The sequence below is a fragment of the Bidens hawaiensis genome, unplaced genomic scaffold (genome assembly GCF_021521415.1).
Source record: "Bidens hawaiensis isolate Kalapana, Puna unplaced genomic scaffold, B.hawaiensis_p1.1 tig00003126_1, whole genome shotgun sequence".
In the NCBI taxonomy this organism is placed as follows: domain Eukaryota; kingdom Viridiplantae; phylum Streptophyta; class Magnoliopsida; order Asterales; family Asteraceae; genus Bidens; species Bidens hawaiensis.
Genome location: NW_027491168.1, coordinates 2,059,663 through 2,125,921, shown reverse-complemented (window position 1 = coordinate 2,125,921; position 66,259 = coordinate 2,059,663). Strand labels below are relative to the sequence as shown.

General features: G+C 37.6%; 1 protein-coding gene and 1 pseudogene across 1 annotated transcript; both read left to right on the top strand.

Annotated features, from left to right (window-relative positions):
- The first annotated feature begins 6,430 nt into the window (after positions 1-6,430).
- On the top strand, positions 6,431-8,124 carry LOC143622364 (aldehyde oxidase GLOX1 pseudogene; annotated as a pseudogene).
- A 16,434-nt stretch (positions 8,125-24,558) lies between these two features.
- On the top strand, positions 24,559-25,223 carry LOC143622381 (V-type proton ATPase 16 kDa proteolipid subunit-like). The gene is made up of 2 exons (XM_077093553.1): positions 24,559-24,644; positions 24,934-25,223. Exons 1-2 carry the CDS (start codon positions 24,566-24,568, stop codon positions 25,221-25,223), a joined length of 369 nt encoding a protein of 122 aa, XP_076949668.1. The 5' UTR covers positions 24,559-24,565.
- Positions 25,224-66,259: the final 41,036 nt, after the last annotated feature.

Genomic DNA, 66,259 nt, shown 5'->3' with positions numbered 1-66,259 from the left:
TATGTTTGTTTTTTTTTTTGTTCATTTATGTTCATGAACTGTTCATTTAGATTTTAAAAGAGCAAACATAAGCGAATGAACATGAACACAAATATTTGTTCGATTAGTGTCTGTGTTCGTTCGGTTCGTTTATAGGCCTATATGCAATAATAAGATAATTACTTGAGAAAGAAATTGAAAATTGAATGGAATGAGAAAAACTACAAACCACCGGTTACCAACACAAAAATCAACTTAAAAAATAAAGTAACCAGATTAACCTGATTAATCCGACTTACTTGGCCGGACTAACCCGAAACTCGAATCCGAACCTTAATATGGTCGGATTGTGTGCTGCATTTTTTAAGCACAAGCTGTCAGGCAGGAAAGCTCAAAGCTTACCCCACAAGATTCCTAAGTTGACCTAAAAGCTCTTGCTACGGTCAATGGCAGAAAAAGTCATGATTGCAAAAAGGTTGACGTGTGTCATAAAGTAAAAGTAAAAGCAAAAGCATGACAAACAAAGGCCGGGCAAAGGTTGTGTGACATTCGTCAATTTCGGGTCTTGTTTGTATTCGTTTTTGTATTTGTTTATTATGTAAACCGATCCGATTTGTAAACCGAAGCTTATGTTATAATCAAAATGATAGATTTATGTTACAATATTGTTTCACACTTGTTGGGTCTTGAAAACATCCTATTTTTATTTTTATTATTATTATTTATTTATTCATTATTTATTTATTTATTTTTTGTTGTTTTGTGTTTTTGTCTTGATCCATTTTGCATGAAAACTCTTTTGTCCCACACCCATATTTGACCACCAACATTACCCTATATATACACCACCTTTCCTCTTCATTTTCCCTTGCTACAACTCCAAAAAAAAAAAAAACTCTCTCAAACATCAAAGATTCAAGGTTATTTTCTTAAGTGTTCTTGAAGGTTTTTAGTCTTTCATCTTAATTAGTTTATTTAGCTTTATTAATACTTGTTTATGGTTGTGCAACATATATATAATATATACCCCTTGTTTACCTTTGGTAGTTACTTCTCCGATTCCGGTCGGTGAGGTTTCGGACCTCATATGGCAAGGCTTCATGGAGGACTTCGTGTCCTTGATATATATACATCTATACAACTTGTTCATATATATTAATCTTGCTTATTTTAGTTTGTTGGTCATGTTTACAAGTTCCATGGTTAAGGGTTTTTAAGAGTCTATGCTTCGGTTTAACCGTAAATAGCTCTAAACCGTAAACCGAACTTTGTTACTAGTTTTGTTAAATAATTGTTTAAACATACTTATTGTTAGATCTAAGTTTCTAAAATCATTTTTACAAATTCTATGGTTATGGGTTTGTAGAATCTTACCTCGGTCTTAACCCGAAACACGATCCGAACCAAAAACCGAACTTTTGTTTAAAGACTTTATTGTCAACTTTTGGTATTTTTTATTTGTACATTATTATACAAGTTCTTTAGTGTTTGGACATGTGGAAACCATCTATGAACTTGTTGTGAGATGGAAACCGAACCAAACCGATTCTTACTCGCTTAAGACACACAAGTGTGTTTTTTTAGCCATCAAGACTTGTATATTTCTTTAAAAATAGTGACAAATTGATTTTTAAATATTTTCTTAAGTTACTTGGAAATGTTGGATCCAACTTGATCTCATAACAAAGTTTGGACCGACAAAACCGAACACTCGCTTAACGTGCGTTGTTAGTTCTAAAACAATGGAACTACATACTTGGTTAAGTCTTATTAAATTTTATTGAGTTATCTCATAACATTCAATATTTTGGAAAGTTGACTTTGGGTTTGACCAATTATCAAGACCCGAACCGACAACCCAAACACTCGATAAAAAAAACTGTTTTACTATCTTTATCCCAAAGGGATTTGCATTCTTGCATTTTATCCACCTTATTACTTAACATAGGTTGAGTAAATATTAAGGTTAAATACTTTAACCCGGTTTCGACTTTAACCCGGTTTCGAGCAAACTTACATTTTTAAAGGGTTATTATTATAAATTCTTAAATAGTTACATTTTAAAACCTTGAACTTTAATTATTTACATTTCTCAACATTTATTTTGTTTAAAGACCTTCAAGACAACATTTCTAAATTCAAGACTTCTTTTCTTTTTAGGCATTGTGCGTTAAACTCGTCGTTCCGACAAATCTCCAAATTATCATCTTTCAAGTTTACTACTTGAAGGTGAGTACTTCATACCCCATTTTCCATCTTTTATTTTTGGGGTGACATTTCATACTTATTCAATAAAATGCTTTATATTTGAATCTTAAACCACAAACGTAGTTGTATACTTTACCTAAATAATTGCTCAATTTGGTGTTCTATGCTTATATGCCTATGTGTTTATCACTTTTGGTTGGTGGAACTATAAAATCCTAGACTATTTGGCATCCCCTTATAGCAAGGTGTCGTTAACGTAATGCAATTAACGATAACTATAAAATCCTAGACTATTTGGCATCCCCTTATAGCTAGGTGTCGCTAATGTGTTTAGCGATATCTATTTATCCAAATTACCACTTTTATTTATCGTTTCGTATGCAAGTTTTGTGGCTATCTTTATTATATACTAATATGATTAAACTTATGAATTTCTCACCAACCTTTGGTTGACAAACTTTATTTTATGAAATGTTGTAGGTTTGCATCTTGGTTGATTTATGATTGTGAAGAAAACGACATCAAAGACCTTAGGATATTAGTAAAAATGAACAATATCAAATTTGCCATATTTTGTGATATCTTGTTTATGGTTATTTTATGGATAATTGTTATGTGACATTTTCGATGTTGTGAAATGAAATGAGTTTATTAAATACTGTCACTTTAATTAGTGTCATGTGCTTATGGACAATCGTTACACCTCGGCATGTTCCGCCGCCTTTGGTCGGGGTGTGACAGGTTGCACTGAAATGGCATTCACCCGGTCTGCGCAAGCTGAAAGAAGAGCTGACTCCTTCCCTTTAGGAAGCTTAAGCTTCCCCAGAGAAGCTTCCGATTGCCTATAAAAGGAACATTTCAGCCAAAGGTATATTCATTCGCATTCACCCTATTTCTCTCAACTCTCTCTTTATACTTACTCATACAATCTTATCATCGTATCACATCACTGATTCTCACGTCGGAGGTTAATCGTAGGAGACCCCCCTCCTACGGTGAGACTAACCGGCCTTGCTTTCTTTGATTGTTAGCAAGTCGAGAAGCTCTGTTAGGGATACACTCTTGGACCGCCATATTCTTATTGCTAGCTATTCCGTTGTAGCAACAAGTGGCGCCCACCGTGGGGCTGCGCTAGAACAAAGATTCCGGTAGTTTCAGTTCCATTGTTCTCAAGTATTGTTCTTTTATGGTTGAGAAGAGTAATCCTAGCAAGAGTATTCCTCCAAATGATGATCGGCCACTTGATAACTCCTCGCCGGAGGAAAATATCTGTTGTACTTCGCTGAAAACGAGCAGGGCAACGGTCACGTTGTCACAATCTTTTGAGTTCCAAACACCGCCCTCGTTTGGAAGTGGAATCTTCTCTCCAAGGAATGACTTTTTACTTCTGGTGGAGATGACAGATATGACGTCGAAGGGTGTTAAACGGAACTTCATCCGGCTTAGGGAGCTGATGAACAATTATGCTCAGGAAGAGCGAGCTAAGGGGGTGAGAATAAGGTTAGATTATACTAAGGAACCTGAAGTCACACTATGCCCCATGCGTGGTCCATCAAACACGAGCATACCTTCTTCATCGAGAAGAAATGCTCAAGGACCCAGCAACTTGTAGATCGGGGAATATGAGAACATAAGCTCTCCTCGAGAAAGGGCAAGCCTCAGTTCACCCATAACTCCCAATAGAGCAGGAGAGTACACCATGGAACAACTTTTTCAAAGCTCACATGCTGTGGTACCTCCCCCAATGAGCACCTCCTTGGCAGAAGCTGTGATGCCACTACTTCTTGGAAGCAGCATGATGACCTCATTAGTGGTAGAAGCTGCATGCTCAGGCCTCAAGCTTACCTACACTAGGTCTAATGCTGCCTGGTATGACGTATCCTCAGATGGCTGCACTCATGATGTCTCAATACAGCCAACCATGGCCAGGAAGCTTATAATTTCAAGCTTCCCAAGGCTTACCAACCACGAGTTAACATGTGGTAACTCAGGTCCCAAGTATTGTTACCACCAGCGTAGGCGACTTAACACATTTGGAACCTTACTAATCATATAAGCCTTCAACCTTGTCATGCTTCTCTGAACAAATAGCCAACTTTGTGTTCCAAACTAAGATTAAGATGTCAGCCAACATAAAGACTTATGCTGGAACAGAAGATCCCAAAGATCAGCTTCAGATCTTCACGGGAGCAGCTGCCGTTGAAAGGTGGAACAACGCAGAATGTTTTCACATGTTCATGCAAACTATGGTAGGACCTGCTACGCTTTGGTTTAATTCTCTTCCATCGAGAAGCATAGCTTCCTTTGATGATCTATACCAAATCTTCTTAACCAAGTTTACTCAGCAAAGAAGGTGCACCAAGGACGCTGCGGTCCTACACCGGATCAATCAAAAGGAGCATGAAGACCACCGGATATTCATGGAAGGATTTCTCAAACTTAACATTCCGGTAACCGTTCTTTCCTTTTGACCCCTATTGACTTCTCACCCGCATCACAGGCAACACCCCTGCCCTTCCTCGCGGTCTCATCCATTGTCATGTATGGTTCACTCTTGAAAGAATCCTATCAATCGAATTACACCCTGGTTGAACACCACTCGCCCTCTCGCCAAACTTTGGCCCCGCCGATCTATTAACATTACAGGACTTTGCACCATGGGAAACTTCATATTGATTAGAAAACATGGCTCTGATACCAATGTAGGACCCAGTAGATCAAGATTCAATCAACAATCAAGAACATAACAAAGAAGAACAACGACAACAAGTGATTAACTCGAAACACAAACTTTATTGATCGAACAAGGCACGATACAAATGTTTACATCGAGCATCTATTTATAGTTTTTTTATGGCGGTTAATTAACCACCTCTGACGGTTATAACTACCACAGAGATTATATAACTACCTAATAGTTGTATAACTAACTTTATAACCGCCAATAACCGTCTAATATTTACATCAATACCCACTAACTTACAAATGTTGCATAAACTATAAAGCACCCTAAACTATACTTTGTACTAATTACAAAATTGCCCCGCAACATTTTATCAAACTTGATCAAACAATTAAGGCCAACAAATTTGACAATGAAAGTGAAAGTTAAAACGCCACGGGTTAAAATGTCATAGTTACAATGCAAATGGATACTAGAAAACTAAATCCATGCAACTTTCCTTATTATATATTAATATGTGTAAGTTAGGCTTTTATCTAAGTCTAAATCACAATTCATTTCCATCATGAAAGACGAAATCCCCACGGTTCACCAAGTTGTCACTTTCTCAACATGAATCAGTACCCACGTTGAAGCATGAAATCTATCATGTATGCGTATGTATCTGTGTATATATTTATGAAGTTGAATGTACTTTTGCATACAGCATACGTATGTATGTACAGGTGCATATGTGTGAAACTAGCTCATTTATTTGTCTGAAACTAGCTAATTTACAACCACTATATATATATATATATTCACTTTTATTTATACGAAATCCGATTAAAAAGAAAGCTAAATAGCGAATATAATATCCAAATTGTATATATTAAAAAAAAAAGAAAGAAGAAGAAACAAAAGTCTGGTTATACTTTTATTTCCAAAAGTGAAAATTCATAGAAAAACCCAAATTTATAGTACCTTTTAATCTTTTATTGATGCATGGGAGGCCCTACTGTATATAAATAGTTATGATAACTATTAATTAATAATTAATTAATAAGAGCTGCTGTTTTAGGCCCACATTTATGGGAAATCATAAATCTTTCTTACAACGATCAATCTATCTTACAACGGGAAATCATATTTTTTTAATTTAATTTTAAGTATTTAATATTATAATTTTTTTTAACGACCAACAAAGTCTAACCATCCGAGTACAGCAATCGGCAAAAGACCAACAACATCGCATACAGCGTGAGTGACCCAACACAACGCCAATTCGGGGAAAGCCATCGTTTAAAGCCCATTAATCTATTATGATAAAACCCATGGCTAATACATGACATTTTTTCACAAAAAATATTCAAATAACGGCCTCCCCTAGAGACACCTGGTACCGCTAGCTAGATCAAATTTTCAAATCTTAGAATTCTCTTAACTTGTTCAGAACCAAGCTCCAGATTAATAATATTTTAATTTTATTTACAAAAAGACAAAGATTTTATTGTATGATATATAACCCCTCTTGTAGCATAGACACAACAAACATACCTTACAACTTACATAGCCCCCACCATGTCTTCACCTCATCTTATTATCTTCTTCTACATCCTCTTCACCACCACATCATATCCACCCGCCACCGCCGGCGGCGGCAGCTGGTCACTTCTCCAGTCATCCATCGGCATCTCCGCCTTGCACATGCAACTCCTACCCACAGATCGGGTCATAATTTACGACCGAATCGACTTCGGTACGTCCAACATATCCCTTCCCAACGGCAAATGCCGAGAAGACCCAAACGATTACGTTTTAACGAAAGACTGCTCAGCTCATTCGGTCCAATACGACGTTGCGTCGAACTCCATCCGTCCGTTAATGATTCTCACTGACGTTTGGTGCTCTTCGGGCGCGTTAATGCCCGATGGCAGCCTTGTCCAAACGGGCGGCTTTAACGACGGTGATCACGTAGTTCGGGTTTTTAATATTTCTTGTAGTAATTGTGATTGGGAGGAGATAGACTCCGGTTTGGTTAATCGGAGATGGTATGCGAGTAATCACATATTACCCGACGGCCGCCAGATTGTGATTGGCGGCCGTCGTCAGTTTAATTATGAGTTTTACCAGAAGACGGCTGCGGCGGCTAAAGCTTACAGTTTGCCGTTTTTAGTGGAGACGAATGATTTGAACGTTGAGAATAATTTATGCCCTTTTGTGTTTTTGAATACGGATGGTAATTTGTTTATTTTTGCGAATAATCGGGCGGTTTTGTTTGATTATGTTCGAAACAAGGTTTTAAAGGCGTACCGGAAGTTCTTGGCGGGGAGCCTAGGAACTACCCGAGCACGGGCTCCGCTGTGCTACTTCCGTTGCGTGTGGTGCAACATAAGGTAGCGGTAGTGGAGGTTTTGGTTTGTGGTGGGGCCCCTAAAGGAGCGTTTGTGAATGCACAAAATGGGATGTTTGATGGAGCTTTGAATAGTTGTGTGCGGATTAAAATATCTGACCCGGATCCGAAATGGGTTATGGAGAGTATGCCCGTGGGTCGGGTAATGGGTGATATGGTTTTGCTACCAAACGGTGGCGTTTTGATTATTAATGGCGCGTCAAATGGGACAGCTGGGTGGGAGTATGGGAGGAATCCGGTTTTGAACCCGTTAATTTACCGACCGTCTAAACCGATCAGTACTCGTTTTGAGGTGCAAAATCCGAGTACCATACCACGAATGTACCATTCGACTGCCGTTTTGGTTCGAGATGGGAGGGTTTTGGTTGGTGGAAGTAACCCTCATGTTTATTATAATTTTACAAACATACTATTTCCAACTGAATTAAGTTTGGAGGCGTTTTCGCCTTCGTATTTGGATCCCAGCTTATCTGGGATCCGGCCCAAAATAATATCACCCATGACCCAAACTAAACTCCAATATGGCCAACAAATAGTTGTTAGGTTTATGGTTCAGACCTTGGTGGATCTGAAACGGATTTCAGTGACAATGATTCCACCATCGTTTAACACACACTCGTTTCGATGAACCAAAGGTTGTTGTTTCTTGATGGTGGCAATATCACAAAGAGCGTTGGGAAAATGACATATGAAGTTAACGTTGCGGAACCCTTGTCGGGGAATATTGCACCGGCTGGGTATTATATGCTATTTGTGGTTCATCAAGAAATCCCTAGTGAAGGGATTTGGGTCGCCATTCACTGACTTACGAATCCGGAATAGTTGGTGTATATAGTCTAAGTAAAATATCTACATATTTATTTGGTTGTATATAGAAAAAGTTATTATAAAAGTCATTTTTATTTATGAATATTAGAGCGTACAGAGTCGTCACATTTTCTATTTTTTTTAACCCGAGAAAAACGGAGATGGTGTTCAAAGTTCAAACGCGGGTACCGGTTTCTCCCATGCTTCCTAGACTCCACTCCGTATGCTTTTATGAGGTGCATTAATTTCAATACCAAATTCACCTTGAGAAACAGGAGAAATGCATATACCGTTGAAAGAGGTTGGAGATTTATTGTAATTTAGTACAACAGTACAACCTGCCAAAAGACATTATCTTTGCTGCAACTGTGTCTGTTTTCCCTTGAGATCTACGTATGTCACGGACAAAAATATTATTTAGGTGCTGTTTGTTTTTAAGACAAAAACTGTCTGTAATCTGATTTTATCTGATTTCATGTCTGCAACTGAAGATGTGGTCTGAAGGTCTGCAATCTGAAAATATAATACTGGTTGTTTTATAAATTAGGTATCGTCTACATAAGCTGAAAATTAGTTACCTATCATACATATCACAGTAGATAGAAGTCATTTAACGTCTGTAGACTAGTAAAATAGTTGGTGGTGGGCGGTGGACGGTGGTGGTGGCGGACGGTGGGTGATGGTGGTGGGTGGTGGTGCGTGGTGGACGGTGTTGGTGGTGGGTGGTGGACGGTGTTGGTAACAGATGGTAGATGGTAGGTGGTGGTGGATGGTGGTGGCGGACGGTGGGTGGTGGTAGTGGACGATGGTTGTGGCCGACAGGTGGGTGGTGGTGATGGACGGTGGTGGTGGTGGCGGACGGTGGTTGTGGCCGGCGGGTGGGTGGTGATGGACGGTGGTGGTGGGTGGTGGTGGGTGGCGGTGATGGACGGTGGGTGGCGATGATGGACGGTGGTCGTGGCGGACGGTGGTGGTGGGTGGCGGACGGTGGGTGGTGGTGGTGTTGGACATTTGGTGTTGGTAGGATGTTAAGAAGTGTGAGGATGTGTGAAGAAGTTAAACAACAACTTCTTTTTTAAGACCATAAAAACAGTTTGTAGATCTTATTTAAAAAAAATAAACAGTCTTCAGAAGCTTATGTCTTTGCGTCCGCAGATATAAGCCTTATGCAGATGTTTTAAGCAAAAACAAACACAACCTTAGATTATTTTTGCCAACGGTAACGAAAATCAATGCTGTTCTTTCTTTTCATGATTATTTGTTCATTATTTGAAATGACCTTTTGGTAATATGCAAAAAAAAAATATTAAGTTAATTAGCAAAGTATGCATATTAAGGAGAGGTTTTTTTTTATATAGTTAATTAGAAAAATCTAGCAATAACTTAAATTTAGAAAACACTAACATTATATGTGGATCCATTAACATAGCGATCGGCGAACTCTTCTTAGCCAGCGTATTTTAAGATAAGGATTGTTTTAGTTTGACGTTCAAGATTTTTACAGGTTAAATAGTTAAAAAGATTTTACAGCTAAAATAGTTAATAGTAAATAAATGAATTAAGAAAGTGTTCTTTGGACAACTTTTTCAGGCTGGCTATTGTGGGAGATGACCGCAGGTAATGGTGGTTGTATTTTTGCTGAAGTGAAAATAACAGAAAAGGTGAAGTCCGTGAAGATGGTACAGGAAAAAATGGAGAAGATGGTATACAACGACATTTCTATTAGGTGTATGTCTATTTAAACCCAATAGTTATATTTGTCAACCCATTAACTCTCCTTTCTATTAGAGAGGGGAAGGGGCACTAGTGTGGGTAAGGTTAATTGGTTGTTTATCATATGGCAAACCCACCCCTAACTATATGGGTAGTTTGCTAAATTACAATTTGTGGCAAAGGTTTATCATGAAACATATGACCGTTGGAAATTTTTGAAGAAATTAAAACACCCATTAATACTCAATTTATTACATATGAATACCACTAACTCTTTACAATTTTTTTCACTCAATCATTTCATCATTTATATTCACTCAACCTTCACCATTTCAATTCACTCAAACCCCAATAGCAAATTTCTCAAACGATGATCTTGGGTGACAAACTAGAAGTTTATACGCTAAGAAAGGAAGCAACGGTTCAAGATTTGGTGAATGCTAAAAAGCAACAAGTAGAGGATTCTAGAGCGTTGATTACGAAACAATGCGAGTGTAGCCAAAGGGATGTATGACATAGACTTTAAGACATATACTCAGCCACATGATCATCTAGAGGACGAGGTGAAGAAAAACGCTATAATTTGCAAACGAGAAATTGCGGAAAAATATAATTGACCGAAGAATCATCTTGTTTAGATGTTCGTGTTTTAATTTTTTTTTTCTGGCTTTGATCGTCATATATTGTTTTCTGGTTTTCAATTATGTAATAATTTTAATTTTATTTAAATTTAATTGTTTAATTTATTTTTAAATTTTAACAAAAAACAAAAAAAAAGTTTTAGGGTACTCGTGGGTAGGTGTTTCCAGTTATTTTTGGGTTTGTGGGTACTCAAAGATAGAAATGAAATAACGAAGTATAATTGGCCGGTATATGAGTAATACCCATGAGTGCCCCTTCCTCTCTTAGTTTTACTATTTTAGTAATGAAGCTAAAGATGCAAGCAAATAGATGCCTTTCAACCACTGATTGTGACATGAAATGTAAATTTCTTAGTCAATGATAGATACAATGTTTTGAACAGGTTATTATTATCAAGAATTATGGTGCCATGATCTTTTATTTAAACACTTTGTATCAATACTAGACACGTTGTTTGGATCTTAGCCTGTGAATTGCAGAATAAAAGTATCGATTGTATTTAAACACTCACACTGTTCAGGATATTTAATTATATTGTTGATTCTATAATGAAATTGGTTTATAGACAAACACAAAACATTATGAGTTGCTTGTATCAAAATTTAAAACTGATTAGGGGTCAAAAAGTGAACTTTATTAGCAAAATTAATAAGTTGATCAAGTTTCTTAATAATATAATATGTACCGGAGTATGAACGGGTCTTAAGATTAAGAATCATGCGCACAGACCATTCAAATAATCATATCACATGATTGTTTCACATAAGTGTCATAATGGAAATCAAACAAAACAAACTTAAGTATTGAAAGTAAAACTGATTTAGCTGGACATGGTCGCTAAATCAATCAAACCGAACAACTAATATCTCTTCAACCGTGCAAGATATTCCACCAATCTGTTGTCCAACTCCTATTATCTACATAATTGCCGACGTCAAAAACCCATTAGTACATTCCCTTAGCCCAACAATACGGATGACAAACCACTTTTTAATTTTACCATCAGCCCAAATCCATGGCCCATCTATGACCTCTTATGATTCTTCACTTTTCTGTCACTTCCCACGCTTTCTTTAATTAGCCTTCCAACTCCAACTCCAACTCCAACTCCAACTCCAACTCCAACAAAGAAGTATGATCACTTAAATGGATTTTCTAATATATGCTCAAAGGACACATATAAGAAACATTAATTATATTGAATATATTTTTAATGAAACTATAACTTCACCGTTAATTATATTAATCTTTTAATAGTTACCGTATTTACTCATCTGTTATTTCCTTCTAAATCTTTCCTTCATTTATGACTAATAATTATTTTTTTTAATTCCTTCTAAATTTATTCTTTTATCACTTCTAAAATTACATATAAATATAATTTAGAAAAACTTGATGTATACATAAGAAGTATAAAATAATTGTTCTTGTTATTGATGTTAACAAGGAAAACGTTTCAATAAAAGAGTAATTTATAAAATAATTAAAACAAAAAAATGAATATGTAGCAAGAATTTCTAAGACTAAACAAATAGGTATATCATTTCAATAAGCATTTATTATTCTTGAGACTCTTGTGCTGGTGTTTAAGAATTCCTAAATTTCTCTTTTTGTATTTTGAAGCATAGCATAGGCATATAAATAACTATATTTATCGTGTAAATTACATAGTCGGAAATTAGAAGTGATAAATGAATAATTTTAGAGGGATTTAAAAAGGTTTAATTAGTAGTTATGAATAAAAAGAATATTTAGGAGGGAATATTAATAGAAGAGTAAATATGGTAAATATTAAAATATTAATGTAACTAGCTTTGAACCCGTGTAATACACGGGATTTTTCAAATGATAAAAAGTAATAAAGTTTGTTATTTGAAATAAAGACACAAAATTAAAGGAAAAAAATATATATATTGCAAACAATAATAACTTTAGAATCTTAAATTTACAAATTTAAGAAAATCTCTTTATACACAACATTAGTTTTATCACAAGTATTCCCTTTATCATCCAATATCAAAAGTTTAAGACCATGTCTACTGGTTACTTTGGATAACGCAACATATAATTGTCCATGGGAAACAAACAGGACATCGGAGGAACAAACCAACCTTGGAAAGAGATTGCCCTTGGCTCTTGGTAATCGTCATAGCAAAGCATACAGAAAGCGGAAACGGTCTTCTGTTGAACTTGAATGGAAACTTTTTATCAGTCGGGGTCAAAGTAACTCTGTGTATAGCATGACGTTTGCCAATTTCACTACCTAATATACCCTCTACCTCTATAACCCGATTACCAAGAGATTTTACTATTAACCTTATTCCGTTACATAAACCGTTCTTCTGAGCAATATTTCTTAACAACATAACCGGGACACCAACTTTTAGTATCAACTAGTGATTAGGACAACTAGGAAACTTTAAACCATTGAGAACATCAGGTGAGTATAAGCTAGGATCAAAGTCTTCATTTACGGATTCTGAGTTGCCAATGCTATCAGAGAGTAGGTATTCCTTATGCTCTCCAGGAAACCTTGCTAGTAATATATCTTTGATCTTTTGAACAACTTCGTTTTTTGGTGCTAGTATGGCTCTTTCTTAAAAAAAATCCTTCTTCTTATAATTTTGAAGTATTGATGGATAAACAAATCAATTAAATCAGAAATCGGATCAACGAGATCTTTAATAAGAATATCATCAGAAATCGGATCAACGAGATCTTTAATAAGAATATCATAATATCTATTTGCACTTCACCATGATTTGGACTACCAAGTTTTCATTCCCCGATTTTTAAAAGCCATTCAACAAACAATCTAGTTTCTTCAATGTTCAGATCTTTACTTCCAACAGCTAACCTCATGTTTTTTGTAAGTTTAAGCACTTTGCAATTTTTCATATGTAAGAAGAACTTAGAGACGAATTCACTATTTGGTGTCTGCTTCCATTCGTAATAACCGGAAGTATTTGTCTAAAGTCTCCTCCAAACACGACAACCTTACCACCAAATAGGCTATCACTTTTTAAAATGTCCTTAAAAGTTCGATCCATAGCTTCAAATGCATGCTTGTGAATCATTGGCGCTTCGTCCCAAATAATCAAACTGGTTTGTTTAATTAAATCTGCAACTTCGCTTTGAGGATCAAAAGAAAAAATATAATCCTTAGTTAGATTTAAGGGAATTTTAAACCGAGAATGAGCTGTTCAACCACCGGTCAATAATAACGAAGCAATGCCACTGAAAGCAACATTTAAGACATAAGGCATTTAGATCTAACAGATGATGCTAAAGTCTTCCATAGAAATGTTTTATCGATTCCTCCATATCCACAAACGAAAAACACACCACCTTTTCCTTTCTCAATGGCTTTATTTATTTCATTATAAACACCGCGCTGTTCATATGTAAGTGAGACAAAAAGAGTATCAAACTCATGCTGTAAACTTTCATGATCATAAGACGTCTCTTCAATAATAAGTTGATTATTTGCAGGCTCTACAGATTCAAGATCGGGAAACGACATTGTATTAAATCTTCTTAATGAGGAATTGTTACGAAGCAGAATTTTCTCAATCTCAAGCAAAGTTAAATTCTTGATTTGGTCCTCGTTAATTGATAGTCCTACATTTTAATAACAGAATAACCACATTCATTCTTTGCAAATATTAACATATAAGCCAAAAAAACATCTAGACATTTTTATATTAATATTATAGTTAAAAAAAATAATACCCGGACAATCCAAAAGCTGCTGTTGTTTGTGAACAATATCTTCTGCCAAATAATTCCATGTTTTCTCCCAAACAAATTCAGGTCTCGATAGACTTCCACACGTTAGCATTGTGCAAAATAAATTTCTTAAATAAAACCCGGTACCGGCATTGCTTGCTTCCACAATGCATTCGATATACACATTGTCATCGTCTAAAAGACCAAGCTCATAACGTGCGTCTCTAAAGGTCGGAAGGATGTTACCATTAACTGTGCGAATGTCCTCAAGTTTTGTAGGACCTTTGACTTTCTTTAATAGAACTCGTAGATAGTATTTCGCAAGCTGCAGGTGAAACAGAATGAATTCTACCAATCGAACAACCTTTTTTTCTTCGTTGTCATTTCCTTTCTTGAGTTTTCCAAACGAAACGGGAAGGAAATTCAACATAAGAGAACTTTCGAGCTTCTGGATCCATACCTATGCATGATTACATGACGTCAATTCCAAATAGAAAACGTCCATACATTATAAGGTTAATTCTTATTATCCTTTAAATTCTATTTTCAAATAAATTATTTTCAAAAATCAATATCCTTTTTAATAATTTTAGATAGTTTTATTTATCCACCACAGATTTACTTAATGTCTCTAATACTATAAATGCTAAGGAACCGTGCAAAAAGAGGAAAATGAAATTGGATTCTAAGAGATAGAAATAAAATTCAAATAATTTAAAATTTTATATGCCAACAAATACCAAAGGTACGTTGTAGGCTATAAATATTCATCATATTATTTTTATGAACTAATTTTGTATACTCATATCATAATTTTTAATAATAACTAATTTTGAATTTTCATCATAATAGTTTTGGTTTTTTTTAACTAACTCAGTGTAGGTAAGGACAACATTCAATTAGGCTTAACATCGCCACTTGAAAATAGATGTCTGTCTTTGCAAAAAGAAAACATACTTGACATAAGAGAGATTTTGAGCTTCTGGATACATACCGTTTATGGTCATCCAAGATGTGAACATTGATTCTGAAACAGATGCTGTATCGAGGGCATCGTCAATATCTTGATCTTCACCATAAACAATTTGTTGTTGTCCGGGAAGATGAAATGGAAGTCTAACAACAGATGGTGTTCTATATGGACCTCGTATGAAAATATACGCCATGAAGCTTCACAAGCAGACAGATATCGACAATCATAATATTCTTTAATTTCGTCAACCGGTTGTTCAGGAACATCTTCTGTGTCACTGCTTCGCTCTAAGAAAGGAGTTGCTCTATCTGGACCCACCAGGTCAACCGACCCCAACTTGTTTAGCTAAACGTTTTCGTGGGTTTGGCCCGAACCCATTTAGAGTTTTTTTAACAGTTTAATGCATCTTGACTCGGTTGACCATAAACACTTGTTCCATAAGATTACTAATATTATTTCATAACATTTTAATATGTTGAATAAAACAATTAAAGTGGTTTTATAAAAGAACTTGTTCGGTTCGATCCTCTGCTATCACCTCTCCAAAGCCAGCATCTCTAAGCATCTAAAAAAACAAAATTAAAATAGTCAATACGATATCAAACACAATTTTAAAAAAATTAAGCTAGCAACCCATAAACCGCCAGGTCAACCGACCCCAACCTGTTTAGCTAAACGTTTTCGTGGGTTTGGCCCGAACCCATTTAGAGTTTTTTCAACAGGTTAATGCATCTTGACTCGGTTAACCAGAAATACTTGTTCCATAAGATTACTAATATTATTTCATAACATTTTAATATGTTGAATAAAACAATTAAGGAGGTTTTATAAAAGAACTTGTTCGATTCGATCATTCGCTATCACCTCTCTAAAGCCAGCATCTCTGAGCATCTAAAAAACAAATTTAAAATAGTCAATACAATATCAAACACAATTTAAAAAAAAATTAAACTGGCAACCCATTAACCCACCAGGTCAACCAACCCCAACCTATTTAGCTAAACGTTTTCGTGGGTTTGGCCCGAACCCATTTAGAGTTTTTTCAACAGGTTAATGCATCTTGACTCGGTTGATTAGAAACACTTGTTCCATAAGATTGCTAATATTATTTCATAACATTTTAATATGTAGAATAAAACAATTAAGGAGGTTTCATAAAAGAACCTGTTCGGTTCGATCCTCTGCTATCACCTCTCCAAAGCCATCATCTCTAAGCATCTAAAAACAAAATTAAAATAGTCAATACAAACACTAACATATAAGTATAAACTAACAAAAAACTTATCTTTTTTATTTTTTAATCATCAACTTTAATTTACCTGCCCATAAGTTTCAATATCATGAAGATCACATCCTCATATTCTGCAAACTCTTCAGACGGTAACATGCCAAAGTCGGTAACTTTTGTACAATAGGCCATCAAATACATGATGACATAAGTAATATGTAACATATGATCTAACATACGTGTACAGAATTATTACAGTATGTTAGGCCAGACACAACAACAAAAATGCAGACCAAACCATTAATCATGATCATCATGAACATGTTGATTGCATTCTATGTACCTTTTCGTTTTATGTTGTTCAAAACAGCCGGTTTCCCTTCAAACAAATCCGACAAGTACTTCTCCAAATCATCAACGGTATATTTGAAATATTTGCCAGCATGTCTTCCGCTATCCAACTGACTCCCGAACCTCCCGAAAAACGAAAGATAAGCAGGAAGTACCTTTTCAGATATTGAAATCAATCGATTCATACGTGAACAAATGTGTAAAAGATAAGAGATATAGATAATGAAATCAATCGAAAACCTAGATTCAAAGAGGTATAATAAAATCAAATGGGAATAAGAAATTGAATGATATAGATAAATTAGAAAATATGAATCATTACCTGATATATCGCCTCTTGGTTAGATGAAATCGCCTGATGAAAAAAAGGCCATGATGAAAAGAGGCTAGGATGAAACCCTAAATTGAAACCTGATTGGAATCGTTATATGGCAATATCCATGGGTCATATAAACTAAACCCATAATCCATGGATAGCTTGAGTCAAGGAGAGTGAAGATTAGAAAGGAATATGCCAAATGAATATGGTGATGGCACATCAGCTTTAGTATTTTGGTTTATTAGTATTGGAAAAGTTAATGTGAAATGCTAGTGTTAATAAGAATATTCAATATAATTAGTGTTTCTTGCATGTGCCTTAGAGAATTCCCAACCCATTCTCTATCATATATCCATATATATCATAAAATTACACTAAAAATCATTATTTTATCTCTCACCTGTTTAATTAAATAATGTTTTTTTATACCTTTATCATTATCTTTTCTTTTCCTCAATTCATAACCACTTTTAGAAAATATTAAAAAATTATACGGTATGAACGGTGAAACCCCAAATTTAACTTTCTCATATAACATTTTCTCTCTCCTTTACTCACAATCACTCATAACTATACCATATAATTTACAAATCATTCTAACATATTTTTAGAGAACGAACTGAGAATGCTCTTAGGGCATATATTAGAAAATCTCTTTGTTAAATGATTAAAAAATTTAAGTAGATTTTGTTCTATTAAAATAATAAAGATTGTATAAAAATAATAAAATATGAATATTATAAATGTGTGATATATTGTGGTCACTAAAGAAAATAACTATATAATGACCCTTGAGAGAAAAGTTCAGATTTCGACACTAAATTTAGTTGTAATTTTCTAATTTTGTTGCATAGTCAAAGTATGTTATTATAGTTTTGATGGTCGGGTATATTTCATGTAGTTTAACGTATTAAATGTTTAGTTTTATTTAATTTATAGTGTAAACTGTGATACTTCAAACATGTTTTTGTATTTCAGGTTTCTGAATGCTATTGATGCTTATTAAGGCTATATACGAACTTGGATTGATGTTTCTAGATCAGTAGAAGTGACAAGCACACATTTCAAGGCTTAAACGAGTCAAATGGTGAAACTTCGACTATTTGTCCTTCGTGCTACGCAAAGGACATATCTAGAAGAGGTTTGCGCTGCATGAAGGTGATCAAAGACAAGTTTTCCCAAGTTTCATGGTTTACAGTTCAATTTCAACAATTTAATTTAGTGGGTTTGTATTATATTTCTGTTGGCTATCAAAAGCATAGTAATGTAACACAAAGTGTACATCTTATTGCATTGAATTATCCTCATATTTATGCCGAACTCCATGCAAATTCATTGTTTTAGATATTTATTTGAGTTATTTGTGAATTTGCAAGTTCGGGCGCCCGCTCGACAAAGAAAACATGAAAAGAGGGCGTTTCGGGACAAAATACAGCTTTCTGCCAGACCTGCACGCCCGTGCCAGCCCGTGCAAGGGATCGTGCCACCCGGGAATTTCACAAGTGCAAGCCAGTACAGGTAATGCCGAGAAAATTCAAAATGGCTAGCCCGTGCAAGCCAGTGCCAGAACAGAGAAACCTGACTTTTTGGTCAGATTAAAGCAAGGGGTTGACTTTCCACAATTAGGCACGACCGTGCAATCCCGTGCATGGGCCCGTGCCAGACGTCCAGAAAGCATAAATACACCTCCATTATCTCCATTTTGAGTGTGGCGCCTTAGGGGAATTCTCTGAATTTGCTGAAAAATTATTGTGTGTGTGCTAGAGAGAATTCAAGGCTTCCATCTTTGTGTGATCATCCTTTCAAGTAGCGATCATCCTTTCAAGTAGCAATCATCATTCATCTTAGTTTGCAATATTTTGTTCTTGACAATGATTTGTAAGATTACTTTGATTTTGGTTGTTGTATCAAGCCTTATGGGCTAAATACTCTTGTTACTTAGATTATGTTGAAACTTTTGCTTATGTGATATTTATCTATGTATGATTTTGGCAAGTTGGTGTTCTTCAATTTTATGACATGTTCTTGAATAGAGTTTAATGGTTGAATGCTTGTTTTAATTACTAGTCTTGTTAATTTGATAGATGCTTAACCATAATATGTTGGAAAACTATATGTTGAGTATTTGTTCATGAACTTAGTTTGTGTATGCATACTTTGTTTATATCATTAAGTTAGGAATGACTAATGAAAATTAAATTGTTTATGAATTTTAACAAGCATGAAACCTATCACTTGATATTGGAAATTGTATGGTGATAACATGATTATTTGAGTTGGTTGATGTTTGCTAGAGATTAAGGCCATAATCCTTAGTTTATATTTTGCTAATTTAAAAGATTCATGTGTTTAACTAGTGTTCTTGAACTTGTCTATTTTACATGATTTTAGGTGGTTAGTTTGTTGTTTTCATGCTAGCTTTCCTTTAATTATGAGATTAGGTAGTTTTGACAAACTTACTAATCTATGGTTATTACTTTGAAAAACACCCATCATGATGTTTATTGTTAGTATTAGGTTGCCTTGATTGGAATTTGATATTGATGCTTGAATTATGATGTTTGCCATTATCATTGTCATTTTGTCACTAATAGTGTAAGTAGCTTTGTTTGGATTGATTGCTAGTTATATTTTGTTTGCTTTGTCATTGTTATATGTTAGTTTAGTAATTTGAAAACCCATTTAGATTGTTTATTTGTTTGGTTTAATCAATTACAAAGATTTATTATCAAAAGTTAGCCGTGTCCATGGATTGACACTCGGTTCTTATCGATACTTTACTACAAACGATAGGTACACTTGCCTTTCGTGTGTGGTTTGGTTATTGGTGAAAACCATTTTTAAAACCCAATTTGTGTGAAACTTTTATTCAAATTTTTTATATATATTCGCACATGTCACATAGCTTCATGTCCTAAAAAGGAAAAAAAAACACAAAATGATACATCAAAAACTTCATGTTATAAGCAGTAATCTAAAACACAAATCGTTAAACTGTTAAACCCGGACTGAAATTAAGTTATATGTTTCGAATGAGCCGACTTGCTTAATCGGTTTAAAAAGTGCAGTGTTTTTTAGAGCGGCGAATTTCTTGTGTTTAAACCACCACACTTCCCAAATTGGAGAGCCACGTTGCCCCACTCTGCCTATGTTGCCTTAATCGAGCCCACACCAGCAAAAAGGTATGGCTTGACAGCCTTCGTGCTGCCACAAAAGCAAAACTCCTTTGCGTAACACACGGTGGGACGAAAACCCAGGTGTGCTTAGGATTCAAACTGACAATCTCATAACGCCTGGCTTAAATTTTTCATTATCATAAATTCATAATCCACCAAAACTGATACAAGTGAGGGTTGGACTTATGTTTTCGTTGGAGAACTTAAGCCTTCTTGCCACTAGACCATAAGTGGTGGATTAATAACAAAGAATCTAGAATTAGTAAGAAACCTATTATAATATGGGAAAATTCTCAAAATAAACATTTGATCACCATTATAATATGGGAAAATTCTCAAAATAACCATTTGATCACAGTAAACGATTTACACTATGGATTTAAATGAATCGCATCTGTAAACGAACACTATGGGAAAATCCGCGCAATCATAGTGTTTGAGAACACAATCATAGTGTTTGTTTTCCATGAATAACCATAGTGTAAATCGTTTAGTAGTGTAACCATAGTGTTTGTTTTCCATGAATCGCATCTGCTATTGAGAAAATCCGTGCAAGAAAAGTGACGAACCCTAGATTTTCAATTAGAGGTTTTGGATTTCGAGTTCATGATGTAAAAATCCGACGGAAGGGTGAAACCGTTGGACCCGCCGATTTGGCGTTCAGTCGGTTAATTGTTCTGTTTGATCACATCTCTTACGTCGAGGTCGACAAAACATTTTGACACTTAGAGAATTTTTATAGTGTAACACCCCGGTTTTAAGCGGAATACGCCTGGGTGAAACGTACAGATTACTCATAAGATCGTAACACTATTAATAGTGACAATATAACTAGTTTATTTCATAATCTTCGTAAGTACATATGTAGTTTGATAAGGAGACAAACAACATTACATCGAAATGAAACAAATATTATTCATTGAAATAATCCTAAGGTATAACTAGTTTTCTCGTCCTGACACTTAATCGTATCAATCTTCAGCACGTTTAAAATAATACATTTGTCAACAACACATGTTGGTGAGTTTTCTTAAGCTTTTACGTACATATATATAAAAAAATGCGCGATTCATCAATCCTCATGCAATAAATATTCAAACATAAAGTAAAGGAAATCAAATAGTGTTGTCTTCCTGTTCCTTTAGCCGAAGCCGTAGTAATAGGGGATATGAGAACCACCATACGAAACAACCGAAGTCGTAACATTAGACAGTGCAGGTATGTCCCGTCGGACCCTCCCAATATGTATATGCGTTTGTGTAACTTCCACCATAAAAACAGTAAACACATTGCACATAATTCACGTATAATCATAAACATGATGCGAGAATAATATTAACACGAACGATAAATGTGAATCGGTTTGTAAACAAGCGTTTAACTAATGAGATAAAATTCGTGACATGCTGCACCCCAAAAATATTGTAAAGCCTTAAAAAATGGTTATTAAAAACTCACTTGTTAAAGTAAGCAAGTAAAGCGAACTAAGCACTTAAGCAAGCCGAACCAGACAAGTTCGGTTCGGCGAGCGGTCCTAGAAAATAAATTCTAGATTCAAAATAATGGGCATGAAATAAAATATCAAAGACGACGACAGGTTTTGTTCAAAGTTTGGATTTTTAGAGTTTACAACAAAAAATATATGTTTCCTTCTATAATTGGTTTAGTAATGTTTTTGACGGAAAAATACCCAACTTGGTCAAATTTATTAAGAATTTGGGTTGCGATATTTGTTAACAAATTTTTATGAGTTTGGCCGTCAAGAAAGTTAAACGGGCCTAGGCCTGTAAAAGAACCGAACGTTCGGTTGTTCGGCGGAAAGTTCCTTTATGTTCGTTTATATAATAAACGAGCGAATATGAACAAAAAAATTGTGTTTGTTTAATTAAACGAACGAACATGAACACACGTTTCGTTCGTTCATTTATGTTCATGAACGTTCGTTTATGTTCGTCTATTTAAGTTCGTTTATGTCTATTATTTATGTTCGTTTATGTATTAATAGAAAATAATTAAATATTATCTAGATAGGTCATCTGCTTAAAGGTTTATATTTGTTAATTTGTGTGCATTTAAGTGTTTTCATTTAAGTTCGTTTATGTTTGTTTGTGTTCATTTACATTTGTTCATGTATGTTCGTTTATCTTTGTTCAGTTATGTTCGTTTAGATTTTAAACAAACGAACACACATGTCACTTTTTAAATAAACGAACATAAACATAAAAATTTGCTCGATTAAGTGTTTGCGTTCTTTTAAAGTTAAATAAACGAACACGAACATGCCCTTGTTTGTGTTCATTCGATTCGTTTACAGGCCTTCATTATTTACATTGATGAATATATCGGTCTCAATATCTAGGCTCGGCCGATTTTATTTGTGTTCGTGAACACAATAACTTCCTTAATGAACGAACACGAACAAAAAATCTCGTCTGGTAAGTGTTCGTGAACACATTATTTTCTTAACGAACGAACATGAGCAAGGCCTTGTTCTTGTTCGTTCGGTTCGTTTACATCCCTAAACGGGCCTAAAAAAGTAAGAAAACGTTTTAAGCGAGTGGTTCGTTTTAGTCGGATTCGAACCCGGTTTTTATGTCGGGTATTTTCCGTTATGGTAAAAATATTATTCTTTGGTTGGAACTTAGAAGTTTATGTTTCAAAAGTTATATATGTAGAAAAATAACCAAACTTTGTCCAAAATAAATATAAGCGAGTTGAGTTCGTTTTCGATCGGACAAATGCCATTGAAAAATATTTTTAATATAGGATAACGCCCTAAACAAACTAAACTCCCAAAAAAATAAACATACTAACTCGAGAAGTTAACACAAGACAAAAAGAATAAACTTGAACTTGAACGGTTTGACTTTCTTGGTTTAACTTGGACTTTACACAACTTAGAGAGCTAGAACACAATTGGGACTGAAATGAGTTATGGTGAAAGATTTGTAGAAGTAGAGGCTAGCATATATATAGGCCAAGAATTGTTAAAAACAAGGTCATAATGAATTAAATTGATGGCTAGTTTGTGGCTAGTCTTAAGGCTTAAAATTATGGGATTGAAGTCTTTTGACCAAAGTGGTGACTATAAATCATGTACAATTGGGTCTAAATACATGTTATAATGTTCAAATCGAATCAATAAGCGAGAAATCGGTCAAACTTGATGCAATCCGTGAAACAAGCACCATTTGACTGATCTGGACCTCTGTCGCGTATCTTAACGGGTAAAAGGGTAAGTGGTCGCGTAGCGCGACCCAATTTAATAACTGATATGACCTAGGATCGTCGCGCTAAGCGACATGCACAACTTATGTCCGTCGCGATGCATGACGCGACTAAAATTTCAAAATTTTGAGTTTTGACAAAATTGGTCCTTGGATTTAGGTTTAAATGCGATAATGATTTTGCAATACATGAAATTTAACTAGTAAACAATTTCATAATATTTAAACAACATAACATGCATAAATATTCAATAAATACTCAACTTTAATAAACAAAGATCCGAAATTTTAAACGGGTCGAGTTTTTGGATTTGAAAATTAATGAATGTTACATACAGGTTGTTGTGTTTCGTCGGATCCTATAGCACATGATGGCTATTTTGGGTATTATGTCAAAAGCATAACAAAAGTTGGAAAATGGCTGATCAAAATGGTTATGTTGAGGATTTTCCCTTATAGTTATCAAATGGGCAATTTGTGCTAGGGTGTAACAGAGCAGAGCCGAGCCGAGCTGAGCCCAAGATCGACCAGGCTCGAGCTCGGCCCGTTTAACTTATAAGGAGCTCGAGCTCGAATTATTTCAAACTCTATTTTTAAAGCTCGAGCTCGGCTCGTTTACTACTTATTAATTATTTTTATATATTTATGATAAACTTTTATATATTTTCCCTTCAATTATAATTTTATGTATAAAATAATATATATATTATTTAGTTTTTTTTCGTAACGTTTTATATATTAACTAATAATTATTAAATACATACATAAATAACTAATGACATGCTCGTATAGGCTCGTGAGCCGGTTCGAGCTCGATAAGTGAAGCTCAGAATCGTTTATTAAACGAGCTTACTTTTAATGTCGAGCTTGTGTATACGCTCGATTGAGCTTTTTCATAAACTGACCTTGACTAGCTCGCGAGCGACTCGGCTGATTTGCACCCGCAGCAGCAATGACTTACCTCGTGAACACCTTAACTAAATTTTAAAACAACTAGAAACAACATGAATCACACCTGAAGATACATACATACCCCCCAACACAATTAACAAAAGCCAACCATACAATTCAAGTCACACATACATATACATACATAACATAATATAATATCACCCTTCTTTCTTCCAATCAATCAATCATGTCTTCGACGTTCTCCGGCGATGAAACGGCACCGTTCTTTGGCTTCCTTGGAGCCGCTGCCGCTCTAGTCTTCTCCTGTAAGTCTTTTCTATTCACCTTCTTCTTCTCAGATCATCCATCAAATCCCAAATTCCGTATATATCCAACCCTTTAATCCAAACACACCGATCTGGGTTTCAATTTTTCGAATTGGGTTTTAATTAAAACACACCCATCTGGGTTTCAGTTGTTTCAATTTTTGTGATTACTGATGATATGCGTTTCAATTGTTCCAGTTTTTGTGAATTGGGTTTTAATTTAAAGATACTGATCTGGGTTTCAAATGTTTCAATTTGGTGAATTGGGTTTTGTTTGTTTGTTAATCAGGTATGGGGGCGGCGTACGGGACGGCAAAGAGCAGCGTGGGAGTGGCGTCGATGGGAGTGATGAGGCCGGAGTTGGTGATGAAGTCCATTGTGCCGGTTGTTATGGCCGGAGTCTTGGGGATTTACGGTTTGATTATTGCTGTGATTTTTAGTACCGGGATTAACCCGAAGGCGAAGTCGTATTACTTGTTTGATGGATACGCTCATCTTTCGTCCGGTCTGGCTTGTGGTCTTGCTGGTCTTTCGGCTGGTATGGCTATTGGAATTGTTGGTGATGCTGGTGTCAGGTGATTTGCAATTTTGTTATTGTTTGGTTATGGCTGTTTTGAAATTAGCGTTTTTATAGCTGTGATTAGTTAGTACTCGGTTTCAAAAACCGAGAAGCCCCAAATTTGTCTAAAACCGATGCCCGAAGCGTGAAGCGCACCCACAGAGTTTTTATATAAACCTTTTTGTATATCTCATAGGTTTTTAGCATATCCTACCCAAAATTTAGCTATAAAAGCTATAAATAGGCTTTATATATAATTTATTGAACATGCATTTACAACCTAAAAAGTCAGCTGTTAGTATTTACTATATGTTTAGGTAGTAACAAGTTATATAATTTTGTTATTGTTCACTTTTGCTGACCAATATCTATAGCTGATTAGATAGTAGAAGACTAGAAGGCATCAAATTAGTATTTACTCTATGTTTAGGTAGTAATAATGCTTTAAAAGAAACATCTCTATGGTTGTAATCTATACTCAGGTCGCATGGTATGTTTTTTTTTATAGTTTAGGACTTTAGTCTCATGTATCAAGTTGAAGTATAACAGCATGATATTTTGCAAATTCAAATGTTTTATATTCTTAGCTAGATCAGAGATAAAAAAAGGATGCAAGTAACAATTTCTTGTGACTAGTTAAAGACCGGTAGGATCATAGTTATCAAATGCGCTAGGCGCACTCGAGGCGCATTGGCATCATCTAGGGCCTAGGTGCAAAAAAAGCGAGGGCCTGAAGAAAAAAAGCGTGCTTTAATAAAAAATTTACAATATATTATGCATATGAAAAATATTCTTCAAATAAAATAAACAAAAGCTATCATATAACATTTAATATCATCTAATTAGTACCAAAAGTTTTATAATAGTCAAGATTCAAATGTAATTTCAGAACTTGAATAACAAAATGTATCAACATAATGCCTTTGACCTCTCCTAGTTCTAAGTTTTAATAGCACTCTTTGCGTTTCTTTTGCTCGGCTTTTATCTTCTCATGTTCTTGGCATAGACAATGCTGAAGCGCTCGCCTAGGAACTAGAAGCGCACTTATTGAGCCTCGCCTGACAAATGGGCCTAGGCGCAAGAAGCGAGGGCTTTAAATAACTATGGGTAGGATTTTCTGTAGATCAAATTCACTCATGAAAATGGCTGGTTTGAGGGTTGAGTAACAAGTTAAATGGGTGATTCTTGGTACTGATTATGCATTTTTTTTTTAATTTTTTAACAAACATTTTCATGCTAAGTATGATTACAAAAAATAAATTATAACACTAATAATATTCTTCTCCAACCTAATGATCTAATTAGTGGGCATGCATTAGAATGCATGTTGGGCTGCTTTCATCTACTTTAACCCATTTGACTAATCGACTCGTTTTCTTTTAGGGTTTAAACACAACTTGAACTAAATTCACAAATTAATAAGTCATTTATTGGTGGGCCCCAAGAGTTTCCCGGTGGGCCCATGAGTTTTCCTTGACGGTCACCAAATGACAATTGCTGTTTTTGTCTTGTTAAATATAGATTGTTACTAGTAATTATTATTTATTAGGGTTTAATTAGTTTAGTTGTCTTTAGCCCATTAGCCAATTATAGCCTTATAGGTTTGTCTAGAGTTTCTGTTTTTTTTTAATATATTGAGGGTTCACCTCATTATAATTACAGTTCAGATATGTTATTTTCCAGTGTCTTTTACATGACTTAATTCTCCGTTTGTCCACATGTTGAATTCTTGCCACTCTTTTATGTATCAAAAGTTCTTGTATTCGTGTATTTTGGTTTGATTTACATTTAAAGGATATTAACGTATATTCATAATGTGTTTCTTTTTGGTTGAAGAGGTAGGTCCCAGCAGAGCCTAGTTGGACCCGCAAGACTCACCTTGAACAGGGACGTCTGCGCGGTTGGACCCGCAAGACTCACCGTAAACAGGGACGTCTGCGCAGTTGGACCCGCAAGACTCCTCGAAGAGAGACGTCTGCGCAGTTGAACTCGCAAGACTCACCTTAAAGAGGGACGTCTGCGCAAAGACCAACTGGATCCGCAGGACCAACCATGCTCAGAAACGCGACGTCCTTACGCGCAGTACGCAAGCTGTTCCCGCAGGAAAAGCCTCCCAATGGTGACGTACTCCGCCTGTTCCCGCAGCTACGGATACTAGCCATCAGGGAAGGCTACCCGCACAGCAAGGCTACACGCACAAGGCACTAACTCTCAAATAATTCAGTAATATCACCTGAAGAAGGAATGAGCAAGCCGGGAATACTCCCGCCCAAATGAGCCAGTCCGTACGCTACTGGAGGATCTTTTGTACTATACCTGCCAAGGTATGGACAAAAGATCTGACCAAAGCTGCGACAACTCACTGACAACAGTACGACGAGCAGCACGCTCTAGTACTTAATGTCACTATCAGCCGCTGCCTACTCACCAACCCTTGTCGTGGCATGTACATAGCCTGCAGTTGGTGAAAAAGGAATAGTACACAGCCGGCCATGTCACTATCAGCCGCTGCCTACCCACCAACCACCAGCACGGCACGTGCGTAGCCCACAGTTGGTAGAAAAGGAATATTATACAGCCGGCTGTACCTTTTTGGACACCTACCTTCGGCTATAAATACTCCAACACCTTGGAACGGTATCATCATCTTCTCTCTAACTATTTCTCTTAATATACACTTATATTCAAGAGCAATCTAGTCTGATTTTCACGCCGGAGGGTGGTCACAAGGAGGTACCCCCCCTTCTCAGTGACGAGCTCACGGTGTCTGTTTTGCAGGTCACCAGAAGAATAACCATCTTGCCGGACCTAACCCTCATGGGAAACATCTATTTAACCCCCAGATTATCCGTAGTCTGCCGGGGTCACTTAGTGTTTCTTCATTGGCGCCATCCGTGCATAAAAGCTAGAACTAATTTTCAGTTTTTTCAAAACCTCTGGAAAGATGGTTAAGGTTACTCCGATGCCAAGGCCAACGAGTGACCAAGAAACTCCGGTAACCACAACCCCAGCTACTGGGGTGAACACCGGCGAGTACACAATTTTTACGAACACTACCCCGGTTACCCAAGCCGGGGCAAGTGCAGTAAATAATCCTCCCCTGGGATTCACCGATACCCAGTTGGAGACAACAGACGAGGCTCTCCCGCCAAACACTTGATCAAGTTAAAGCGTGGGCGGAAGAACGTCAGAAGGAATTCCAAGCTGAGTTGGATGAACGCTTACGTTCACTCCAACAGGCTGACGAATTCGGAAGCACTCGACAACAGCTCAACATGAGTAATGAGTGCGAGTATGATAAAGATTGGGAAGAATCTGACAGTGACGCAAACCCGCGCCATAGGGCGAAAGGGAAGCGTAAACAAGCAGATTTCCACAGAAGAAATTTTGGAGAAACCTTTCAACCAAAAAACGCGGGTGGAAACCCACGTGACTTCTCTAAAACCTTCAGACCAACTGTTGCAAATGCGGGAACGTCCAAATTTGCAAGGGACATTGCGGAAGCAATTGCCCCGAAAAGTGCCAAACAAATGTCCAACATAGGCACATATGATGGTATATATGACCCAGACGATCATTTGAACAGATTCATAGCGGGGGCAACCGTCAGCAATTGGACGGAACCCACGTGGTGTTACATGTTCCAAATGACGCTTGTTGGGGCAGCCAGAGCGTGGTTCGACCTTCTACCGGTCCACCACATCTACGATTGGGCAGACTTCCAGCAAAAGTTCAGCCAACACTTCAGTCAACAAAGAAAGTATACCGAAGAGCAATGGACGATCCTCAACTGCATCAGAGAGGAAGATGAGTCTTTACTAGACTTCATCACGCGCTTCAATTCAAAGAAGCTAAGTCTGGGCACTATTAGCGAAGATCTTGTTCGCGCTGCTTTCATCCAGGGCGCGAAGGACCCAGAGCTCATCCGCACCTTAACGGGTAAAGACGGCATGCCATCCACGTGGGATGCCATCATGACAGCAGCTAAACGCTTCGCGGAAACGGAAAAGCAACTGGGTAGAGATCTTCCCCAGAGCACAAACTTCTACACCCAGAAAACAAGAGAAAACAACGTCCTCACCGCCCGACTAAACAAAAAGAGGAAGCTAGGCATTTGGCAGTCAAGGGTAAACTTTGACACCTCATCCAGCTCTCGCCCTCGGTTAGGCGGAAAGGATAACATGCAGTCGTCGAACCGGAACTCCAGATGGACGCCGCTCACCAAAAGCGTCACCGAGATATTCGCCACCGAGAGGCTCCCATGGCCAGAGGCTCCAATTATCCGACAGCGTCCAAACGCTGATCAAAGCAAATTCTGTGACTTCCACAGGACAAGAGGCCACACCACCGAGGAATGCTTAGACTTGAAGGACATCGTCGAAGCATTTGTCAGAGATGGGAAACTCACGCACCTCGTGGCGTAATGAATGCTGAACAGGCTAATGCGTGTAGAACCCCAGTTGGGGAAAACACGAATGAAACTGCAGCTTCAATGTTGGAGACTACATACTGCGTAAACAACAAGATTCCGAACCAGGTGAATATCGGCTCGAAAGGCTCGATGACACCCCCATCCCAAGAACATGGGAGTTCAATTACACAGGTTGCATGTAGATCAATTCCAAACTTGTAAAGAAAAGGCCCAGAGCCACATCTAATGGAAATGATTCTCCTTACCACATTGACGCTGATGGTCTTACATTTATACTTATGAACTTTCCACACTGATATGCCGGTATTCACCGCATAAATAAGTGGGGAAGTAAGTCGTTGCGTGTGGACGGCGGCAAAACCCGCATAAACACAAAAAACGGCAAAAATTTGAGAGATGAAAACCTTCACGCAGGTTAGTTATAGGTAAAGTTTGGTCATCCCACTAAATGAAAGTGACGATCCTACCCGCACAATCATGATAGAGGAAACTGAACATTAACCTATTGACAACCGCGCGTCGAAGGGTTTAACTTATTCAAAACACTGATATGTCGGTATTCACCGTATAAATAAGTGGGGAAGTCGTTGCGTGTGGACGGCGGCAAAACCCGCATAAACACAAAAAACGGCAAACCTTCACGCAGGTCAGTTATAGGTGAAGATTGGTCATCCCACTAAATGAAAGTGACGGTCCTACCCGCACAATCATGATAGAGGAAACTGCACTAACCTATTGACAACCGCGCGTCGAACGGTTAACTTATTCAAAACACTTGGAAAATTTCTAAGTTAAACTAAAGTATGCACGAGCGAATCATATATTGTTTATGCGGCAAAACAAGTGCCAAATTAAGCTATAATATGCATGAGCAAGTCATATAACGTTTATAAAGTAAGTCATCCAGTGAAATTGGCGGTCCTACCCGCACAAACATTTATATTTCATAAAAAATTCAAACATTACAAGAATGGCCGGGTATCTACCCGCATACAGAAATATAAATCTATCCTAACGGTGGGAAGGGATCTCAAGGTTCAAACTTCAGGACCACTCCCTCCAAACCCACTTGTACCCGCACCATCAGTTGGCTGTGGCGGTTCAAGGAAAGTCTTGAGAATGGTTAGCCCATCATCAGCAGCAGCAATTTCGTTCACCTTCTCCACCACCGGATGCGGGAAGGCAGCATACTGGTTCACTGCTTGGTCATAGGCAGCTTCAGTGTCTACGTCATAAAGAGGGAAGTTGGAAGGCGGGATGCCCTTCTCAACAAACCCCAGACCAAGCAAGAAACCAGCCTTTTCCCCATCCTCATGGGAAGCGTTGAGGGCTGCGCTCATGGCATCGTCATAAGATGTGTTCGTGAAGATACGATGCACAACTTACAACAAGGAAAAATACAAAGTATCAAAACCTTTTCTAAGTACAAAGAAAAGCGTAAAGATATTATGAAGCTACGCACCTGCGACAACGCTTCTCGTAGAAGCCATTCCTTGGTGATCAGAGCCTCCTGGAGGGCAGCTTGAACTTGGTTACGGGCGCGTTCGGCTTCATTTTTGTTAAGGTTGGCAAGCAACACTTCCTTAGCAGCAGCTTCTTCAACGCCCTTTAGCTTACGCTCAGTGTGGTCAAGCATACCCCTCTGATCCAAGATCTCTTGGAGCTTCTTGGCGTCTTCCATGGCCAAGGCATCATGAGCCTGCTGGAGCCTCTCTAGTTTGGCTTTAAGCTCCTCATTCTCAGCAACAGCTTCAGCTTTGGTGGCCCTCTCGGTCGCGTTCCGCGCAGTTTCCTTAGCCAACTTAAGCTGTTCGTTAACAGCTTGAGTAGCCTTGGAACGAGCCTCGAGACGGGCCTGAACTTCAACCTCGAGGGCCTTAAAGGCCTTTTTCTTCTCCGCAGCAACGGCGAAAAGTCTCCTGTTCTCCTCCCGGATGGCCCGCGCCTGAGCCACTTCTTGGATACGCATCGCCTTTAACTTGTCGTTTTCACGACAAAGCAACTCGACGCGCGGCTGCATCCGAGCAAGGAGAATCCGAAGCTCATTTGTCAGCCTACCCTCCTGGTAGCTTGACATGGCTTCCCCCAACGCGCCAGTTGGGGCCGCGTGACGCGCCCACTCGACGCAGTCCACAGCCGTCCGAAGGGTTGTTCCCCGGCGGATGTTCCACCGTGGAACATACACCTCATTGGAATCCGACACTGTAAAAACAAAAAACAGTTAGAAAAAGATGATATTAAAAAAAAAAGAGGCCAAAATAACCCTACGCACCTGTAGGGTCGACAACAGGCCGGTAGCCGCCGAACCCATCACCCGAACTTAAGGGATATCCGTCCAAGAGGTCAGGCAGATGGGAAGGAGGCAGAGATTGGCTAGAAGCCCCAAACATACCTGCTGAACCGGCCGGGGACGAGGTAGTGGCCGGTGCCGGAGGCACGGTTGAAGCCGCAGCTGTAGAAACCATCGGTGGTGAACTCACTGGAGGTGAACTCACAACCGTGGCCGCCGCTGCGGAGGAGCCCGCAGAAACAATCACCGCTGGCTCAGTGAAGGATGCAGTGAATATGGCACTGACAGCCGGCGGAGAGGACGTCACAATTGGAACAGTTGCTTCAACCGGGTAAGCAACTGAACCAACTCTTGAAACAGGCGCGGCCGCCTGGGTCATCGCCTCGGGTAGGTTGACCAAACCTACCGTCATGGGTCGAGAGACGTTCCTCCCCGCTCCACTCTGGAATGCGGTAGCATTCACGCCTGCATGAAGATAAGATATTAAAAACAATGGCGGAAAGAATTGCGGGTAAGATTAATTTACACTTACGAGTTTTCTTGAGCTTGAAGGTTCTGACAGGTGGGGACGAACCCGATGGAGCCGGCCTCTTCAAGCCGGTCACCGTTGTCGTACTGGGCGGATCGGAGGTGACAGCTGTCTTATAGAAGAAAAACCCTAAATCAGCAAAAAGATATGAAGCATACCGTAAGGGATAGAGTTCAAACCGTATTCGAGGACGATGGGAATCTGTGGCGACTCTGCCCCAGCATCCTTCCATACCCGGCTCATCCAAGGCATCACCATCCCAGACTCCGCAAAGCGGTAAACCGGTGTCTGGATTCGGGAGATCTTGGTAAACCATTCCGCCTCCTGGTAGTTGGAGGCGTGAAGGTTCGGGAGAGCTCTCCCGTTCTTGAACGTCATCGCAATGGGGACGACGCGAGCGGAGACATAGAAAAACTCCCGCTTCCAAGAACGAAGACTGCGCTCGGTAGCGCAGATCTTCAAACCCTTGATCCGATTGACCAAGGTATACCAGCCCTGGATGCACCTCCAAGAGTAGAAGGTCATCAGGCGGTCGACGCGGGGCTCAACGCCCAGAATATGGCACACCCATTCAAAATGGCGAACCTTTGCGATCGCCATCGGGTGCACCTCCGTTAGGTGTACACCGTGTCTCTCCAAAACACGGTACACAAACTTCGTCAATGGGAACCTGAGATTCCCATAGATGAAGAATGCAACATACACCCCTATCTTGCCCTTGGGGGCATCGTACACCGTCTGATGAGGCTCAGGAAACTCAGGCTCAAAGGGCTCGAGCATGAACTTCCTGACGATGTACTGATAAACGTCGACGGAAAGAGCACACTGGCACTCCCCAGCAGTACTCTTATCGTCCTTGTCAGACGTCGGGTTCTCGATGTACACGTCGGACTCCTCGGCAATAGCCTCAGGATCACGAATGGAAGACATGTTTCGGAGGATGGAAAGAAGAACGATTTCAGGAGAATGCTCGACAAAAGTTAGAGTATTCGCCGGAAATCGCTTAGAAGATGAAGTGAAACTGTGAATTGAGATGCATCCTCTCCTCCCTTTATATACTCATCGCAATGAATGCGATGAATTTAATGCGGGAGAGACGGAAAAGCGCAGGTGCAATGAAACTATGACACGTGGAAAAAGCAAGCTGGCAACAGCTGTTGACAGGACGCGCGCCGTAAACTTCGCGCCCACGCGCCTGAAAATGCGTCTGGAATGACCATATACTGTCACGTCACCATAACTTCATGCACGTCCTGAAACTGTCAGAAGAAACCGTCAGACCACGCTGACGTCCCTTCAACGGTTAGACTGTTCTTATCCTTTCACCAACTCTTCGAATTTCAAAAAAATTCAAAAAGATTTAAAAGTAAGCGGGACTATACCCCCTTACCTTGGCAACCAAGTAACTATAAGACAGGTGCGGGTACAGTGTCAAGGCAAAACCCTTCACATACTTAGCACCTGCAGGGAATTGAAGTCAAGAATACCTTGGCAACCAAGTAACTATAAGACAGGTGCGGGTACAGTGTCAAGGCAAAACCCTTCACATACTTAGCGCCTGCAGGGAATTGAAGCCAACAATACCTTGGAAGTAAAGTAACTATAAGACGAGTGCGGCTACAGTGTCAAGGCAAAACCCTTCACATACTTAGCACTCGCAGAGAATTGAAACCAAGAAGGATCTTCTGGGCCATGCTTGCGGAAACGGAAATAACATCCCCGCATAGCGGGAACGTTGAGAACTAGATTGTTTGAAGCTCCAAGATGGAATTGGTTGTTTAACATAATTGATCACTATGTTTAAAACTACCAAAACCTCATGGAGAATCTACACAAGTGGAACTCAACGCTCCTGACTTGCGAGGAGGTTACAGACCTACCCGCATCATACCCAAAGATCAAGCAGAAAAGTCGGGAATTTCTGCACGTGACATTAGGACTTCCGCGGGAAGAATCCCCATGGAAAACCTTAAAACTAAACCCTTTTCAAAACCCCTTGCTTAAGTCCAAAAGTTCACCTCACTTATTAACAATTCATGAGAAGAACATTGGACTGGGGGGACTTGAAGAGGTAGGTCCCAGCAGAGCCCAGTTGGACCCGCAAGACTCACCTTGAACAGGGACGTCTGCGCGGTTGGACCCGCAAGACTCACCTTAAACAGGGACGTCTGCGCAGTTGGACCCGCAAGACTCCTCGAAGAGAGACGTCTGCGCAGTTGAACTCGCAAGACTCACCTTAAAGAGGGACGTCTGCGCAAAGACCAACTGGATCCGCAGGACCAACCATGCTCAGAGACGCGACGTCCTTACGCGCAGTACGCAAGCTGTTCCCGCAGGAAAAGCCTTCCAATGGTGACGTACTCCGCCTGTTCCCGCAGCTACGGATACTAGCCATCAGGGAAGGCTACCCGCACAGCAAGGCTACACGCACAAGGCACTAACTCTCAAATAATTCAGTAATGTCACCTGAAGAAGGAATGAGCAAGCCGGGAATACTCCCGCCCAAAGCCGGGAAAACTCCCGCCCAAATGAGCCAGTCTGTACGCTACTGGAGGATCTTTTGTACTATACCTGCCAAGGTATGGACAAAAGATCTGACCAAAGCTGCGACAGCTCACTGACAACAGTACGACGAGCAGCACGCTCTAGTACTTAATGTCACTATCAGCCGCTGCCTACTCACCAACCCTTGTCGTGGCATGTACATAGCCTGCAGTTGGTGGAAAAGGAATAGTACACAGCCGGCCATGTCACTATCAGCCGCTGCCTACCCACCAACCACCAGCACGGCACGTGCGTAGCCCACAGTTGGTAGAAAAGGAATATACCCAAATGTATGGGATTGACTACAAAGAAACATTCTCTCCGGTAGCCAAGATTGACATAGTCAGGGTTCTTTTTTCGGTCACTGCCAATAAAGGGTGGCCTTTTCAACAATTTGATGTTAAGAATGCCTTCCTTCATGGGGAACTAAAAGACGAAGTCTACATGGAAGCTCCACCTGGGTTCACAGAAAGTTTCAAAGCAAATGAGATATGTCGTTAGAAAAAAACTATTTATGGGCTTAAACAATCTCCTAAAGCTTGGTTCGGAAGGTTCACTTTAGCAATGAAGGGATATGGTTTTCGATAAAGCAATTCCGATCATACCATCTTCCTTAAAAATAGAGGTAACTTTGTAACTTGTTTAATTATATATGTTGATGACATGATTATTACAGGGAACGATGAGAAAGAAATTAAGAAATTAAAGGCGAAGCTGTTCACATAATTCGAAATGAAAGATCTAGGAAGACTAAAGTACTTTCTTGGAATTGAAGTACTAAGGTCTGAAGGGGGTATCTTCATATGTGAAAGAAAATATATACTCGATCTGTTGGCCGAGACAGGAATGATCGACTGCAAACCGGCTGACACACCAATGATGGTAAATCATAAACTCCATATGAAAGAAGGAGGGGTAAATTCCTACTTTTGCCCATGTGATTTATCTTCCATAGCTCATTCAGTTAGCATTAAGTTAAATGTTTTAAGGGTAAATTGCTACTTTTGCCCATGTGATTTATCTTCCATAGCTCATTCTGCTCAAAATGCAAACTTAGACGAATTAACCCCTAACATGTTTTTTTATTTTTAGTTGAGATTTTGACCAATGAGACTATAAATGGTGGGTTTCCTTTTCTCTTTCCTTTTCTTGTATTCTTCTTTTATTCTTTTTTATCACCTGCATGTTATAGATTTGAAAAAAAAAGAAATTATTAATTAGGTAACAAACTTATTTGTTTTATAAAAATGTATATTTTTTTATACATTGTTATTTAATTTATTTATTTTGTTTTGTTTGAAATTTTATATATTTTTGTCACTTTCATTTTATAGATTTCTTTAAAGTTTTATTAATTATTTAAACAAGTTAGTTGTTAATCAACATATTTTGTTCCTGGCGAAATCGTTAATCCAATTCGTTCATATCAATTACTTTGTGTAATCAAAATCCGAATATAAGGACCTACATAAGTAACGTACGTATGCCATAATTTTCAGGTATTCCCCAGAGGTTCCACTTTAACCCTTGAGATCTCAACACAGATTGCCAGATTACGACAAGACGGGACTTTACGAATGCTAGAAGAAAAGTGGTTTGGAAAACATACAGATTCACAGTCAAAAGATTCAGCACTTGAACCAAAGATTCTAAGCTTGAAAGGAATGCGTGGTCTATTTCTTTTGGGTGGCGTCTCAATGGCAGCAGCCCTTTTCCTATTCACACTTATTGTATTCATGAGAAACTGAATTCTCTATATGAAGCGGATACAAGAAACGCTAGCATTCATATTGAGATTTCTTTTGCTTAAAACTACTACTGCAGTGGAATGAAGATGAACCAAATAAAAAAATATATGTAATTATGCCATTCATCTTGTTTCATCCATATCTATATCTATTTATTGTAACGTATAATTAGTGATGGATAAGGTACTAGTGGATGGTCCACGTATGGTGATGGATTCGTAAGGCTGAGGGGTGTGGGGGGCGCGAGAGGGGGCGCGAGTGGGGCTCCAGCCAATAATATTGTGACGTGTGGCAGAGAGAGAAATTTGATAAGATGGGTGTTGGTTGTGGTGCTCGCGCCCCGGGACATGGTGTGGAGGGGCGCGAGAGGGGGCGCGAGCGGTTTTTTTTTTATTTTTTTATAAATGTATTAAAAAAACGTATTATTAAAAAAACTCATAAATTATTTAAAAAAACACACATTAATTAAAAAAACACATTAATATCTAAAAAAAAAATTAAAGTACTAAAAAAAACATTATTCTTATTCTTCGGCTTGGTCTTCTTCGATCAACCTCTTCCGGATACGTTCCTTTTGTTTTTCATCAGCATTTGGTCGACCGGATTTAGGTTACTGAAGTCTCTTGTAAGGAAGTCCAAATCTCTCATTCTTCTTTTTTCCTTTTTGTCATTAGAGACCACCTCCATGGTTTTGTTGAATTTAGTGAGGGATTCAACAAGATCGGTGATGTTTACGGCTTCCCCCTCAGCCGGTTTTTTCCCCCTGGCGTCCCTTCCCAATGGCCGCCTCCTCGGCGGTGAAGACGTTTCCTCCCCCGCAACGTTTAGGTCGAATCCAACCCGGCAATCCGACCCGGCGGAAGTGCTATACGCTCCAGACGAACTAGTTTTAGTCCGTTTCGGCCCTACTTCCGCATCAAGGTCCGGCGCCACCAGCTCAACCCACTTAGAACACCTTCTCAACCTCTCCCACACCTTTACATCGTCCCACGTCTTCACCGTCCCATACCTCCGCAGGCACTCCTGCTTCCACTCTTCGACAGTGAAATTATAAACCGCCAAATCGTCACTGCCACTTGGTCTCATACGACCGGCGTTCCTGTTGAACAGATTAGTAAACAAGCCGACAAATTTTCTGATTTCGGTCCACCGACCCGAAATCATATCGGCGTTCCGCTCTGTACTCCCAACGAGCGAATAGAACGTCTCCCTAACCTTTGTCCAAAAGACCTTGCTCTTTTGGTAGTCCGCTGCAAAATGCATAAATAAATTTGTAAGTCATTTAACTTTTTTATTTAACTTTTTTATTAAAAATCATTTTTAAAAACGTTAAAACAATTACCGCAACGCCGATCCTCAGAAATGACTATCCAAGCCCGACACAGGGCTTCCTTCTCATCCGATGACCACGGAGTGGTTTTCCGTTTCGTCCTTCCAGTCGAAGCCGAACCCGACCCGTCCGTTGCAACTTGTTTTTTCCGGTGGACGCGTCTTCTTTGTCCCGCAGCTTCACCTTCTGGTTCTTGTGTCTCCGGAACAACAAAGTTAGGAGACGGTTGTATGTTGGATGGTTGAAAGCCGGATGATTGTTGCGACCCCGAATAAAACATCGGTTGATCCGGTGCCGACCATAAATCGTCGTAACTGTAATCTGAATCTAGGTTTGGGTACCAATTTCCAGCCATGTTTTTAAAAAAAGGTTTGGAAGATGGGGTGATTTTGGGTTTTTTTGAGGTTGTGGTAAAGTATTTTATGTGATTTTGGGTGTGGTATGTGATATTGGGTTGATATTGGTTTATATAGAGAAAATTTTTTTTTTTTTTTTAATAAACTTAAAGAGCCAACGGCTCTATTTATCCACACCCAACGGCTCTGCACGCATTCCCAAGCCACAATACGCCCATTTTCAGCCGTGACTGGCCTTGCGCCCGCCTTGGTCTGCGTGCTCGCGCCCCTTTCGCGCCCCTCTCGCGCCTCGGTGGTGTGGTGCTCGCGCCCCGGGGCGCGAGCGGATGGGCTTTCGCGCCCCTTCTCGCGCTCCGCACCCCTCAGCCTAAGAGTTAAATCTAATCCAGAGTTTAGCTCAAGTTGCATTAACTAATGAGTATATTTATAATTATTTTATTTAAATAATAGTAATAATAATCTTATTAGTGATTACATCAAACAATCTAGTGAATTAAATATATATATATATATATATATATATATATATATATATATATATATATATTATTAAATAATATATATTAATTATTAGTCGGTGCAAAAGACAATTTTATCTTTTAAAAAGAATATTATAAGTTAGAGTGAATGCTTATACTATATGAATAAAAACTTAGTAAAATTTTTAAAATCAAAAGGTTTTTAACATGCATTTCACAAATACATTATAATATAGTATATATAACTTTAAGTTATTCTATGGGAGATATGGCTTAGAGGATTAATGTAGAAGTTTTGGTTTCGCTATATGATTCAATTTCTTTTCTAATGAAGATAACGCATTTTCAAATCAAAGCATTCCATGTATCACTAAATCAATAACCGGGCAAAAGAAGTTTCCAAAAAGAATAAGTCCTTTTAAAAAAAATAAATTGAAAGTATGAAAATTCAATGGCTGGCCCTAGGGTAGTGCGAACTGGACAGTCAGCCAAGGGCCGTTATTTTTGGGGGCCAAAAATTATTAGGCCCAAAACTTTTTTTATTAGGTCAAAAACTTTATTATATTAAAATTTTTTTATAAAACAGACATAGATCTTAATCATTTCAAATGTATTCAGCCCAAAATACTTTTTTATTCATTACCTATTTAAGCTTAAAGACATTTATATTTAGGCTCGACCAATGTATTTAAATTCTCGTAAACAGCCCTGAAAAATTCAATGTTAAATTAAACTCAATGATGTTGTAAAGAGCATAGTGTCTATTGCTAGGGTCTTAGTTGATTGTATAGCTTGAATGTTATTTGTATTTGTAATGATAGCGCATAAGTACCGTTGGGAACGCATATGTTATGCGGCGCATAACATATGCGCCGTATATCTTCGCCCCAAGTGGTCTTAAGTGTCAAACCTATAAATAGGTTACTTATGCGGATTCAGTAGCTTTTGGTCATTAGTGTCAGATCTTAGAGAGAGAAACAAGAGAAAGAAAGTTCTCAAAAGTGACATATCTTTGTAATCCTTTTATTATTATAATGAGAATGGACATAATGCTACTTGTGTTGTTCCGATCTTGTTGTATTCCACACCTCAAGGCATAAGTGATAGCATTTCTACATGTGTCTCGTGTAAAGAAAGATCTTGAGACGGGTGATTTTGTGAAGACTTGGAGGTACAAGCAGCCACAGACATTAAATATCATACCGATGTACCTGATGGAACAAGACTTTCATGTTTACTTCAAATGGTGGTACTATGATGAAAATAGGGGTGAAGCTCAGATTGTGTTGAATCGAGATGGAGTGTGGGATGATATCGATGTCATGGACTCAATGTGGTTGATAAATTGTTCTAAGAAGGGCATCGAGGCATTGTATAAGTGCGAGATTCAAGTGTCACGTGAGAAGCACTATGATTCTGCAATGCAATATCATAACGTGGTGAGAATTTGTCACAAATACAAGATTCACACAGGTCAAGTATGGAAGAGTAAATGGTTCAAGTTGGGTGAAGAATAAGAGTTAAAGGAGAAAGAACGTGAACGTAAAATCAAAGAGAATGTGAGATTGGCTTCCTTGAAGAAGTTTCAGTATAAAGGTGTTGGAGTGTCGATCCCTACCTACCAGAAGCCCTCAACTAAACGTTCATGGGAAGATATGAGGCGTGAGTACAGGAAGAGAGTCTTTAGGATGAAAGACTGAAACAGATTGAAGATCATGACCTAGCAACGTCCAAGGGGGAGTTTGTAAGAGCATAGTGTCTATTGCTAGGGTATTAGTTTTGATTGTATAACATGAATGCTATTTGTATTTGTGACGATAGAACATAAGTACCTTTGGGAACGCATATGTTATCCGGCACATAACATATGCATCGTATATCTTATACGCCCCAAGTGGTCTTAAGTGTCAAACCTATAAATAGGTTACTTTTGCGTGATTCAGCAGCTTTTGGTCATTAGTGTCAAATCTTAGAGAGAGAAACAAGGGAGAGAAAATGCTCAAAAGTGTCATATCTTTGTCATCCTTTGATTACTATAATGAGAATAGACTTAATGTTTCTTGTGTTGTTCCGACCTTGTTGTATTCGGCACCTCAAGGCATAAGCGATATCATTTCTACACGTGTCTCGTGTAAATAAAGATCCTGAGACGGGTGATTTTGTGAAGACTTGGAGGTACAAGTAGCCACAGACATTAAAGATCATACCGATGTACCTGATGGAGCAAGACTTTCATGTTTGCTTCAGATGGTGGCACTATGATGAAAATCTGTGTAACACCCCGGCTAAAACAGAAACGCCCGAGTGTGATGTACAAATTGCTCAAACACACGTGACACTATTAGGTGACCATAATAACATTATTTCATTTAAATCTTCATGTAACACAAGTTTATCAAATAATACAAGTTGTAACAAATAAATAAACAATTGATAAGTTGTTCTTTGAATATCCTATTGGCATACTATGTGTCTTCTAACTTTCATCCTCGTATCTTTACACCTGTAACATGTGTATAAAATAAAGTCAGCTATGAACATAGCTGGTGAGAATCCCACAGTTGGATATAATACATAAAAATCATACAATTCCATGAAACTTGTGAAATGAGCACATAAGGTTTCTTTACACTCGATGCAATGGACCTGAGTGTAAAGAACAAACGAAGGTCCTTTCCAGTTGGGGCTACCAACGTACTTGAATATGAGGTCCCTTTTCCACTCGATACAAATGGACCTGAGTGCAAAGGGAGGCGTATGATCATACTTATTGAGCTAATCACTTGAAATCCACGTATATAACAAATAAGCAAGTAAGCACACAAGTCCATGATATGAATTGTAGTTTGTAAACAAAATTGTAAATCTCGAAGTTTGATAATAAATACATATGCCACCCCAAAATACGAAAACGTTTAAAAAGGGGTTGTGAGAAACTCACCTCGAAATCGAAGGCAAACTTGCAAAAGCCGAAATCACAATAACGAAACCGAAGCAACCAAAAGTGCGTTAAAGAATCCGAGACGATTGACTTCTCTAACTATAATTAAAACAAAAGCAAAATCTAACTAACGGGAAAGAAAAAGTTGTAAATATTTGGTAAATATATTTTATTAGTATTTCGTGGCATTATAATATTATATTATTTTTAAGTTTTAACAGATTTTAAATGGCAATCATATCTCGAATAATATTTACGTTAACAAAATAAAGTTAAAGAATTTAAAAGCTATCGAAACATAAAGCTATCTTTAATGGTTTAATGAATTATAAGCTAATGAATTAATGTTTAACGAATTAATATTACCGAATAAGGTTGAACGGACGAATTAATATTAACAAGTTAACGATTTACTAGTATTTCTTAATTATAAGATTAATACTAAGTTTGAATGCTATAACGTTTACAAAAATTTGGTGTTAACGACATATTTTATTTTGAAAATGATGGTGCTAACGAATTCTAAAGTTTAACAAACAATAAATAAATATATAAATGTTTTAAGAGTTTTAACGAAACTTGACGGGTTTGGAAGATTGGTTTTTAGGTGGAAAAAGATAAGATAAAATTTATAATTAACTTTATTTAGTTTAAAATAATTTTATTTGATTTAAAATCATTTTTAATATTTATTTGGTTTAGTATATAATAAGGACATGGTTTTTCTAAAAAAAATAAAGACACAAACACGCTGACCCGAGTTCGAACCCGGGTCTTGTAACTCACACTGTTATAACTTAACCAACTGAACTAGCTTGTCTTTTGATAATATGACAGAAATAATGTTATTTAAATTATATCCCATGTTCATAGTCTTCCAAACAAAACCTATATTCAATTCCGTTAATTCGTTCCGTGCTCGATAAAATTAGGATATGGGTTTTGATTCTCATTGAAAAATGATTCAAAAGCATGTACAGATTACCTGTTATCGTTAAGGAATGAAGTGAACCGTGGTCGCCGGAAAAACGGATCTTTGATGGATGATTTCGAGATATAGGGAGTATATTAGATGAAATTGAAGGTTAGTATGAGTTTGGGTGAAGATTAGCGTCCTATTTATACTAGTTAATGGAGCGTATACGCGTTGATTGCATTAATTGGATTAAACCAAATTCCGGCGAAAGATACGGGAATTAAGCCGCGATTATAGAGTGATATACTATAATTAGATTGTTGATTATTGTTTGTTATTAACGTAAGAATTCGTTATACTAATTTAACTGGTCAAACGGCGAAGATTTAGGGGTGTTTAGCTTCGCCGGCGCCGGAATTCTAGCCGAGAAAACGGGATAGTGGGTGAAGGGTGGGGCTGGTTTGGGATTATATAATTATTATAATATAATTTGAATTATATTTACACATTAGCCCTTCATCTTTTAAATTGTTTTAAGAATTAATTTAAAGTATAATTACACTTTGAACCTTTTACTTTGAAATATGCTCAAATGAAATAGGAATTATAAAACTTAGATATTTTCGTATTAAGCCCATATAGTTTGCGGACAACTTTAAATAACAACTGTAAATCACGGAGGTTCTCTAATTGAACAAAATGAATAGTGAACGAACGAACAATAACCGTAAAGCATCGTGAATATTATATTAATGGTTAGCGATAAACAAGAATAACATGAAACGACGAAACATGTTGATTTAACGAATACGAATACAAATCTAACTACGCAAGAAATACATGCAACGAAACTTGAGATTAATTAATAAAATTAACATACACACACACACACACACACATATATATATATGTATATAAACAAAACCGAAAAATTTTAAATGGGCCGGGTTTTCTTGTTTGAAAAGTAACGAATGTTACAATCTGGGTGAAGCTCAGATTGTATTGAATCGAGATGGACTGTGGGATGGTATCGATGTCATGGACCGATGTGGTTGATAAACTATTCTAAAAAGGACATCGAGGAATTGTATAAGTGCAAGATTCAAGTGTCACGAGAGAAGCACAATGATTCTGCAATGCAATATGATAAGGTGATGAGAATTTGCCACAAATACAAGATTCACACATGTCAAGTATGGAAGAGTAAATGGTTCAAGTTGGGTGAAGAAGAAGAGTTAAAGTAGAAAGAACGTGAACATGAATTTAAAGAGAATGTGAGATTGGCTTCCTTCAAGAAGTTTCAGTATATAGGTGTTGGAGTGTCGATCCCTACCAACCAGAAGCCCTCAACTAAACGTTCATGGAAAGATATGAGGCGTGAGTACATGGAGAGAGTGTTTGGGATGAAAGACTGATGCAGATTGAAAATCAAGACCTAGCAACATCCAAGGGGCAGTTTGTAAGAGCATGTTGTCTATTGCTAGGGCTTAGTTTTGATTGTATAGCTTGAATGTTATTTGTATTTGTAATGATAGCACGTAAGTACCCTTGGGAATGCATATGTTATGCGGCGCATAACATATGCGCCGTATATCTTCTACGCCCCAAGTGGTATTAAGTGTCAAACCTATAAATAGGTTACTTATGCGTGATTCAGTAGCTTTTGGTCACTAGTGTCAGATCTTAGAGAGAGAAACAAGAGAGAGAAAGTGCTCAAAAGTGTCATATCTTTGTAATACTTTTATAATTATAATGAGAATGGACTTAATGTTACTTGTGTTGTTCCGACCTTGTTGTATTCCGCATCTCAAGGCATAAGCGATAGCATTTCTACATGTGTCTCGTATAAAGAAAGTTCCTGAGACGGGTGATTTTGTGAAGACATGGAGGTACAAGCAGCCACAGACATTAAAGATCATACCGATGTACCTGATGGAACAAGACTTTCATGTTTATTCAGATGGTGGTTCTATGATGAAAATCGGGGTGAAGCTCAGATTGTATTGAATTGAGATGGAGTGTGGGATGTTATCGATGTCATGGACCCGATGTGATTGATAAACTGTTCTAAGAAGGACATCGAGGCATTGTATAAGTGTAAGATTTAAGTGTCATGTGAGAAGCAATATGATTCTGCAATGCAATATCATAAGGTGGTGAGAATTTGTCATAAATACAAGATTCACATAGGTCAAGTATGGAAGAGTAAATGGTTCAAGTTGGGTGAAGAATATGTAACATCCAACTTTTGTTAAATAAATAACAGAAAGTTTTGTTAATAGTGTGGGTCGTTAAAGTAGTCTTATGGTTTGGGAAGTAGGAATTGGGAATGGGTGGTGGGACCCATGAAACCCTCTCTATATATAACCCAACCACTTCTTCCTTTTCTTTTCCTTTCTCATCCAAACACACACACACTCAAGAAACACACACATACTTTATCTCTAGCACTCGGATTTAAAATCCAAGCCAAAGAAGGACAGAATCTCGTGTTTAACATTGTCAAGCAACAAGAATCACGTCCAGATCTACGTATTGTCCAGATCTGAACTTGAACCCGAAGCAAAAGGTGGGTTTCGGTTTAAATGATTAAGTTTTATGGTTAGAATCGTCATGTAAACAGATAAAATGATAGATCGGGTTGTAAAATGTAAGAAAAATATAAACTTGGTAAGTTATAACCTCTCGGGTGCACTTTGTGATAAAAAGGTGGTGTTTGGACTTTGAGATATGGGTTCAGGATCAGGTGCATGGGGTCAGAATGTGTCAAAAGTTGGGAAAGAGTAAAAATCAGGTCCTGAGGAAGAGCCACGAAGTAAAATGGCTTAAAAAAGGTAAAAGCGAAGAAAGGCAGGCATTTTGCTTCGCTCAGCGATGAGAAGCGAAACAGGCATTTCGCTTCGCTCAGCCATGCGAAGCGAAACAGGCATTTCACGCGAAGCAAAATTCCATGCATGCGAAGTGAAATTCTTCAATGCGAAATTTTATGAAATTCATTTTCTGATGCATTTTTGTTAAAGGACTGTTAATGAAAAGGTCAGCTCAACCCCAGCCAGGGGCGCTGTCCCTTGGACCCTGCTAGGGGCTGCCGCCCCTAGACCCCGCTACCAGGGGCGCTGCCCCCGGACCCCCGTTAGTTGAAGGTGTCATTGACTTAGATATAAGAAGTAGTAGTAATGGATATTTGACACTCGTAATGCGTTATACAGTTAGCCGTGCACAGCTAAAGAAGGGCATTACTATTAATGGCGAGAGAAACCGACTTCAGGTGAGTTTCTAGCCCCTTTATCCGTTATGTTTTTGGGGCTGTGTGCATACTCCTTTGTGATAATTGTTAATACACTTAACTTAAGTGGTAAGTGTATGATATGTGTATAATATATGTATGATTAAGTATTGAATGTTATTATGGAATGTTTATACAAATGAATATGTACATATACGTATATACATGACCAGAAGGTATGTAAAGTATGCATGAATGAAAATGAATGTACGATCGAGTAACGTGACAGGTATGGCTATTGGAGACAAAGGGACCAGACCCTAATAATATCTGAGACAGAAGGGACCAGACCCTGATAATATCTGAGACAGAAGGGACCAGACCCTAATAATATCTAAGACAGAAGGGACCAGACCCTAATAATATCTGTGATGGTAGAGATAGAATAGCCTATGGTAAATCACAAGGCCTTATGAAAGAAAGTATGTAAGCCGTGTGCATGTATATAAAGTTTGTATGAAAGAAGTAAGAGTAAATAAAGTATGAATACGTATCTTCGGATGCGTATGAGTAAGGATATGAATGTATTGTATGTTAAATGATTAACTATAACTCACTCAGCGTAGCTGACTTTTAGTATGCACGCAGGCAAATAGATTGAGGTAGCTGGCTTGAGGAGGGACACATGGTATGAACGGAAAAGATTGGAATCTACGAAGAAGTGTCAAGATTGTTTTAATTAATCTAAATTTGTATGTTAAGACAAGAATGAACGTTTTGTAATGTGATGTATGAAGTTTTAAATTATTCCGCGAAAGTTTTAATTAACTCTGATTTTAAAACGGTGTTTATGAGTAAATCCAACACCAAAGTAGGGTTACCGGGAACGGGGCCTTACAGAATAAGAGTTAAAGGAGAAATAACGTGAACGTAAAATCAAAGAGAATGTGAGATTGGCCTCCTTGAAGAAGTTTCAGTATAAATGTAACATCTCGGATTTTTCAAACCCGTATTCGTTTACGTATAACCCGACCGGAAATATTTTAGATCTTTAAATGATAATAAAAAACAAATATTTATAAGTTATTAAGTTCATAAGTTCACTTTAGGCCCCTTATACTTTATATGTTGTTCAAATTTTAAACTATGCATAAAAAGTTCGTTAAATGGCCTAAATCCTAACTATAAGGACCAAAGTTGACAAAAACTGAAATTTCCATTTTTTGACCGGAGCACCACGTGGTGGGGTGGCCTAGGCCCACCATGCGGCGTCATGGGCTACCTGCATAGATCGTTTCGTTTATTATTGATTCCTAGTTCGTTTTTGGCCCGAAATCGCTTATCTTAGGACATAATCGAGTGAATTAAGCCCCAAGAAATCCCCCAAAGCTTAGATATATCTCCACATTCATTAACCCTTGTCCAAGAACGAATTTTACAGATTTTAATATTGATTTGGTCATTAAAACTCGATTCAGTTTCCTAAACGAGTAAATATACTAAATATGGTTTGTTATTGCTTTAAAATAAAACGTTTGCTTCTTTTCAAACGATGGTTTTAAATCTTTTTGATATAAGGCTAAATATATATAATTCCCTTGTATATTTTATATAATATTTTATTAGTTTATGTTCGGTTCTTATTAGAATTAGTATATTACTAACATATTTGAATAATGTAGGTTCCGGAGATTTACCCTGGTTAAAAAGAGCGAAAAATGAGCTAAAATAGAGAACCGGAGCATCAGAATTGAACCGGACCAGACCAGACCGGTCCCCTCTGCCATTTCTCCGGAGCGCCGCGCGGTGGGGAGGCCAAAGCCCATCTCTTACTTGCGTCCCATACCATTAAGAACAGGATCAACTAGAGACACAACGTATGTAAACCGACAGATGGAAACTTGTAAAATCACTGGTGGTAATAGATCCGAGGTATTGCTTGATAACGGGTGTATGTCATGTAGTGGGGAACACTAGCTAGTTAGCTGAATAATTGAACCTTAATCGTATCTAATGGCTTCTTGATAGACTTTGATGCTTAAATTTAGGTGGATAAACAATATCCTTGATCGTCTTAGCTATTCATGAAAAATGTGCAACAATGTTTTAATCTGCTATTTATGAGGTTTAAGTCAATTTGGGGTGGTTTGACAAGGTAAAATCTAAAATAAAACGGGTCTTAACTATGGGTTCCATTAGATAATAATAATAATAATAATAATAATAATAATAATAATAATAATAATAATAATAATAATAATAATAATAATAATAGTTGGATCTTACTTGTCCCGGTAAAGACAAAGGCAAGGGTTTAAGTGGACAACAATATCGGTGATCACAGTTTTTGCGTTGTTCTAAAATTTTAAGATAACCTATATGTTTGTAAGACTGTATTTCTCCGATTCTGATCCCATTGCAATGAGACTTTTTCAGGGACGAAAAAGAGATAAGTGTGGGGATATTTGATATAAGGCTAAATATATATAATTCCCTCGTATATTTTATATAATATTTAATTAGTTTTTGTTTGGTTCTTATTAGAATTTATATAATACTAATATATTTGAATAATGGGTTCTGGAGGTTTATCCTGGTTAAAAAGAGCGAAAAATGAGCTAAAACGAGTTAAAACAGAGAACCGGAGCATCAGAATTGAAACGGACCGCATCCGGAAATGAACCGGACCAGACCGGTCCCCTCTCCCATTTCTCCGGAGCGCCGCGCGGTGGGCTCAAATTCTAGACTATTCTATGAATTTAGGGTTTTGGGCTTAATTTTGCTTATTCAAAGATCCTAAACTCAACCTTAAACATAACCTAAAGCCACCAGTCGTTTGGGACAAAATTGGGATCTTTAGAATGATCTTTTGGAGGTTTTGAAGGCTTGGAATCATATGGTGGCGAGCATATTGATCAAGAACGAAGACTACGGGTTTTATCGCCTTTAATCTTTCGTTTCCTTTATTCTTCACCATGAATTCCTTTATTATTGTTTTGTTTGATTTTATCATGCTAGGCTAAAATTTATAGACTACGTAGGCTTATGATGAACCTTTGTTGATGTTTGATTTTGACTTGGGATTTATTTATCGTTATGGTTTTATGAACTAGTAAAAGGTTTAATTATATTAAATTGATGCATATGTGCTTAGGATTTTTTGTTGAGTTTTATTATTCCATAGTCGTCTTGATTATTGTTTGTCATTATGATAGGTTGCTATTAGGTCATCTACTTTGTGTTTTTGATCATTTTATGTTTGATTTCGAATAAGATCATAGGAATTGTAACATCCGTATTACGAGATTACTTAATAAAAGAAAATTATTGTTTCGTGTGAGTCGCTCGTTTAAATGGGTGCGTGTTTATATTTGATAAGGATTAGGATTGGTGAAGGAAGTGGGTGGTGGGGTCCAAAGCTCTCTATATAAGGCCATCCCCCCATCCCTTCACCATTTCTTCCCACAACACACACATACTCCCTAGAACACACACATACTCTCTCTCAAGACCCGAACCCGATTCCGGGCTAAAGTAAGGAAGATCTTGGTGATCAAGTGTCTTCAAACAACAAGAATCACGTCCAGATCCTTGAGTTGTCCAGATCCGAACCAAACCCGAAGCCAAAGGTGAGTTTTAGCCAACAAGGTTAAGTTTTGTGGTTGAGTTCGACATGCAAATCGATATATTAGTAGATCGGGTTGTAGGATGTAAGAAAAACATAAACTGGGTGAATCTTAACCTCACGAGTATGAAATAGGACAAAAATGTGATGTTCAGACCTCATAAAACACAGGTATACAAAGTTGGTACGACCCAAAACCCATAAAAAGGGTAAAACCGGGTCCTAAGGAGGAAATAAGGAGAAAAATGGCTTTAAAATGGTAAAAGCGAAGAAAAAGGTAATTTCGCATCGCACAGCCATGCGAAGCGAAAAAGGTTGTTTCGCATCGCACAGCCATGCGACGCGAAAAAGGTTTTTCCGAGCTGACCAGGTCAGCTCAACCCCAGCCAGGGGCTCTACCCCTTGGACCCTACTAGGGGCTGCTGCCCCTAGACCCCGCTACCAGGGGCGCTGCCCCCAGACCCCCGTTAGTTGAGGGTTCGTAAACTTAAATGTTGGAAGTAGTGGTAATTGATAATTGACACGTGTAATGTATTGTACAGTTAGCCGTACACAACTAAAGAAGGGCGTTACCATTAACGGCGAGAGAAACTGACTCCAGGTGAGTTTCTAGCCCCATTTCTGTGTTATGTTTTGGGGCTGTGTGCATACTCAATGTGATTAGTTAATACACTTACCTTAAGTAGTAAGTGTATGTCGTATGAATGTTTATAAATATACCTAATTAGTGTAGAAAGAGTTAAACGTATGTGTGAAGAGGTATATGAGAACATATATAACTAATGAAAGAAAGGTATGTACGATATGTGTAGTGTATGAATGGTATGTATGATATGTAGAGCTGAAGAGTGAAGGGTTGCCTACCCTAATAATATAGGCGAAGAATTAAGGGTTGCCTACCCTAATAATATAGGCGAAGAATTAAGGGTTGCCTACCCTAATAATATAGGCGAAGAATGAAGGGTTGCATACCCTAATAATATATGCGAAGGTTATAGAGCTGAAGGCTCTTTAAAAACATAGGAAGGTTATGTATGTATAAAATAATGAAGGTAAGTAAAAATAGGAATGTATGGAAGTAAGAATGTAAAGAATGAGAATGAAATGTATGTACCTGCTTAACTAGAACTCACTCAGCGTAGCTGACTTTTAGTATGCACGCAGGCAAATAGGTTGAAGCAGCTGGCTTGAGGAGGGACACATGGCATGAGCTAAAGAGACGGGTATCTATGAAGAAGCGTCATGACTGTTTTATGTTATGTCTATGAATGGATAATTTGTACGTTAAGACAAGATTCGATGTTTTGTAATGTAATGCATGAAGTTTTTAATTATTCCGCGAAATTTTTAATTAACTCTGATTTTAGAACTGTGTTTATGAGTAAATCCAACGCCAATGTAGGGTTTCCGGGATCGGGGCCTTACAGGAATAATATTATTTAATTAAATAAATCTAAGTGTGTTGCTAACCTAAATAGCTGTAAGGTGCTAGGTTATTGATAGATCTTTGTTGATCAGGATTGCTAGATTTAGTTCTTCGTAAGGAGTCTGTCTAGGTTTGATTTATTAACTTTGTCTATTGAGTCAATTGAATATATTATACTACCTTTGATTTCCGCGCTGTAAAGTAGGATTTCATATAAAGGAACTAGTTTGTAATTAATTAGGTGACCATAAGGGAACTTGAATTTTAATACTGGTGTGTGTTAAAACTTATTAGAAACCTATAGGTGTCTCTTGAGAAGGGCCAGGAGTCCTGTTCGGGATTTCTCTTAAGCGTCTATTTTACGATCCCAGTTCCATAACTAATATTCTCCCGGTTAATTGATAACTGAAACTTAGGGGATTCTAGCCTAGGTGGTTGTTCATCATCATCTGAATTAAGTCCACGTTCTAAGTTTAGTCGTCTTTAGTTTCCTTAATTATTTTAAATTAGTTTAAAATTAGTTTATTAGTAAAACCCCCTTAAACAAATAATAAATAAATAGTCGTGTCTGTAGTTGAGTCTAATTTAGCTAGTTTATGTAATTAAAGGAGACTAGTCTCGTGGGTTCGATATCCGGACTTACTTAGCTGTACTGGAGTCGACCGGTTCACTTGCCGGTTAGTAGTTAAGTTAAGTTTAAGAATCTAGAATTTATTACTTAGTGTCTAGATTATCGTGTTTTTATATAACTACTTTTAGCACATCAAGTTTTTGGCGCCGTTGCCGGGGATTCTTGGCGATTGAGTTATTAGCTTTGATTAGACTTACTTGCTATATACGTGCTATTTGTATTTTGTTTTGTTTTTGAGTCGTAGAAGTTAGGTTAATATAGTTTAGGTTTGTTTAGTAGTCTTTTAGTAGAGTCTACATACGTGTTATTTTATTTTTAGTCATAGGAGTCTAATTGTCCGTGTTTTTTATTTATTTTGAGTCTCGTAAATATGTGTGAGATTTGTGGTGGACCCCCTTTTATGCTTATATGTTCTCAGTATGTGGGGTGTTTATCACATTATTATGCTAACCCTCCTATGCATCTACAACAAAATTTTTGGGAGGGGCATCCTTCGTATTATTATGATGATCTACATCAGCAGCCGTAGCATGATCAGGGTCAATTTGATGGTCAATATTCTAATCACAACCCTGTTGAGAGTAGTATAAAGAAATTAGAGAACGTATAATAGAAAGCATTACTAGGAGATTGGATGAAGAAGAGGAGGAAGAAAAGAGATTGAAGTTATTGGAGTATGTTGACGAGGCAGATGAGGGGATCACTCAAGTAACGGAGACGAAAATGGACGATAAAGTCCCATCTCCGGTTCCACAAGTCGTTGTTGCTAATTACTGGAGTGACTCTGGTGATGAAGTAGATGAAGAAGAGTGGGCTGCTTATCAGAGGTCGTTAGTGAAGAAAGAAGAGATGGAGGAGGAAGTAGATTTGGGAGATTCACTTGAGTTGATGTTTGGTGCTGAAGAAGAGATAGAGGAGGAAGTGAATTTGGGAGATTCACTTGAGTTGATGTTTGGTGCTGAGGAAGAGATAGAGGAGAAAGTGGATTTGGGAGAGTCACTTGATTTGATGTTTTGTGTTGAGGAAGAGGTTGAGAATAAGTTTTGCGAGGAGGGTGAGTTTTTGGATTTGGAGTTAGAGGGGTTGCCTGAGTACGATGAAATAGGAGAGTTTGATTCGGAGGGTGACTTAGCATTTTTTAAATCCCTACTAGAAGATATAGAAGTGGTGGTAGTGGAAGAACATCACAGCTAGCCCATGGCATTTATAATAAAGGTTGCTCATAATTCAAAACCACGGGAGAAGGCGAAAAGAAGAGCATCTTCAAACCAAAATAATTTGCAAGTCAGAAGATGGTCTACAAGAAAGAAGAAGCCATTGGAGATCAAGAATGACCAGTCTTCCCGATACATGTCATGCATCCGGTTCTTGCCAGGTAAGTTTAAATTTTGGTGGTCTGACCTGTTAAGGATTTTTAAATCATTTATCAATTCCGTCGAGAAACCTCCTGATTAAGTTCAAGTGTGGGGAGGTTGCCCGGAGTTTGTATAATTGTTGAGTCACTAATGTAGTCTTTTGTAGTATTTTTCTGTGTTTTTGTGTTTTTAAGTTTTTTAGGATTTGAGCTAAAAATGACCCCCATGAAGTATAATGCAAAATTCAAGTGTGGGAATGGAGCAGCAGGAGCCGTAGGCTTTTTATTTATCTATTTGCTGCTATTATTAATATTATTTATTGTTTAGGGTTGGTTGGTCTGGTAAAATACTTAAGTGCTTAACATCTATCGAATTGATAAGATATTTTTAGATATTGTTTGATGTGTTTGCCGCTTCCGTTCGTGAGTGAGAGAAGGAGATATCGTTTGATGAGCATGTTCGGAGTTGGAGGGCAACTATGGAAGAAGACTTTGGCATCATATCGTCATTCGCATATTACCAGCTAAGTCTTTTCCATTATTTATCTTGCTTGTTTATTTTTATTTTTGTTTTCGGTTTTTAGGTTTTTAGTTTTTGTCGAATTTCTTTTTATTTTTCGTCCTTATCCTTGCATTGAGGATAATGCTAAATTTAAGTGTGGGAATAGGATATTTGAGTCGTAGTTAAATTTTATTTTAATTAAAAAAAAGTTTTGAAAAATGTCCTTTGATTTTGTTTCTTTTTTAACATAAATAGGAGATGAGGATACTTATCGGGAATTGGTTTTTAAAACTATTAATAATAAAATATAATTAAAGAACCTAAAGTAGATTGGGTGACGGTACGAATGACGAGATGATAAGGACATGGTGGATACGCCGCTGGTACATCCTATATATAAGTGTCCTTATTGGATTGTCATTTGAAGCGTTGCTTCGATTATCATAAGTTCTACGTTATGTTATTTTTCTTAAAAGCTTAAATTGTCTTCAAAACGATTATGTTTTGGTTTTCCTTAATTTCGGGACTAAATTCCCTAAAGTAGGGGAGACCGGAAAAATTTTAGATCTTTAAATGATAATCAAAAACAAATATTTATAAGTTATTAAGTTCATAATGTTCACTTTAGGCCCTTATACTTTATATGTTGTTCAAATCTTAAACTACGCATAAAAAGTTCGTTAAATGACCTAAATCCAAACTATAGGGACTAAAGTTGACAAAAACTAAAATTTCCATTTTTTTGGCCGGAGCACCACGTGGTGGGGTGGCCTAGGCCCACCACGCGGCACCATGGGCTACTTGCACATCTCGTTTTGTTTATTATTGATTCCTAGTTCGTTTTTGGCCAGAAATCGCTTATTTTAGGACATAATTGAGTGAATTAAGCCCCAAGAAATCCCCCAAAGCTTATATATATGTCCACATTCATTAACCCTTGTCCAAGAACGAATTTTATAGATTTTAATATTGATTTGGTCATTAAAACTCGATTCGGTTTCCAAAACAAGTGAATATACTAAATATGGTTCGTTATTGCTTTTCCTATATAAACAACCACTAATCTTCTTCCATAACACTTTACACAAACCCTAGAGGAGCCTTCTCAGCCGTCCTACCCTTTGTGCATCATCATTCTTCTCGGTTTTTGCTTATTCGTTGAAGACTCAAGCCTGTTCGTTTGGCTTTGCATGCGTGTGGACCGTTGACTCATCATATCTCTTGGTTCTTTCGCTTTCTGGGTAAGTTGTAAACAGAAAAATCATTCCTATACATTCCCTAGTCAATAACCTTCAATCAATTTTGGTGGTTGAAGGGTGTTGACTGGTCAATTCGCTTAAAACTCGTTAAAGGGCAAAATAGTTAACAAGTTTGACTATCCGTTTTCTCATACTTCTGTTTAGATTCAATGTTCGGTCCAGAAGACTTTTATTCTCATAATGTAATTTTAAGGCTACTGACCAAAACCCACTTCCGACTCGCTGTTCGGATTCTGGTTAGTACCAGCTCGCTTAAATCTTAAAACAAACATAACATAAATTCTAAACGTCCGTTTGGATTGATTCCAGCGGCAAAGAGTTTGTTTTTATTCATAGTATCATATCTTATAGTCTCAGATTCTGAATTGCTAATATCGTTTGACATGTAGTGGACGACTCGCTTATTCGTTAGCTCGCTTATTTATAATTATATTCGTTTGTCTTTAATCTAAGGTGAGTTTGATCATTCCCCTTTTTATCTACTGTTATCAAACATTTTGGGAACATATGCATACTTACTCATATTTTCTATCATATATTATTTACAAACTCGCAAACATAATCATTGTGTGAACATCAATTAAATGCTATTTGCTAGTTGCTATTTGCTTATGTGTATATTCTATCATTGTCGAAGATGTCCAACATATCCCCTTGTATAGGGTTCTCATTAGTATGATCATATGACCGTCTTAGTAACCGAAGCCCGATTCGCTTGGCGAAGGTAAAATGACAACTTTAGTCATCGTAATCAATGCCCGATTCGCTTGGCAATGATTCATTGGCACACTAGCAAGTCTCGGGTTAGTCTTTGGTTGTGTTTTTGGTTGATATATGTTTCGTTATGATTTGATTGATTACTATCACATGTTTTTGTTTGCGTATTTAATATTTATCATTTATTATTTATTTATTAGATAACTATTTGTTGTGTCAAAATTGGTGATCATCTCACCCAACATGTGTTGTTGACAAACACCATTTTCTACGCATATGCAGGTTGCTTGTATTGAAGACTGAAGTTGGACACTTAGACAAGACCTTAGGATATAAACAAGACAATATTTATTTGAACTTACATTCATGTATTTAACTTGTTTGTTATATTTGGATATTGTGTCTATTCTTTTAATAAAATAATTAATTAGATATTGTCACCTTTTATGCATGATAGTATCTTCGAGCTGTGAGCAATCGGATCACGCCACGGCATTTCCGTCTTAGGTTGGGGTGTGACAATAAAGGTGTTGGAGGGTTGACCCCTACCAACCAGAAGCCCTCAACTAAATGTTCACGGGAAGATATGAGGCGCGAGTACAGGTAGAGAATCTTTAGGATGAAAGACTAAAGCAGATTGAAGATCAAGACCTAGCAACATCTAAGGGGGAGTTTGTAAGAGCATAGTGTCTATTGCTAGGGTCTTAGTTTTGATTGTATAGCTTGACTGCTATTTTTATTTGTAATGATAGCGCATAAGTAACCTTGGGAACGCATATGTTATCTGGCGCATAACATATGCGCCGTATATCTTATACGCCCCAAGTGGTCTTAAGTGTCAAACCTATAAATAGGTTACTTATGTGTGATTCAGTAGCTTTTGGTCATTAGTGTCAGATCTTAGTGAGAGAAACAAGAGAGAGAAATTTCTCAAAAGTGTCATGTCTTTGTAATCCTTTTATTATTATAATGAGAATGAACTTAATGTTACTTGTGTTGTTCTGACCTTGTTGTATTCCGCACCTCAAGGCATAAGCAATAGCATTTCTACATGTGTCTCGTGTAAAAAAAGATCTTGAGACGGGTGATTTTATGAAGACTTGGAGGTACAAGCAGCTACAAACATTAAAGATCATACCGATGTACCTGACAGAACAAGACTTTCGTGTTTACTTGAGATGGTGGTATTATAATGAGAATCGGGGTGAAGCTCAGATTGTATTGAATTAAGATGGAGTGTGGGATGTTATCGATGTCATGGACCCGATATGGTTGATAAACTGTTCTAAGAAGGACATCGAGGCATTGTATAAGTGCAAGATTCAGGTGTCACACGAGAGGCACTATGATTCTGCAATGCAATATCATAAAGTGGTGAGAATTTGTCACAAATACAAGATTTACACATGTCAAGTATGATAGAGTAAACGGTTCAAGTTTGGTGAAGAATAAGAGTTAAAGGAGAAAGAACGTGAACGTAAAATCAAAGAGAATGTGAGATTGGCTTCCTTGAAGAAGTTTCAGTATAAAGGTGTTGGATTGTCGATCCCTACCAACTAGAAGCCCTCAACTAAACGTTCATGGGAAGATATGAGGCGCGAGTACAGGGAGAGAGTCTTTGGAATGAAAGACTGAAGCAGATTGAAGAACAAGAGCTAGCAACATCCAAGAGGGAGTTTGTAAGAGCATAGACTCTATTGCTAGGGTCTTACTTTTGATTGTATAGCTTGAATATTATTTGTATTTGTAATTATAGCGCATAAGTACCCTTGCGAACACATATGTTATGCGGCGCATAAGAAATACGCCGTATATCTAATACACCCCAAGTGGTTTTAAGTGTCAAACCTGTAAATAGATTACTTATGCGTGATTTAGTAGCTTTTGGTCACTAATGTCAGATCTTAGAGAGAGAAACAAGAGAGAGAAAGTGCTCAAAAGTGTCATATCTTAGTAATCCTTTTATTATTATATTGAGAATGGACTTAATGTTACTTGTGTTATTCCGACCTTGTTGTATTCCGCAACTCAAGGCATAAGCGATAGCATTTCAGATCCTATGTAGAGTCTGCATCATCTACACCATCCTCTTTCAGATGTCCTCATTTGTGTCGAATAAACACGTCGTAAAATCCTATATATAATATTGTCGTGCTTCAAACTTATCATGTGTAAAGTTCTTTCACTCATTTTGTTAATAGTTTTCGACGACTACAACTATAGTGACACAATTCACAAATTAATTGATTTTTTTAAGTATATACCTAAGTTTAAAAAAATTCATTGTTTTTAGTATTTTTTTTAAACTACAAAATTAGTATTTGTAAAAAAAAATCCAATTATAATAGAGAGGTAGGTAAGCGGGTAATAAGCTGCGCTTCCACCCTATTTTGAATGGCAAAACCCATCATACTGAAAACAAAGTTATACTTCTTTTGTGTCGATAAGTTACTATGCCCGCTGAATTCGTTTCAGAAACTTCATCGTTTAGGGGGCAAGAGACCCAAATGTATCAAAAGCAAAAGGAATGAAGACGTGTTGATTCTCGGTTCATGATTTCCCATGCTTAGTAATTTTTCCTAATTCCGCCTTCAACACGGCCTACCTAACAACAAACCCGGTATCCCTAAGCCCGAAAAGGGGTAATACTCCAGTAAGGTCTATACAAGCATGCTTCCCTTGGCCATCTAAACACAAGAATGTTTGCTGCCAGAGAGTAGACCTCCCTTCAAGTGGATTCGACAGGAAATTCAAAGGAGCTTCTTTTTTTGCTGAGATCCCCGCTCGTTTTAACACATCATAAAGGACATCTCTAACCTAATCATGTCTATATTTAAACCCCAGAAGCTCCTTGCAATTAATGGCATGCTCACCAAAATTATCCAAACAAACTTTACGGAAAATTAGGCGTGGCTCATCAACTAGGAACAGTGGGACATTAAACGATATTTAAGAATGGTCCGATACTCAACTGCTAGCATGTGCTGCCCTAAGATTTCAATAGGGTTGATGGTCAAGAAATCTTGAGCATGGGGAGCCTGAAGACATTTTAATATCGCTCTCTACCAAGTGGATAAGCTAAGCTTCTCTCCCAACACTAGACGATTTTACTATAAAGGGTACTCGCCAAAGCATGTTGGGCTTTAGGGGGCGATGCACTTATTAGCGAACCCACCAAGATCAAGATCGGTAAGATAACTATACAAACAATCCAACGCATACCCCAATAATCCAAATCCAACCCATCAACACCATAATCCCGCAAAATGTGGTCCTGTAACTTCGAAGATTGTGTCCTCGATGCTATAAAAGCATATGTGGAACCATCCTCAGTTGAGTATAAACCTAAGCCCCTAAAACAGATTGGGAGAGAGATAATCTCAATTGAACATCCCCAAAAAATGGACCCACACATACCACAATATCCTCGATTGCCTCTCGGAGCCCGTTGTCAAAAACAAAGACGATATCCTTAACAAACATAGGCTGGCATGTTCGGAGACTGAATAACAATTTAGCAACCCCCATATAGGAGCGAAACAAGAGGATCTCACATTGAGGGTCACGCAGGCAAGTAAGACATCTCATTAGTTGTGACAATCGTCAATTTCAGGTTAACTCCGTTAACTCAACTCCGTCAATTCAAACTTAAGATCACTGGATCAATAACGCACACCTCATTACATTTAAACTAGGGTTTAAATGACGCTTAACACTTACTACATGTGTAGTCTTTCGGAAATTGCACCGAAACGCAAACGAGTTGACGCAAACGATTGATGAATAAACGAAAAACGTCAAAACAGTAATTATGTGATAATTATGTGTTAGACTTATGTGTTATGTTATAACATGGTTATAAACGTTAACTCAAGATGTAAACAAGTTAGTTTAAGCTAGTTAAGTAATACTTAGAAGTGGAGGGGCCAAAGTGTAACATAGATTATTATATATAATAATAATAACTAAACCCTAACTTATTTTCTTTCCCCCACAATCCCGATCGGAACCCACCCCTTTGGCTCCTTGGCTGCCGTCACCTATACACACACATACAACCATCAATTTCAACTTTTGATCGTAGATTAAGGTGCTAGGAAGGTATAATCGACTATCCTATGCATCCTTTATACTTGATTTTGATGTTTAATGGGTTAATTGAAAAGCCTAGATGGCCGATTTTGTGTGTATGAAGTTAATATGATTGTTGTTGATTTGATAATGATATGATAACTAAAATTGATATTGTTACACGTTAATTGTTGTGTCTTTGATTTGAGTTCAAAACAAAAACCCTAATCATGTATGTAATGTGTAATTGATGTGCATGGGTAGTGTTTATGGAGTCTAGAGTGTTATATGAATGCATGATGGTCCATAGATAGTTAATACGTTGAGTTTGGATGCAAACAGTTTCTGGATAGATTGTGTTATTGAAGTTCAATTGACTGTAACGAAGTGTAAATGTAAAAATTGGTTGAGATTATTGATACTACAGTAAACTAGGTTGAGTCTAGTTTCTAAAGAATATAAATTTGTAATTTTTGGACAAGTAAAGGTTAACTTTTATGATTTTACAAAAACGTTGTGCAAAGCTGAGCTGTTAGACCGGCTGTTAGGTTGTTTTGTAAATGTTATATCTCATGAGCTACGAGACCAATTGGGTTGGTTCCACTTCTGGAAGTTGACTCATTGAGTTAGGAACCTAACCCAAGTGGTCTTGCATTTATTGGATTTTTCGTTTAACAGGAATTTCAAATAACATTCTGTTGCGCATGAATTTGACTGTTATGAGTTTGCTGTAATGATTTGATGATTGTGAGAAACCTATGTGGAATAAAAATATAATAAAATATGTTCTGGAAACCTAAGACATATATGCTTTTGTGATGATTTTTGGTAAATTAATTGTGATGCTATGATCGGTGAGATAGTATAATCTTTCAAGTAGAATTTCTGTCTCGGTGAAACTAGCTGCTGAATTGTGTGAAAAAGCATGAAACATGATACTTGCTATATAATTGTTATGTTTTGACCAAAATGCCCTTGCGGGGAATAATTGCTAATTGATTGTCATGATTGGACCAAATTGCCCTTACGGGGAGTAATTGCTAGTGATGTACTTTATGAATACATGACACGTATATAATTGCTTACACATGTAACGTATCACAAATACATTTGTTAAAGTCACACACGATTCACAAACGAAACACGAAACATGTTATGTGCCTAGGTATTATGTGCCGGGTCTAGAGACTCGATAATATTCCGACACTTAGAAAAATCTCTTTGTTGTTTTAGAACGCTAGAGAGAGTTTTTCTGTGACGCGCATCTTGGTGATTTAATTTGGGAATTTCTTCGCAAACAGTGAGTTTCACTTTCCCCTTTTTAAACTTTTTAAACGCTTTTCACTTGGGGGAGATAACATACTCCGAAAACGCATTTAAGATTTTGTTAATATAGATTATATATCACTTGTAAAGACTAAGTGGCAAACGCGTTAACTAAAGTCCTTCATTCACATCGAACCGTTTAATATTGGATAATAGCGAGTCATTGTTGAGTAGTACTACTGGGTTTGACAAACCCCACCCAACGCTAAACTAGACTGGAGGTCGAGTGGGTGTAATCTTGGCTAAACACATACCATGGTCTGGATGACCTGGTGGCAAGGCAAATGATAAACAGTCAGCTTCGGTGTCGAACACTTAGTGATACTTGTTTTATAGGCTAGCTACCTATAGATATATAATTGACATAACACTATCTGTAACGCAAAACGCTGTAACGCAAAACGCTTAACGCAAAACGCTGTGACGCAAAACGCTGTAAAGCAAAACGCTGAACGCAAACGCTAAACGCTTTATTTTTATATAAACTTGTGAACTCACCAACCTTGTGTTGACACTTTTAGTATGTTATTCTCAGGTAGCCGAGGCGGGCGCGCGGTTTAGGATCATGCATTGCTTGAAACATTTTTAACTATGCAAACTTATTTTTACACTGTTATCATTGGGTTTTAAGTCGTCCTGCGTGACGTAACATTGTTTTCTATGGTTTTACGCTTCCGCATTTAATTACTCGTAAACGTTTTCATGGTTTTGAAACTTTGTTTTATGGTTTGATTATAACTAATGATTCTGATCCTGTTAGTTCACACCCTCTGACGGTAAAACTCCGTTAGTGGATTTTGAGGGTGTGACATTAGGTCCATTGCATTTGAAGCTCTGTTAATGGCCAAACTACTGGTAAAACCGCCGTCCCAGTTAATCGCACCCCTAAGGAGTTTCTCACCTAATTTCGGCTTCCCAATCCTGCTAGGAAACAAACCTACTTTTTTCCTTACCCTATTCCAAGACGGCTAAAAGACTTCAGTTTTTTCATATTGAGCTCAAGCCTTAAACATAGACCTTCAAATAATAATATCTAAGGCTTTAGCCACTTCAATGGCATCTCCTATAATCGTGACATCATCTAAGTACCATGCATGGAAAAGTAGCTTGCAACAATCTCCTACCCGATGAATGAGGGGGAGTAAACCTAATGCAAATGGGAGGGGCCCTAAAGGATCCCCTTGTTGACCCCAGTAGCTGACGAAATACAATCTTTCCCTACATATAACCTAGCCGGCTGTTCGTATAGAAAATTATCCATAAGGAAATAGATGGACATCTAGCATGGACCTCATGTAGGAGTGCTGTCCTATCTACCTGATTGAAGGCATTAGAAAAATCAACTCCAAGCAAAGCCAATGACCCATCAAATGGAAAATATTAAGAAACCTATTTGCATTATGAAGCACCTCCTTCGCTACACTTGGGATCCCCACCCCGATTTGAGAACCACCAACGTATTTTGCCATTTCTTTCCCAACACTCCTCATAGCCACCTTAGATATAAGCCTTCTCCAAATCACGCCTATGGTATAAGCCTAACCCCATTGTCGGGCTTAAGTTACGGGGTAAAAGGGGCATAAGCCACAAACTCTGCCAAAGCACCGGGACATCTTCCCCCAATGACAAATTAACCACCTCCGTAATAGCCTTAATCAACTATCGTTGATCCTTCCCCACATAGGGCATCTATGATATGTGTAACACCTCGACCTTGGGCGTAATATGTCATGGCGGAATATGTCGGGGCGGAATATGTCGGGGCGGTACATACAGATTGCTCACAAGCTCATGATACTATTAATGTGACAAATATAATTACTTCATTTCATTAAATCACAAGCACACAATTTGGCATTATTCAAATAACAGTACAATAACTTTGAATTTCATTATGATATGTTTTAATAACCTAATGGTCTAACTATCTAATCTTTAATCCTCAAATTAAAATTTAGCATGCAGTACGTTTAAAATAATATATTTTATCAACAAAAATTTTGTAAAGAATTCATAAAGTTTTGCATATGTATATAATATTTGTTAATCAATTCAGTAATGTTTTTGACATAAAAATACTCAAGTTGGTAAAATTTATTAAGTATTTGGGTTGCGATATTTGTTAATCAATTTTTATGAGTTTGGCCATTCAAGAAAGTTAAACGACCTAAAAAGTAAGAAAATGGTTTAGGAGACTGTTTCGTTTTTAGTCGGACCTCAACCCGGTTTTTATGTCGGATTCGTTTCTTTCATGGTAAAACTATTATCCGCTGGTTAGAACTTTAGTAGTTTATGTTTCAAAAGTTATATGTATAAGAAAACCAAACTTTGTCCAAAATAAGCATACGCGAGATGAGTTTGTTTTTAGTCATACGAATGCCGTTTGAAAAATATTTTTAATATAGAATAGCATCCTAAAGAAACTAAACTCACAGAAAAATCAGCATACTAACCCGAGGAATGAACGCAAGACAAAAAGAATAAACTTGAACTTGGGCGGTTTAAATTTCCTTTGTTAAGTTTGGACTTTGCACATATTAGAGAGCTAGAACATAATTGGGAGTGAAGTGAATTGTGGTGCAAGATTTGTAGAAGTGAAGTGGTGTTTATATATGCCAAAGATCGTTGAAAACAAGATTAAAATGAATTAATTGGATGGCTAGTCAAAAGGCATAAGATTAGCACAAATGAATGCAATTGAATGATCTTTGACCAAAATTGGTGAAAGAAAAAAAAATACGAAGCTCAATTTATAGGAGAAATATTCCAAGAATGTTTCAACTAGGTTAAAATAGTCAAAGAAGTTAATAGAATTGAACATGTTTTTAAAATTTGAATAAAATCATACATTAAAAGTTGTAACATAGAAAATTGATTAAGAGATGTTAATGGAGTCTTAACCAAGATAATCAAAACATAATAAAAAATATATCTATAAATAAAAACAAATCCAAAAATTTAAAACGGGTCGGGTTTCGAGTTTGAAAATTAACAAACGGTACAATATGTTGGGCCTTCAGCCCATCTCTCCCATAAGAAGTCCCTTTGGGGAGAGATTTAATACATCCAAAAACACTTTCGACGTCCACAACCAAAGGGGGCTACGAGAGTAACGCCCCAAGCACGGCAAGCGAGGGCAACATGGGATGCTTATCCAGCAATACTTTCATAGTAGCATCACTAAGAGGATCAACATCCGAATAGCACAAAACTTTAACCACATCCGTTAAGTGACCATCTGCAACTTTCTGAATACACTACTTAGCATTGCAGCCATCCCTAGATTAATCACCCTCTAAGGAGGCCTCATCGGGCCGCGGGCTTATATCCGTTGGTTGGTTAAAGAGCGACGAGATATGTTCCATCTCCCCAAGCTACCAAGGCCCGCTGAATAGGAAGGCATTGCAAGGAATCCTATTCCCCGACCTACATTCTTGTCGCTTTGAAGGCCTGAAACCTGTAATGTGCAAAGTGGTAATAACAAAAGTCTAACCCATGCCTCAACATAATCCGACATGACGCCACATTACATAAAACAATGGTGAAGGCCTTGGCAAATGCCATGCGACAATTTTGAGGGATGTTTTTAACTCTCTTTAATGGAAGGACAAAATACGATCAAGGAGGGCCACGCCCATAATAATCTCACCCTTAGCAACTACATAAAATGCAAGTTGCGGTCTAGGATCCCCACAAGGAAGTCTTCCACCCCACCCGCATATAACATGAACTAGCTTACCTTGTCAACATGGTGGAAAAACCGACTGAGTGCATGTAAAGACATGCACTCCCCGCACAACCATTGATTGGCCGCCTTCAAGGCGTCAGCCACGGCAACAAAAAAACTCCCAATCCGCGGATACTGCATCCCGCATAACCCATTTCCGTTCATCCGGATATATGTTAAGCTGATTAATATGTTCCACCAACCTGGAGATGCCCTTGGACCCAACCAACCCATCCGGGCAACAATGGAATCCCTTAAAAGGGCATAACCAAAACCGGGCCTCGGTCATAACCCCATACAATAAAACGCCGATAAAAAAAACTCGAGCCGAGTTTGAGGAATGAACACCCGAACATAGAGGAAAAAATAGAGCAACCACCCGTTTCTCTCCCCACTTTAATCACAAAAACTCATGTTATTTCATTGAGGCATATTGTCAAACACCTTGTGGGAAAACCCACCCCACTAAAACACTCGCAGTTGATGAGGTTATGGAATAATAAAGATGATTTCTCACAGTTTATGAGATTATAGAATAAGAAAGATGAGGCAGTAATTTTTTAAACAATTTATTTATTACCAGTATTTATTATTTAGAGTTTTAAGTTTGCTGAGGTGTTTATATAAATGTATATACAGAAACGTCGTTTACGGGCTAAGGAAATACGCATGATTCAAAAGAACATGCACACAACTGGCCCAAAAAGCTTTGCTAGAATTCGTGATAAGATGGTAAACATGTCTTTGTATTTCTCGTGATTTATGTTTTTTAATGTTCAAGACGCTAATTCTTTTTTTACTGATGTATGTTTTCATAAATATAGAGAATTGAAGACCCAGACAAGGAATTACCCGATCTAGCTAAATTATTTGAACGCTCACGTAAAAAGACCGAAGGGCATGTATATCGTGATTCATATGATGACACTGCAAGGAAAATTATAAGTTCTTTCTATTGTAGTACTTGTAGAAAAAAAATACATAGTAAAACAACTTTTGTAGTCATATTAAAACTTTTTCACAAATTTTGTAATTTTGACTCGAAACTAATGTTGACCCATAGAAATTAATTTTATTTAACCTCAAAACAATAAATGCCCTGTTATTGGAACCAAACTTCGCTAATCTTTATATCATGTAGTTAATACCATTATTAACAAAATTCTTGCCAAAATTTTGAGTTGATTAATTTGATCTGCAAGTGATGCATAGCAATTTAACCAACTAGCTTGACTTTCAATCCCAAATTCTACAAAATTTTAATAAACCTAAACTTCTGTCAATGTTGTAAAAGTAGGTTTCTAAGGCCGAGTACTCTCGGAGTACTCGCTACAAGGTATGATGCCGAGGAGAGTTTCTCCAACTCCGCATAGTTACCAAGAATTGATTAAATGTGGTCAACCTCAGCCAAAATCACATCTAATCGGTCAACTTGGACCGATTTTAACTTTAAAAATAAAATATAATTCATATTTCTATAATATTAAAAAAAGCATATCACTTTTTTTAGTTAATGATTAGCAAATTTTAAAATAATTTAGTATTTGAAAATGTATTTCTCTTATTTATATTGATATTCACTTATTTTGTTATAAATATTAGTATACTTATGATATTTGGTATTTAT

Bases quoted from the DNA above. Each gene is read 5' to 3' on its own strand.
- LOC143622381 (XM_077093553.1), top strand. From the start codon at position 24,566: ATGTCTTCGACGTTCTCCGGCGATGAAACGGCACCGTTCTTTGGCTTC. The intron at 24,645-24,933 runs GTAAGTCTTTTC...TTTGTTAATCAG, and splicing joins TGCCGCTCTAGTCTTCTCCT to GTATGGGGGCGGCGTACGGG.